The sequence below is a fragment of the Carettochelys insculpta genome, chromosome 6 (assembly GCF_033958435.1).
Source record: "Carettochelys insculpta isolate YL-2023 chromosome 6, ASM3395843v1, whole genome shotgun sequence".
Taxonomy (NCBI): Eukaryota; Metazoa; Chordata; order Testudines; family Carettochelyidae; genus Carettochelys; species Carettochelys insculpta.
This window is the reverse complement of record NC_134142.1, coordinates 127090718-127150280: the sequence shown is the minus strand read 5'-3', so window position 1 is coordinate 127150280 and position 59563 is coordinate 127090718. Positions and strand designations below refer to the sequence as shown.

The following is a 59563-nucleotide window of genomic DNA, read 5'->3' as shown; positions in this document are numbered from 1 at the left end:
GGGCCACCCGGCCACCACTGCCACCCGCTCGAAGGTGACCAGGAAGGCCTCCGGGTCATCCGCGGGGCCCATCTTCGCCAGGCGTACCGGCGGGGCCGACGCTGGGCCCTCCCCAGGAGCTTCTTGCCGTGGCTCGGCGGGTAACGGCACCAGGGCTGCCAGCTGCTGCAGGCACCGTTGCTGGTGCTCCTGGCTCTGTGCCATCAGCTCCGTCAGGAGCCGCTGCTGCTGGGCTCCCAGCTGCTGGAGTAATTGCTGCTGCTGCTGCAGTTGGGCAGCTTGCTGCTTTTGCTGGCTCTCCGCCAAATACTGCAGTAACCTGTCCATCTCCATTGGGGAAGCAGAGTTAGCAGCGATACAAGAACCCACAAAACAAGCACCAGAGGGAAAGAGGAGAGAGAGAGAGAGAGAGAGAAAAAAAAGATAGCGGACAGTTGCCCTCACTGTCCAGGGACCTTCCCCTCCGTGGGTCTGCGCCCACCTCCTCACCCCTTACGTCAGGGGTGGGGACCAAGTGCCCACATTCTCCACCACGTGTAGCACGTCCCGTCACGCCCAGCCCCTTGGTCTAGGGCGGGTGGCAACAAAAGAGGGGGTTAGGGCACCAGCCCGCACTCAGTTCGGGCAGTCAGCGGCTCACCGCTACCCCCGTACAGGCCCCAGCCCTCCGTCCAGGGCGGGGCAGCAGTTCACAAGAGTTATATAGCTCTGGGCCCAGCCCTCAGTTTGGGGCGGGGCAGCAACACAAGGGAAAACACCAGCCCAGCCCTCAGTTTGGGGCGGGGCAGCAACACAAGGGTCTACAGACAGGCTCAGCGGGGGCTGGCCCTGTCAGGGAGGGGGTCGCAGGCCCTCCCACTCCACTGCGACCCGGCCCGGGGCCCTGGGGGTCGCTCACATGCAACCCTGGCAGTGGGGATCCAGACCGCAACACACTGCCATTGGTTCCCGAGCGACGTTCCCCGGGCCACTTCCTACCTCTCCCTCTGTTGGCGGCAGGTCCCAGTCCATCTGGTCGGGGGGTCCTCCTAGGTCGGTCTCCCCTGGGTCATCCACCTGTGGGGGCTCCGGCCAATCGTCCATGACCACGTCGTTAGGGTAGTCAGGCGGTGGCAATACAGGAGATGCAGGGCGGTCCTGGGTCTGAGTGTTGTAGGGATCCGCCGGGGCTCTGGGGCAGCCTGCTCCCGGGGTCTCTTCCACGGCAGGGGGTCTCCACCGGCGGGAAGGTCCTGGTAGGTCTGGGAAGTCCGGGTAGTCTCCCTGGGGCATACGGACCCGGGGGTGCGTGGGGCCTCTGGGGGCCTGCTCCTCTGGCCTGGCCGGGCGGCCGCAGGCCCTCTCCCTTTGGCCCCGGGGAGCTCGGGCAGGCACGTCCTCCCTGCCCGGAGGCCCAGCCCTGAATGGCTCCCGAGTCCCGACTTTGGCTCTTCTAGCCCTTGGCCCCGCCCTCTGAGGGGCGGGCCTCTGGCCTCCTGACTCCGGCCCCGCCCACCAGGGCCTCTGCAGAGCTTCCCCGGCCTCCGGGTCCGCAGGAGGCCATACTGACCCGCTACAGTGAGCAAATCAGAGAGTGGAGGGGTGGGGGGAAGATCAAGAATTAGATTGAGTTAAGTATGCAGACGAGCCCCTCTAGTGACTCAGAAAGTTCACATCACGATTTAAACCATGTGTTAATGTGCCGAATTTGAATATAAAAGCCAGCTTGGCCGCTTCTCTTTCCAAAATGGTGCGATAATTCCTCTTCAGTAGCACACATACCTTGAGGTCATTGACAGAATGCCCCATTCCATTAAAATGTTGACTAACTGGTTTGTGGATCTGGAGTGTTTTGATGTCTGTTTTGTGCCCGTTGACCCTTTGTCTAAGGGAGTTAGAAGTCTGTCCAATACACAAAGCATCTGGGCATTGTTGGCACAGGATGGCATATATGATGGTAGTAGAGGAGCATGAGAAAGTGCCCGTGATTCTGTGAGTAACCTGGTTAGGTCCAGTGATGGTATTTCCAGAGAAGACATGTGGACAAAGCTGGCAGCGGGCTTTGTTGCAGGGAAAGGTTCCAGTCTATGCCCCGGGAATACCAGTCCTGGAACCTTTCCCTGCAACAAAGCTCGCTGCCAGCTTTGTCCACATATCTTCTCTGGAAATACCATCACTGGACCTAACCAGGTTACTCACAGAATCACGGGCACTTTCTCATGCTCCTCTACTACCATCATATATGCCATCATGTGCCAACAATGCCCAGATGCTTTGTATATTGGACAGACGTCTAACTCCCTTAGACAAAGGGTCAACGGGCACAAAACAGACATCTAAACACTCCAGATCCACAGACCAGTTAGTCAACATTTTAATGGAATGGGCCATTCTGTCAATGACCTAAAGCTATGTGTGTTACTGAAGAGGAATTATCGCACCGTTTTAGAACGAGAAGTGGACGAGCTGACATTTATATTCAAATTTGGAACATTAACACTTGGTTTAAATCGTGATGTGAACTTTCTGAGTCACTATAGGGGCTCGTCTACATAGTTGGCTCAATCTAATTCTTGACCTTCCCCCCCACCCCTCCACTCTGATTTGCTCACCTTGATTATCTTTTTCTGATTTGTCCTCCTTGCTTAATGTTTTTGGTTCTCTGTGTCTTAAATATTGAGTCTGTTCTGGTCTGGCTGTGGTCTGAAGAAGTGGGTCTGTCCCACGAAAGCTCACATAATAAACTATTTTGCTCATCTTTAAAGTGCTACTTGACTGCTTTTTGTTTTGATAGTGTATAGACTAGCACGGCTTCCTCTCTGTTACTACTGAACAAAGAGAAGGGTGGAGCCAAGCTGGTTTTGAATGTGGGGGGGCGGCAGTTAGAGGCTGGGGGAAGAGGGAGCTGGAAGGCAGCCAGCCTGAGGAGGGGGAAAGCTACACCCCAGAGGGGCCCCCCTCGGGCTCTTCTCCCCAGGACAGGTTGGAAGGACTGTCTCTGGCTGCTGTACTGTTGCTTCTGTGAGAAACTGGGCATCTGTTGCCTAATAAACCTCCTGTTGTACCTGCTGAGTGAGAGTCACTCCTGCCAGCGGACGGGGTGCAGTGTAGGGGGACCCCGAACCCCATCACAGATGCACCCTGACACGTCACGTGTGCAATGATACATCATACAAGTTACACGCACACTGACGTATGATCACCCTGTCGTATGTGCACCATCACACAAGTTACACACACTGACACGTCAGATGCATACTGACACGTCACGTGCGCACTAATATCTCGTGTGCACCATGTCACAAGTTCTGCACATACTGACACATCCTGTGTGCACCAACATGTTCCACAGCCAGACACGTTACACGTGCACCGACAAATCACTTGCACAGCAGTGCACATGTGCACACTGCCATGTCACACGCACACCCACATGGCATAGACACCAAGGGATGCATGCCCCGACTGGTGCACACGCCCGCTCGTGCACCCACGCCCCGACTGGTGCACACGCCCAGCCGTACACGCCCCGACTGGTGCACACGCCCGCCCGTGCACGCCCCGACTGGTGCACACGCCCGCCCGTGCACGCCCCGACTGGTGCACACGCCCGCTCGTGCACCCACGCTCCGACATCTCCCACAGCCGGTGGGCAGCGGCTCAGCCCGGCTGCCGGACTCTTTTCCCGGCGTGCCCCGCTCCGAGCCCGGGACTCCGTTTCCCGGCGTGCCCTGCGGGCGGGGCTGGGCCGCGAGATTTCCCGGCGTGCGCTGCGCGGCCGCTTTCCCTTCTGCGCATGCGCCCTGCGCACTTCCGGCTTCGCAACGCGGAGGGGCCCGACCCAGCGGCAGCGGCAGCGGCAGCGTGTGCGGGGTGCGGCGGGGAGGTTTGGGGTGTGATGAGGCGGTGGGGGGAGGTTTGGGGTGTGATGGGGCGGTGGGGGGGTTGTGGGGTGTGATGGGGAGGTTTGGGGTGTGATGGGGCGGTGGGGGGGTTGTGGGGTGTGATGGGGAAGTTTGGGGTGTGATGGGGCGGTGGGGGGGGTTGTGGGGTGTGATGGGGAGGTTTGGGGTGTGATGGGGCGGTGGGGGGGGTTGTGGGGTGTGATGGGGGTCGGGGTGTGATGGGGCGGTGGGGGGGTTGTGGGGTGTGATGGGGAAGTTTGGGGTGTGATGGGGCGGTGGGGGGGTTGTGGGGTGTGATGGGGAGGTTTGGGCTGTGATGGGGCGGTGGGGGGGTTTGGGGTGTAACGGGGGTCGGGGTGTGATGGGGTGGTGGGGGGGTTTGGGGTGTGATGAGGCGGTGGGGGGGGTTGTGGGGTGTGACGGGGGTCGGGGTGTGATGGGGCGGTGGGGGGGTTGTGGGGTGTGATGGGGAGGTTTGGGCTGTGATGGGGCGGTGGGGGGGTTTTGGGGTGTGACGGGGGTGGGGGGTTGACCCACCCACTCTCTCCCCCACCAGGCCAGCCAGCACCATGTCCCGTTTCTTCACCACGGGCTCGGACAGCGAGTCGGAGTCGTCGCTCTCGGGGGACGAGCTGGTGGCAAAACCCGTCGGGGGCAACTACAGCAAGTGAGGGGTGGGCATGGGCAGGCAGTACCTGGGTGTGGGGGGATGGTGGGGGGTGCCTGAGGGAGGGGGCTGGGACTGTGGGTGGATGCTGGTGAGTGCCAGAGTTAGGGGGGTACTTGAGGGGTGGGGCTGGGGTTACGGGGAGGCGGGGAGTACCTGAGGTGTGAGGCCAGGATTAAGGGGGGGTGGCAGGTACCTGAGGGGTGGGGGCAGTGGGGGGTACCTGAAGGAGGGGACTGGGGTTATGGGAGGATGGCAGGGGGTACCTAAGTGGTGGGGCCTGGGTTATGGGGAGGTGGGGGTACCTGAGGTGTGAGGCTGGGGGCAAGGGGGGGCAGGGAGTACCTGAGGTGTGAGGCTAGGTATGGGGGGATGGCGGGGGGTACCTGAGGGGTGGGACCAGGGTCACGGGGAGGTGGGCGGTACCTGAGGTGGGAACAGGATTAAGGGGGGGCGAGGAGTAACTGAGGGGTGGGGACGGGGGTAAGGGAGGGGGTATCTGAGGGGTGCGAGATGGGCGCAGGGCAGGCAGGTACCATGAGTGCAGTGTGGGGCCTGGCGGGTGCAGAGTCCGGCCCCCCCTTGGTTGGAGGATTTCTGGGGCAAGGGGGAGCCTGGGGTCAGCAGGTCCCCTGAGCCCTGGTGGTCTGTGCACCCACCTGCCCGTCCTGCCCACAGGCCCATTCTGCTGAGCGAGGATGAGGAGGACACCAAGCGGGTGGTGCGCAGCGCCAAGGACAAGCGGTAAGTTGGGGCCTGGTGGGCGGGGCAGCAGCGCGCATCGGGGCAGGGCAGCTGGACGGGGCCCCCGGGGTATAGGCTCAGCAGGGTGGGGGGGGGGGCCGACGTGGGCCCCTCTGTCCCCAGCTCAGCGGGGTGGGGGTGTGTCTGAGGGAGGCAGGGTGACGGGAGGCGGTGGGGGGCAGGAGAGTTGGGGTGTGGGGCGAGGGGAGGCCGTGGAGGGAAGGGGAGTTGGGGTGCGGGGCGCGGCAGGCTGGGGCGAGCGGAGGCCGCGGGGGGCAGGGGAGTTGGGGTGTGGGGCACAGGGAGGCCGTGGGGGGCAGGGAGTTGGGGGTGTGGGGCACAGGGAGGCCGCGGGGGGCAGGGAGTTGGGGTGTGAGGCACAGCAGGCCGGGGCGAGGGGCAGGGGAGTTGGGGTATGGGGTGAGGGGAGGCCGCGGGGGGCAGGGAGTTGGGGTATGGGGCGAGGGGAGGCCGTGGAGGGAAGGGGAGTTGGGGTGCGGGGCGCGGCAGGCTGGGGTGAGGGGAGGCCGCGGGGGGCAGGGGAGTTGGGGTGTGGGGCACAGGGAGGCCGCGGGGGGCAGGGAGTTGGGGTGTGGGGCACAGGGAGGCCGCGGGGGGCAGGGGAGTTGGGGTACGGGGCGAGGGGAGGCCGCGGGGGGCAGGGGAGTTGGGGTACGGGGCGAGGGGAGGCCGTGGAGGGAAGGGGAGTTGGGGTGCGGGGCGCGGCAGGCTGGGGTGAGGGGAGGCCGCGGGGGGCAGGGGAGTTGGGGTGTGGGGCACAGGGAGGCTGCGGGGGGCAGGGAGTTGGGGTGTGGGGCACAGGGAGGCCGCGGGGGGCAGGGAGTTGGGGTGTGGGGCACAGGGAGGCCGCGGGGGGCAGGGAGTTGGGGTGTGGGGCACAGGGAGGCCGCGGGGGGCAGGGAGTTGGGGTGTGAGGCACAGCAGGCCGGGGCGAGGGGCAGGGGAGTTGGGGTATGGGGTGAGGGGAGGCCGCGGGGGGCAGGGAGTTGGGGTATGGGGCGAGGGGAGGCCGCGGGGGGCAGGGGAGTTGGGGTATGGGGCGAGGGGAGGCCGCGGGGGGCAGGGGAGTTGGGGTATGGGGCGAGGGGAGGCCGCGGGGGGCAGGGGAGTTGGGGTATGGGGCGAGGGGAGGCCGCGGGGGGCAGGGGAGTTGGGGTACGGGGCGAGGGGAGGCCGCGGGGGGCAGGGGAGTTGGGGTACGGGGCGAGGGGAGGCCGCGGGGGGCAGGGGAGTTGGGGTACGGGGCGAGGGGAGGCCGCGGGGGGCAGGGAGTTGGGGTACGGGGCGAGGGGAGGCCACGGGGGGCAGGGGAGTTGGGTTGCGGGGCGAGGGGAGGCCACGGGGGCAGGGGAGTTGGGGTGTGGGGCGAGGGGAGGCCACGGGGGGCAGGGAGTTGGGGTACGGGGCGAGGGGAGGCCGCGGGGGGCAGGGGAGTTGGGGTACGGGGCGAGGGGAGGCCGCGGGGGGCAGGGGAGTTGGGGTATGGGGTGAGGGGAGGCTGCGGGGGGCAGGGAGTTGGGGTACGGGGCGAGGGGAGGCTGCGGGGGGCAGGGGAGTTGGGGTGCGGGGCGAGGGGAGGCTGCGGGGGGCAGGGGAGTTGGGGTATGGGGTGAGGGGAGGCCGCGGGGGGCAGGGAGTTGGGGTACGGGGCGAGGGGAGGCCGCGGGGGCAGGGGAGTTGGGGTATGGGGTGAGGGGAGGCTGCGGGGGGCAGGGAGTTGGGGTACGGGGCGAGGGGAGGCTGCGGGGGGCAGGGGAGTTGGGGTGCGGGGCGAGGGGAGGCCGCGGGGGGCAGGGGAGTTGGGGTATGGGGTGAGGGGAGGCCGCGGGGGCAGGGAGTTGGGGTACGGGGCGAGGGGAGGCCGCGGGGGGCAGGGGAGTTGGGGTATGGGGCGAGGGGAGGCCGCGGGGGGCAGGGGAGTTGGGGTATGGGGCGAGGGGAGGCCGCGGGGGGCAGGGGAGTTGGGGTGCGGGGCGAGGGGAGGCCGCGGGGGGCAGGGAGTTGGGGTGCGGGGCGAGGGGAGGCCGCGGGGGGCAGGGGAGTTGGGGTGTGGGGCGAGGGGAGGCCGCGGGGGGCAGGGGAGTTGGGGTGTGGGGCACAGCAGGCCGGGGCGAGGGGAGGCTGCGAGGGGCAGGGGAGTTGGGGCGAGGGGAGGCCGCGGGGGGCAGGGGAGTTGGGGTACGGGGCGAGGGGAGGCCGCGGGGGGCAGGGGAGTTGGGTTGCGGGGCGAGGGGAGGCCACGGGGGCAGGGAGTCGGGGCGAGGGGAGGCCGCGGGGGGCAGGGGAGTTGGGGTACGGGGCAAGGGGAGGCCGCGGGGGGCAGGGGAGTTGGGTTGCGGGGCGAGGGGAGGCCACGGGGGCAGGGGAGTCGGGGCGAGGGGAGGCCGCGGGGGGCAGGGGAGTTGGGGCGAGGGGAGGCCGCGGGGGGCAGGGAGTCGGGGTACGGGGCGAGGGGAGCCGCGGGGGGCAGGGAGTCGGGGCGAGGGGAGGCCGCGGGGGGCAGGGGAGTCGGGGCGAGGGGAGGCCGCGGGGGGCAGGGAGTCGGGGTACGGGGCGAGGGGAGGCCGCGGGGGGCAGGGAGTCGGGGCGAGGGGAGGCCGCGGGGGGCAGGGGAGTTGGGGTACGGGGCGAGGGGAGGCCGCGGGGGGCAGGGAGCCGGGGCGAGGGGAGGCCGCGGGGGGCAGGGGAGTTGGGGTACGGGGCGAGGGGAGGCCGCGGGGGGCAGGGAGCCGGGGCGAGGGGAGGCCGCGGGGGGCAGGGGAGTTGGGGTACGGGGCGAGGGGAGGCCGCGGGGGGCAGGGAGCCGGGGCGAGGGGGAGGCCGCGGGGGGCAGGGGAGTTGGGGTACGGGGCGAGGGGAGGCCGCGGGGGGCAGGGAGCCGGGGCGAGGGGAGGCCGCGGGGGGCAGGGGAGTTGGGGTACGGGGCGAGGGGAGGCCGCGGGGGGCAGGGAGCCGGGGCGAGGGGAGGCCGCGGGGGGCAGGGAGTCGGGGCGTGGGGCGGCCAGCCTAGGCCCAGGCCCCTCTGACGCCGGCTGGCGCAGGTTCGAGGAGCTCACCAACCTGATCAAGACGATCCGCAACGCGATGAAGATCCGGGACGTGACCCGGTGCCTGGAGGAGTTCGAGCTGCTGGGCCGGGCCTACGGCAAGGCGCGCGGCGTGGTGGACAAGGAGGGGGTGCCCCGCTTCTACGTGCGCATCCTGGCCGACCTGGAGACCTACCTCAACGAGGTGCGCGCTGCACCGGGCTGCCTGCGTGGCCCTGGCCGGCGGGCGCCCGCCAGCTCTTCAGGCGGTGGCCTGGCCCTGCGGGAGGCCGCTCTGTGGGGCTGTGCTCCCGGCCGGGGAGGGGGCAGCTGTGTGGGGAGGGCCAGCCGGCCGCGCTCGGGGTCAGAGGGCGGCTGAGCGGGGCCGCGGGGAGCTCAGCCCGCAGCGCCCGATGGGCGGGCTCGGCTCGGCTGCCACGGCTGCTGTCTGCCTCCAGCTGTGGGAGGACAAGGAGGGCAAGAAGAAGATGAACAAGAACAACGCCAAGGCGCTGAGCACCCTGCGCCAGAAGATCCGCAAGTACAACCGGGACTACGAGAGCCAGATTGCCAGCTACAAACAGGTGGGAGCCGGGGCAGGGCTGGGGGGAGTGGGGGCTGGGGGGGCCTGTCTCACCCGCCTGTCTCCCCAGAACCCCGAGCAGTCGGCGGCCGAGGACGAGGAACGGAAGAGTGACGAGTCGGAAGGTGAGGCTGGGCCAGGGCCGGGGCTGGAAGGGGGGGCACTGCCTGGGGCGGGGCTGGGCCCTTGCACTCACCCTGTGCACCTCTCCCTTCCCAGGGTCGTCCTCCTCCTCCTCCTCGGAGGACGAGGACGGCGAGGGCCTGAGTGCGGCCGCCTTCCTCAAGAAGAAGGAGCCGTTGGGCGAGGCGCGTGGCAAGCTGCTCAAGAAGGCGGAGGTGAGGATGCAGCTGGGGGTGGCTCTGGGTTCCAGCTCGCTGAGGGCCCTGCACCTACCGGCAGCGCCGCTGGCGTAATGCATGTCGCCTCGCGTTTGCCAGCGTGCTCGCTGGCCGGGGGGAGGAGGGGGTCCCAGTGTGCTCGCTGGCCGGCCGCAGGGGCGGGGGGGAGGAGGGGGGTCCCAGCGTGCTCGCTGGCCGGCCGCAGGGGAGGAGGGGGGTCCCAGCGTGCTCGCTGGCCGGCCGCGGGGGAGGAGGGGGTCCCAGCGTGCTCGCTGGCCGGCCGCGGGGGGAGGAGGGGGTCCCAGCGTGCTCGCTGGCCGGCCGCAGGGGAGGAGGGGGTCCCAGCGTGCTCGCTGGCCGGCCGCGGGGGAGGAGGGGGTGTCCCAGCGTGCTCGCTGGCCGGCCGCGGGGGAGGAGGGGGGTCCCAGCGTGCTCGCTGGCCGGCCGCGGGGGAGGAGGGGGTCCCAGCGTGCTCGCTGGCCGGCCGCGGGGGAGGAGGGGGGTCCCAGCGTGCTCGCTGGCTGGCCGCGGGGGGGGGGGTCCCAGTGTGCTCGCTGGCCGGCTGCGGGGGGGTTTGCCAGCTGCAGACCCCCGGCTGGGCTGGTTCCTAGCAGCCCACCTGGCATTGTGCCCCATCTCGCTCAGGAGGACGAGGAGGATTCTGACTCTGAGTCTGAGGACGAGGACTGGGGGTCGTCAGACTCCGACACCGACTCTGAGTCCGACGAGGATGATGGCAAATACACCTCCTTGGCCTCCAAGTTTCTCAAGAAGTGAGGCTGGGGCCAAGTCTGGGGGGTGGGGCCTTGTGTCTCGCTGGGCTCCTCCCCATGGCTGGGGTGGCAGCGGGGCCGGGGAGGCAGCCACTGGACTGATATGACCCGGCTCTGGGCACAGCTGGGAAATCAGTTTAGCCCGGCTGGGATTTCCCTCTCGCTGAAGCAAATCCAACCAGCACCTCTGCCAGCCCCATGGGCCAGCCAGGAGCCACGCGAGCAACCCACATGCTCCTCAGCTGCTCCTAGTGCCCACCAGCTGTCGCCCTGCTTGGGGGCGGGGGGTGGGGGGGGGGAGCGTTATTAAACTAGCTCCACACGGATTCCCGCCCGGGCCGGGCCCGGCCCAGCCCAGCCCTGCTCCAGGTCCCGGTCAGTGTGCGCTCGGTTCTTACCCATACAGCAGGCGTTGGCCGCCTGCGAGGCCGCCCGCGGAAGGCTTGCTAGCACAGGCAGGAAGAGCAGGGCGAGGGAGATTCACTGCGGAAGTGGTACCCCACGCGTCTCGCTGCTGGCCAGCCGGGGCTGCTCTGTGCTGAGTCCTTCAGAGGCTCTGCCAGTGCACCTGTGGAGTGGGATCCCAGCTCCTATCGGCTCGTCCACCGAGAGAGAAAACTGGAACCAAGGTGGTCGGTGCCGGGGCCGTGTTACAGCCTTCCACGCCGAGGGAAGGGTCTTGGTTTTCTGTCCGCGGGCTGTGGACGTCTGGGTCTTTGTTTAGTTCATCATCCTGGCTGTGAATGTCGCCACTAAAATGTTCCAGTGCAGCGGCAGAGCCGGTGTCCCCAGCGTCCTGTACGAGCACGGCACGGAGGCGCAAGTAGCGTAGACAGACTCAGGCTGTCACCAGCTTCCACCACACACTTCACCTGCTTGGGCCACCTGGCACACGGGGGCAGAACTGCCAGTCCCCACAGACCCACTCACGGCCCGGCTGGGGGCAGAGCTGCAGAGCCGCCGGCCTGGGCTGCCCCACTCACGGCCCGGCTGGGGGCAGAGCTGCAGAGCTGCTGGCCTGGGCTGCCCCACTCGCGGCCCGGCTGGGGGCAGAGCTGCAGAGCCACCGGCCTGGGCTGCCCCACTCATGGCCCGGCTGGGGGCAGAGCTGCAGAGCCGCTGGCCTGGGCTGCCCCACTCACGGCCCGGCTGGGGGCAGAGCTGCAGAGCTGCTGGCCTGGGCTGCCCCACTCGCGGCCCGGCTGGGGGCAGAGCTGCAGAGCCGCTGGCCTGGGCTGCCCCACTCATGGCCCGGCTGGGGGCAGAGCTGCAGAGCTGCTGGCCTGGGCTGCCCCACTCACGGCCCGGCTGGGGGCAGAGCTGCAGAGCCGCTGGCCCGGGCTGCCCCACTCACGGCCCAGCTGGGGGCAGAGCTGCAGAGCTGCTGGCCTGGGCTGCCCCACTCATGGCCCGGCTGGGGGCAGAGCTGCTGGCCTGGGCTGCCCCACTCACGGCCCGGCTGGGGGCAGAGCTGCTGGCCTGGGCTGCCCCACTCACGGCCTGACTGTGCGCACAGGGACGAGGACAAGAAGATGACGGAGAAGAAGCGGGAGGAGAAAAGCAAGAAGAAACATGACCGCAAAGCCAAGAAGTACGAGGATGAGGAAGATGAGGGCGGCGAGTGGGAGAAGGTCAAGGGAGGGGCACCCCTGGTCAAGGTGAGAGCCCAGGTGGGGGAGGGGCTTGGGGGGCTGGCAGTGGGGCTCAAGGCCTAGGGTGCACTCTGAGGGGTGGGCTGGGGGGGCTACCAGGGGGGCCCAAGGCCTGGGCTGTGCTCTGGGGGAGGGGCTGGCAGTGGGGCCCGAGGCCTGGGCCGTGCTCTGGGGGAGGGGCTTGGGGGGCTGGCAGTGGGGCCCAAGGCCTGGGCCGTGCTCTGGGGGAGGGGCTTGGGGGGCTGGCAGTGGGGCCCAAGGCCTGGGCCGCGCTCTGGGGGAGGGGCTTGGGGGGCTGGCAGTGGGGCCCAAGGCCTGGGCCGCGCTCTGGGGGAGGGGCTTGGGGGGGCTGGCAGTGGGGCCCAAGGCCTGGGCCGCGCTCTGGGGGAGGGGCTTGGGGGGCTGGCAGTGGGGCCCAAGGCCTGGGCCGCGCTCTGGGGGAGAGGCTTGGGGGGCTGGCAGTGGGGCCCAAGGCCTGGGCCGCGCTCTGGGGGAGAGGCTTGGGGGGCTGGCAGTGGGGCCCAAGGCCTGGGCCGTGCTCTGGGGGAGGGGCTTGGGGGGCTGGCAGTGGGGCCCAAGGCCTGGGCCGCGCTCTGGGGGAGAGGCTTGGGGGGCTGGCAGTGGGGCTCGAGGCCTGGGCCTGACCTGTTCCCTGCCCTGCTCAGGAGAAGCCCAAGATGTTTGCCAAGGGCACCGAGATCAACCACGCCGTGGTGGTGAAGAAGCTCAATGAAATTTTGCAGGCCCGTGGGAAGAAGGGCACAGACCGGTGAGTGCAGCTTTCTCCCGGCATGTCCTGGGGCGTTGGGTCCCCTGCCTTGGGCACTGGAAGGGTGAGCCCTGCTCCCAGCATGCACCCCTGCCCTGGGTGTGGGGGGGCTGACCCCTGCTCCCAGCATGCACTGGGATATCAGCTCCCCTGCCCTTGGTGTGGGGGGGCTGACCCCTGCTCCCAGCATGCACTGGGATATCAGCTCCCCTGCCCTTGGTGTGGGGGGGGTGACCCCTGCTCCCAGCATGCACTGGGATATCAGCTCCCCTGCCCTTGGTGTGGGGGGGGTGACCCCTGCTCCCAGCATGCACTGGGATATCAGCTCCCCTGCCCTGGGTGTGTGGGGGGGTGACCCCTGCTCCCAGCATGCACTGGGCTGTCAAGTGGCCAGGGGGACGAGTGGGGAGGGTATTGGCCATTTCCCAGCCTCATCAGTGCAGGGGCGGAGCTCCCCAGTGTGCTCGTGGGGGGTGGGCCGTATCCCAGCATGCCTCGGGACCCTGATGGGTCTCCCCACCCTGCAGGGCCGCCCAGATCGAGCTGCTGCAGCTGCTGGTGAGCATTGCCTCTGAGAACAGCTTGGGCATTGCCATGGATCTCAAGATCAAGTTCAACATCGTGGCCTCTCTCTACGACTACAACCCCAACCTGGCCAGCTACATGAAGGTGAGGGGCAGGGCCTTCTTGGACTGCCCCCTTCATAGGGGTGAGGGGCGGGGCTGGGGGCAGGGCCTCCTTTGATTGCCACCTGCATGGAGGTGAGGGGTGGGATGTGGGCATGGGGTCTCCTTTGTTTGTCACCTATATGAAGGTGAGGGGTGGGGTTTCCTTTGACTGTTCCCTACATGGAAGTGAGGAGTGGGGCCTTCTTTGATTGCCGCCTATCCGAAGGTGGGGGCGGGGCCTCTTTTGACGGCCCCTGCTGGGCGAGGGTGTGGCTGCTCGGGGCTGGGCTGCAGGGCTGACACCCCTGCGTTGAGCGCAGCCGGAGATGTGGAAGAAATGCCTGGACAGCATTGACGAGCTCCTGGACGTCCTCTTTGCCAACCCCAACATCTTCGTGGGCGAGAACATTGTGGAGGAGTCGGAGAACCTCTCCAACCCGGAGCAGGTATCGGGCGCAGCCGCAGGCGGGAGAACGCCCTGGCCAGGCTGTGCCGCTCTCCGCTGGGCCTTACGCTTGGCTGCAGGGAGCCGGTACCCGGCTGTGTGCCCCGCTTCCCTCGGCCACCGCCCCGTGCCGAGGCCTGTCCCTCACCTGGCTGGCAGCGCCTGCTGCCTCAGCTCCCTCCCTGTGGGGTGGCAGGGCAAGGGCAGTGGAGGGGCTCCCCGGGGGGGCATGTGGGTGGGGAGGGCTCCCTGTGGGGGACGGGCAGTGGAGCGGCTCCCGGGGGGGGCAGGTGCAGGGAAGGGGCTCCCCCTGGGGGACGGATGGGGGGGGTTAGGACTCCCTGTGGGGGATAGGCAGTGGAGTGGCTCCCGGGGAGGGGGGCAGGTGCAGGGAAGGGGTTCCCCCTGGGGGACAGATGGGGGGGTTAGGACTCCCTGTGGGGGACGGGCAGTGGAGCGGCTCCCGGGGGGGGGGGGGCAGGTGCAGGGAAGGGGTTCCCCCTGGGGGACAGGTAGTGGGGTTAGGACTCCCTGTGGGGGATGGACAGTGGAGTGGCTCCCGGGGGTGGGGCAGGTGCAGGGAAGGGGTTCCCCCTGGGGGACAGATGTGGGGGTTAGGACTCCCTGTGGGGGATGGACAGTGGAGTGGCTCCCGGGGGGGGGGCAGGTGCAGGGAAGGGGTTCCCCCTGGGGGACAGATGGGGGGGTTAGGACTCCCTGTGGAGGACGGGCAGTGGAGCGGCTCCCCCGGTGGGACAGGTGCAGGGAAGGGGCTCCCCTGGGGGACAGATGGGGGGGTTAGGACTCCCTGTGGGGGACGGGCAGTGGAGCGGCTCCCCCGGTGGGACAGGTGGGGGTTCGGGCTCCCATGGGGTCCAGGCTGGGCGACCGAGGGAGGCTTCCTGTGGGTAGCAGGGCTGGGGCTGGGGCTGGGGCTGGGTTGTGTGGGTGACTGTGCCCCTCTGGCAGCCCCTGCGGGTGCGCGGCTGCATCCTCACGCTGGTGGAGCGCATGGACGAGGAGTTCACCAAGATCATGCAGAACACGGACCCGCACTCCCAGGGTGAGCGCCCGGGGCCGGGGGGCGGGGGCGGAGGCGGGCTCCCAAGGGAGCGAGCGCAGTGGCTGGTGCGTTCCTGCTGCGCAGGCAGGCGGAGTTGGGGCGTGGCTGCCGGCTGGGCCCATCTCACCCCCCCGTGCGCCCCCAGAGTACGTGGAGCACCTGAAGGACGAGGCGCGGGTGTGCGGGATCCTGAGCCGGGTGCAGCAGTACCTGCAAGAGAGGGGCGCCCCCGAGGAGCTGTGCCGAGCCGACCTGCGCCGTGTGCTCCACACCTACTACAAGTTCGACTACAAGGCCCTGCAGCGCCAGCAGGGCCCCGCCGGCGACTCCAAGGTACCCCCCCTAGCAGGACCCCCGCCGGCGACTCCCAGGTACCTCCCCTAGCAGGGCCCCCGCCGGCGACTCCCAGGTACCCCCTTAGCAGGACCCCCGCCGGCGACTCCCAGGTACCCCCCCTAGCAGGACCCCGCCGGCGACTCCCAGGTACCCCCTTAGCAGGACCCCCGCCGGCGACTCCCAGGTACCCCCCCTAGCAGGGCCCCCGCCGGCGACTCCCAGGTACCCCCACCCCCAAGCAGGGCCCCACCGGCGACTCCAACATACCCAAAGGCTTGTGCCACTGCCTGCAATGCACCCTGGCCCTCAGTGCCCCCCCTGCCCCCCCCGTATGGCCCATGGCCCCGCCCCCCCCATTTCCCAGACCCCTCCCACAGCCCAGGGCCCCCCCGCCCCCATCCCATGCCCAGGGCCCCGCCCCCCGCCCCCCCCCCCCCCCGAGCCCCGCTGGCTCACCCCGTCGCTGCAGTCGGAGCAGGACCAGGCAGAGAACGAGGGGGAGGACAGCGCGGTGCTCATGGACCGGCTCTGCAAGTACATCTACGCCAAGGACCGGACGGATCGCATCCGCACCTGCGCCATCCTCTGCCACATCTACCACCACGCGCTGCACAGCCGCTGGTTCCAGGCCCGCGACCTCATGCTCATGTCCCACCTGCAGGACAACATCCAGCACGCCGACCCGCCCGTGCAGGTGAGGGCCCCGCAGCCAGCGCGGCTGCCAGCCCCCGCCCGGGGGGACCCCGGGGCTCATGCGCGGCTGGTGGTTCTCCCCGCAGGCCCTACACGGCTCCCGCCCAGGGGTGTTGGGCGAGGGGGACCCCGGGGCTCATGCGCGGCTGGTGGCTCTCCCCACAGATCCTGTACAACCGCACCATGGTGCAGCTGGGGATCTGCGCCTTCCGGCAGGGCATGATCAAGGACGCGCACAATGCGCTGCTGGACATCCAGTCCTCGGGCCGGGCCAAGGAGCTGCTGGGCCAGGGGCTGCTGATGCGCAGCCTGCAGGAGCGCAACCAGGAGCAGGAGAAGATCGAGAAGCGGCGCCAGGTGCCCTTCCACATGCACATCAACCTGGAGCTGCTGGAGTGCGTCTACCTGGTGTCAGCCATGCTGCTGGAGATCCCCTACATGGCCGCCCACGAGTTCGACGCCCGCCGCCGCATGATCAGCAAGCAGTTCCACCACCAGCTGCGCGTGGGCGAGCGCCAGCCTCTGCTGGGTGAGCCCCCGCCCCACGGCCCCGCCCCCTGTTCTGCGGCCGAGCCCCCAGCACGGTCCCCCGCCCCCCTTCCCTCCATCCCGCGGCTCAGTCCCACCCCCATCCCATAGCTGTGGTGACAGCCCTTCGGGGCGGGGCGGGGCCCTGTGCCCCACAGGCGCACCCTGGCGCTCAGCCTGTGCGCTGTGCCGCTGCCAGGGCCCCCCGAGTCGATGCGGGAGCACGTGGTGGCGGCGTCCAAGGCCATGAAGATGGGGGACTGGCGAACCTGCCACCGCTTCATTATCAACGAGAAGATGAATGGGAAGGTCTGGGACCTCTTCCCTGAGGCCGACAAAGTGCGCACCATGCTGGTCAGGTGCGTGGAGCGTGGGGGACGGGGCGCGGGGGCGGGGGCGGGGCCTGCCATGACCACGCCCTCTCTGCTGCACCTGCAGGAAGATCCAGGAGGAGTCACTGCGCACCTACCTCTTCACCTACAGCAGTGTCTACGACTCCATCAGGTAGGGGCGGGGCCGGGGGCAGGGCTGGGAGGCACTGGGGGCGGGGCCTGTCCCTAACTGCACCCCTGCCCCCGCCAGCATGGAGACCCTGTCGGACATGTTCCAGCTGGACCTGCCCACCGTGCACAGTATCATCAGCAAGATGATCATCAACGAGGAGCTCATGGTGAGCGGGGGCAGGGCTGGGGAGGTGGGGCCTGCAGTGGGGGGGGGTGAGCTGGGCCCCCGCAGTGAGCTGAGGGGGGCGTGGCCATGATGGGGCTGGAGGCGGGGCCTGTAGCAAGCATGGGGTGGGGCCTGTACCGAGTGGGGGCTGGGAGTCTGTCGTGAGTGTGGGGTGGCAGGGTTTGTTGTGAGCCGGTGGGGGGGGCAGGGGCCCCATGGCGAGGGGGGCCGGGTGTGGGGCCAGCCCGGCAGTGACCGGGGGCCCGCAGGCCTCGCTGGACCAGCCCACGCAGACGGTGGTGATGCACCGGACGGAGCCCACGGCCCTGCAGAACCTGGCGCTGCAGCTGGCGGAGAAGCTGGGCAACCTGGTGGAGAACAACGAGCGAGTCTTCGACCACAAGCAGGGCAGCTACGGCGGCTACTTCCGGGGTGAGGCCCCTGCCCCGCCCCACAGCCTGCCCATCTCCCCGCCCGGCCCAGCCCCTGCCCACCTACCCACCCACCCACCCACCATGACAGCTACGGCGGCTACTTCCGGGGTGAGGCCCCTGCCCCACGGCCCCACCCCACCCCGCCCCACAGCCTGCCCATCTGCCTGCCTGGCCCAGCCCCGTCCCACCCTGCCCCACAGCCCACCCATCCACCCGCCCAGCCCAGCCCAGCCTACCCACCATGACAGCTACGGCGGCTACGTCTGGGGTGAGGCCCCCACAGGCTGGCTTGGCCCATGTCCCCACCCCCACCCCATCCCACCCACTCACCACAGCAGCTGCAGCGGCTACTTCTGGGGTGAGGCCCCCACGGCCCACGCCCTGCCCTGCCGCACCCACGCACCCACCCACCAGGGCATTTCTGGTAGCTACTTCCAGGGTGAGGCCCCCAACCATCCACCCACCAGGGCACCTCTGGTAGCTACTTCCAAGGTTGAGGCCCCCACCCCATGGCCTGGCCCCTGCCCCGGCCACCCACCCACCCACCAGGGCACCTCTGGTAGCTACTTCCAGGGTGAGGCCCCCACCCACCAGGCCCCACCCCATGGCCCAGCCCCAGCTCTGCCCATCCACCCACCAGGGCAGCTACGGTGCCGACTTCTGGGGTGAGACCTGTCCCCATGGCCCGTCCCCCGTCCATCCACCTGCTACGGCAGCTTTTTCCGGGCTGAGGGCCTGCCCCCCAGCACCATAGCAACGTGCCCCCCACGCTGCTGGGCAGTAGGGCGGCACGACTCCAACTGACTGACACCTTCTCCCCCAGACCAGAAAGACAGCTACCGCAAGAGCGAAGGCGGCTACCTGCGCCGGGGGGGCTACCGCCAGCAGGAGCGACAGGCCAACTACTGAGTGCTGGGGTCCCGCCAGCCCCTCCGAATAAAGCCCTCTCCACGAGCTGCAGCCTGACTCGTCCCTGGGGGTGGGGGGGGGCGGCTGGCACAGGAGCCTGGAAAGCCCGGGGCATTGGCCTGGCAACCAGGGGTTAATGAGTAACTGCCCCCCGCCTGGCTGTGCCGCGCGACCTTCGCTCACCGCACACTCAGCAGGCACCATGCTGTGGCACGGGGGGCGCTGGCTGCAGCGGGCAGGGGGGGCGCCCTCGGGGACCCCCACTCCTGCCCCCCACTGGCCCCAGCTCAGCTTCGACGGCGCCGCTTTCCGGCTCAAGGGCCGCTGGGAGTTGGTGCGGGCACTGCTGGTGTTCAGGCTCTGCGCCCTGCCGGGGCTGGTGCGCTGGGCCCCCACGGTGAGAGCCTGGGCTGGGCCCCTGCGGCGTGATCCCCATCCCTCTGGGGCTCCCTGGGGTGTGACCCCTGGCCACCCGTTTCTCTGGGACCCTCCCCAGGACCCCCCCTGCACAATCCCTGCCCCCCCCATCTTTATGGAGCCCCTGGGGCGTTACCCCCAGCCCCCCACCCCACGGCATGACCCCTAGCCCTCTGGGACCACCCCAGCACGACCCTGGGCCCCGTCTGTCTGGAACCCCTGGAGTGTGACCCCTGGCCACCCCTGTGTCTCTGGGACCCCTGCAGGCTGACACTCAGACCCTTGTCTCTTTGGGACCCCTGTGGTGCAACCCCCCTGGCCCCTCAGTCTACCCTTGGGCCCCCCTGCCTTGGCCCAGGTCCCATCACAACAGCCAGTGCCCTTGACTGCCCCCCCCACCCACCGTGACTTCTCCCACAGCAGGCCCCTGGTGCTTACCCTGGGGACAGGCTCCCAGCCCCACTGCCACATGCCCCCCGTGTGGGGACTGACCCCCTCTCCTCCCCAGCTCCTCTCTGGGTCCCAGCACCTGCTGGGCCAGCGGCTGTGGGGGTCCCTGCTGCGCGCCTCCTTCTACGGGCAGTTCGTAGGGGGGCAGACGCCCCACGAGGTGGGGGTCACAGTGCAGCGGCTCCGTGCCCTGGGCCTGCACCCCCTGCTGGCCGTGCCGATCGAGGAGGACGTGGGGCAGGACAAGGAGGGGTAGGACGCGGTCTGGGGGCAGTGCGGCTGGGCCGGTATGAAGGTTGGGCGGCTGTAGGGGGAATGCAGGATACGGGGGCGCTGAGGGAGCCCAGGGCGTCCTGCCCTCTCCCCCCGCAGGGAGGCGGGGAGGGGGGGCTGGGGGGGGAAATGGGGGGGCCATGCGGGGGGCTGGTAGGGCTGCCGTGGGGCACCCCAGGGCGTCCCCGCTCGCTCCACGCAGGGAGGCCTGGTACGAGGGGAATCGGGGGACTGTGCTGGGCTGTGTGGGGCTCTCTCTGTGGGGGGGAAATGGGGGTGCGGGGGGATGGGGGGGCCATGCGGAAGGCTGGTAGGGCTGCCGTGGGGGAGCCCAGGGCGTCCTCGCTCTCTCCCCGCAGGGAGGCCTGGTACGAGGGGAATGCAGGGTACGGGGGGCCGTGGGGGGAAGTGGGGGTGCAGGGGATGGGGGAGGCCATGCGGGGGGCTGGTAGGGCTGCCGTGGGGGGAGCCCAGGGCGTCCTCGCTCTCTCCCCGCAGGGAGGCCTGGTACGAGGGGAATGCGGGGTACGGGGGGCCGTGGGGGGAAGTGGGGGTGCGGGGGATGGGGGGGCCATGCGGGGGGCTGGTAGGGCTGCCGTGGGGGGAGCCCAGGGCGTCCCCGCTCTCTCCCCGCAGGGAGGCCTGGTACGAGGGGAATCGGGGGACCGTGCTGGGCTGTGTGGGGCTGTCGGCCCAGGGGGGCCCCCAGTCCATGATGCAGCTCAAGGTGACGGCGCTGATGAGCGCCCAGCTCTGTGTGAGTATCGGCCCCGTGCGCCCCGCTCGGGGGGCGGGGGCTGCAGCCCTGGGTTATGGGAGCGTTGGAGCCTGGACGCCTGGGTCCCCTCAGGGCTGCCGATGCCGATCTGTGTGCAGGTGGGGGACAGTGGAGACATGCCGGGGCCCCCCGAACCACGGGGGCGCAATGGGGGGGAGGGAGCCCGGGGGCCCCCGAGCCATGGGGGGAGGGAGCCCCTGAACCACGGGGGGAGGAACTGGGGGGGAGGGAGCCCGGGGCCCCCCGAACCACGGGGGAGGAAGTGGGGGAAGGGAGCCCGGCCCCCCCAACCACGGGGGGGTAGTGGGGGGTGGGGGCCCAACGTTGTCTGTGGCCCAGAGGACGGTGTCGCTGCGGCTGAGGGAGCCGGAGGGGACGGCGGAGCTGAGGCTGGACAGAGTCATGGCAGTAATGGGGGGAGAGGTCAGTGCTGGCCCCGCTCCCCTGGTCGGTGCGCTCCTGGGTGTGCCCCCTGCGCTGCCCCCCCCGGCCGCCCCCACCCCCTGCGCTGCCCCCCGGCGGCCGCCCCCACGCTCTGCGCTGCCCCCACCCCCTGCGCTGCCCCCCCCGGCCGCCCCCACCCCCTGCGCTGCCCCCCGGCGGCCCCCGCCCCCTGCGCTGCCCCCCGGCGGCCCCCGCCCCGACTCCCCCAACAGCGGGGCTGAAGGTCTCTGGAGCTCATCGACCCCGAAGGGACCTGACCCCCGGGCTGGGGTCCCGGGCAGCGTCTCCGCCGGGGCGCTCATGCCAGGCTGGGCGGGCTGCACAGGGCCCTGCCCCGCTTGCACTCCAGAGGAGCAGTGCAGGTTTCAGGGGGGGCCCCTCTGCCCCCCACAGGCGCCGGCCTTCCCCTGCCTGAGCCTGGCCGAGAACCGGCACCTGCAGGCCTCGCTGCTGCGGCTGGATGGGGTCGCCCAGGTCAGCAGGGGGGGAGGCGAGACACGACAGGGGGCAAAGGTGGCTGGGGGGTCTCCCCGCAGCGGGCGGGGGAGGCGGGACGGGGTCTCGGGGGGTCTCCCCGCAGAGGGCGGGGGAGGCGGGACGGGGTCTCGGGGGGTCTCCCCGCAGCGGGCGGGGGAGGCGGGACGGGGTCTCACGGGGTCTCCCCGCAGAGGGCGGGGGAGGCGGGACGGGGTCTCACGGGGTCTCCCCGCAGCGGGCGGAGGAGGCGGGACGGGGTCTCACGGGGTCTCCCCGCAGAGGGCGGAGGAGGCGGGACGGGGTCTCACGGGGTCTCCCCGCAGAGGGCGGAGGAGGCGGGACGGGGTCTCACGGGGTCTCCCCGCAGCGGGCGGTGGCGGCGGGCGTGCGGGTGCTGGTGGACGCTGAGCAGACCTACCTGAACCCCGCGCTGACGCTGGTGACCCTGGCCCTGATGGGGCGCTGGAACCGCACCCAGGCCTGGGTGTGGAACACCTACCAGTGCTACTTGAAGGTACCCGGCCCCTGCCCTGCCCCCCCGGCCCCTGAGCCTGGCCCCCCCAGCCCCTGAGCCTGGCCCCGCTCTGCCCCAGGACTGCCTGGCACGGCTGGCTGCGGACGCGGCCCTGGCAGAGCGCCTGGGCTTCTGCTTTGGGGTGAAGCTGGTGCGTGGGGCCTACTTGGAGCAGGAGCGGAGGCTGGCGCGAGAGGGGGGGTATCCTGACCCCCTGCAGCCCACCTTGGAGGCCACCAACAGCAGGTGAGGGAGGGAGGGAGGGGCACCTGGGGGGTGTTGAGGGTTCCAGATGCCCAGCCCCACGCCGGGGCGGGGGGAAGCGCGGGGGGGCGGGGCCCAGCCCCACTCCTGCGTTCTCCTCGCAGCTACCAGCGGTGCCTGGACCTGCTGCTGGAGCGGGCGGCCCGCGGCGGGCGGCGGTGCGAGCTGATGGTGGCCAGTCACAACGAGGCGTCCGTGAGCCACGCCGTAGGCAGGTGAGGGGGCGCGGGGGTGGGGGTGGGCCTGGGCCTGGGCCTGGCTGCGTCCCCGCCCCTCACTGACCGCCCCCCTTGCAGGATGCGGGAGCTGCGCATCGCCAGGGACGGCGGGGCCGTCTGCTTCGGGCAGCTGCTGGGCATGTGCGACCACGTCTCCTTGGCCCTGGGTAGGTGCCGAGCCCCCTCTCTCCGGCCGGCCCCCGCCGAGCCCCCCTCTCTCCCCGGCCGGCCCCCGCCGAGCCCCCCTCTCTCCGGCCGGCCCCCGCCGAGCCCCCCTCTCTCCGGCCGGCCGGCCCCCGCCGAGCCCCCCTCTCTCCCCGGCCGGCCCCCGCCGAGCCCCCCTCTCTCCGGCCGGCCCCCGCCGAGCCCCCCTCTCTTCCCGGCCGGCCCCCGCCGAGCCCCGCTCTCTCCCCGGCCGGCCCCCGCCGAGCCCCCCTCTCTCCCCGGCCGGCCCCCGCCGAGCCCCCCTCTCTCCCCGGCCGGCCCCCGCCGAGCCCCCCTCTCTCCCCGGCCGGCCCCCGCCGAGCCCCGCTCTCTCTCCGGCCGGCCCCCGCCGAGCCCCGCTCTCTCCGGCCGGCCCCCGCCGAGCCCCCCTCTCTCCGGCCGGCCCCCGCCGAGCCCCCCCCCTCTCTCCGGCCGGCCGGCCCCCGCCGAGCCCCCCTCTCTCCCCGGCCGGCCCCCGCCGAGCCCCCCTCTCTCCCCGGCCGGCCCCCGCCGAGCCCCTCTCTCTCCGGCCGGCCCCCGCCGAGCCCCCCCCTCTCTCCGGCCGGCCGGCCCCCGCCGAGCCCCCCCCTCTCTCCGGCCGGCCGGCCCCCGCCGAGCCCCCCTCTCTCCGGCCGGCCCCCGCCGAGCCCCCCTCTCTCCCCGGCCGGCCCCCGCCGAGCCCCGCGCTCTCCCCGGCTGGCCCCCGCCGAGCCCCGCTCTCTCCCCGGCCGGCCGGCCCCCGCCGAGCCCCCCTCTCTCCGGCCGGCCGGCCCCCGCCGAGCCCCCTCTCTCTCCGGCCGGCCCCCGCCGAGCCCCGCTCTCTCTCCGGCCGGCCCCCGCCGAGCCCCCCTCTCTCCGGCCGGCCCCCGCCGAGCCCCCTCTCTCCGGCCGGCCCCCGCCGAGCCCCCCTCTCTCCCCGGCCGGCCCCCGCCGAGCCCCGCTCTCTCCCCGGCCGGCCCCCGCCGAGCCCCCCTCTCTCCCCGGCCGGCCCCCGCCGAGCCCCCCCCTCTCCCCGGCCGGCCCCCGCCGAGCCCCCCTCTCTCTCCGGCCGGCCCCCGCCGAGCCCCGCTCTCTCTCCGGCCGGCCCCCGCCGAGCCCCGCTCTCTCCCCGGCCGGCCCCCGCCGAGCCCCCCCCTCTCCCCGGCCGGCCCCCGCCGAGCCCCCCTCTCTCCCCGGCCGGCCCCCGCCGAGCCCCCCCCTCTCCCCGGCCGGCCCCCGCCGAGCCCCCCTCTCTCTCCGGCCGGCCCCCGCCGAGCCCCCCTCTCTCCGGCCGGCCCCCGCCGAGCCCCCCTCTCTCTCCGGCCGGCCCCCGCCGAGCCCCCCTCTCTCCCCGGCCGGCCCCCGCCGAGCCCCCCTCTCCCCGGCCGGCCCCCGCCTAGCCCCCCCCTCTCTCCGGTCCGCCCCGGCCGGCCCCGGTGATCCCCCCCTCCCCGCAGGCCAGGCCGGCTACGCCGCGTACAAGTCCATCCCCTGCGGGGCGCCCGAGGAGGTGCTGCCCTACCTGGTGCGCCGGGCGCAGGAGAACCGGAACGTGCTGCGGGGCGTCCGCGCGGAGCGGCAGCTGCTGCGCCAGGAGCTCTGGAGGCGCCTGCGGGGCCGGCCCTGAGCAGCCTGGGCCGCCGGGGGCCTCCCTCGCTGCCGGCAGGACTCGGGGGGGGGCGGGGCCTGCTCGTCCCCCCCCCCACTCCGTCCCCCAATAAAGCCGGTACCTCGCCCTGCCCGCGCCGTTCATTGCTGGCCCAGGGCGGGCGCTGAGCCCCGGGGTCCGGTCCGGTCCGGCCCCGCCTGCCCGAGGCCGCCTTGCGCCAGGGGGTCGCAAGTGGGTCCCCCCTCCTCTGGCAGCGGGGCGGGTGTCCTCCGACACAACCTCTTCCCGGGCTGGGTCTGCCGCCTGGGGCGCCTGGGCAGCGCTGGGGCGTGGGGAGAGCTGCTCCCATCGGGCTGGGGGGGCCGGTCCTGGGGGGTGCGGCTGGCGGGGGGGGGTCCCCGGCCCAGGCCCTGGGGGGGGTGCGGCTGGCGGGGGGGGGGGGGGTCCTCGGCCCAGGCCCTGGGGGGGGTGCGGCTGGCGGGGGGGGGGGGGTCCGCGGCCCAGGCCCTGGGGGGGGTGCGGCTGGCGGGGGGGGGGGGGGTCCGCGGCCCAGGCCCTGGGGGGGGGTGCGGCTGGCGGGGGGGGGGGGTCCGCGGCCCAGGCCCTGGGGGGGGGTGCGGCTGGCGGGGGGGGGTCCCCGGCCCAGGCCCTGGGGGGGGCGGCTGGCGGGGGGGGGGGGGTCCCCGGCCCAGGCCCTGGGGGGTGCAGCGCGCAGGGTGTGGCGGGGCCGTGGGAGCTGGGCGGGGGGAACGGGGCGGGGCGGGGCAGGGCAGGTGGCCGCTGTGCGCCGGACGGGGGATGGCGGAGTCCGACTCCCCGGCCTTTGGCCCGGTGCTCACGTTCGTCCGCCGCTGCGCCCGGGCGGGCTCGGGCGGGAGTTCGGGCGCAGGAAGCTGAAGCCGAGGCGAGCCCGCGGCAGGGAGCTGAGAAGCGCCGCGGCTCTGGGGCTCTGGGCTCTGCAGCCGGCGGGCAGGAGCCCCAGCGGGCAGAGGCCTCCCCGGCCCTGGGAGCGAAATCGGGACGGTCCTGCCGGTGGCAGCCGAGGGGTGTGAGGGGGGGAACCGCGTCCTGCCGGCCGCTCGGGCGGGGGTTGGCCGGAGCCTCTGCTGGGCGTTTCTTTTGTGCTGCTCCCCCTGCGCCGTTCAGGCTAAAGCCCAGCGGCGCATCTGCGTCGGGGGCAGCCCCGGGTTCCCTTCCCGGCTTTGTCGCCGGATTCCGCTTTTCTCTTGCCAACGGTTGATTTCTGCGTCCCGAGGGGGCCTGCGTGTCCGCCTGCTGACAGGTCGCTACTGCCTGTGCTGGGGGGTGCGTGTGACACTCAGGCTGCGGGAGACAAGCAGAGCAGCTCCCGGCCGCTCAGGATGACCCTGGGGCTATAACCCAGGCTGGCAGGTAACACCTCAGCCCTGAGCACAGAGCAGGGAGGAGCCGAGCTGGGTTTGAATCGGAGGCGGCAGTTAGAGGCTGGGGGAGAGGGAGCTGGGAGGAGCCAGCCTGGCGAGGGGGGAGCTACACCCCAGAGGGGCCCCCCTCGGGCGCCTCTCCCCAGGACGGGTTGGAATGACTGTCTCTGCCGGCTGCACTGACACCTCTGTGCTGAGCTGGGCTCTGTCACCTCATAAACCCCCTGTTCTACGTGCTGAGTGAGAGTCACTCCTGCCTGCGGCCGGGGGGCAGTGCAGGGGGACCCCGAACCCATCACCCTGCCTCTCGGGGCTTTCTGCCTAAGCTCTCCCTGAGGGGGGTTTAAGAGCTTGGGTACCCGCGGAAAACGTCTGAATGTCTTTTCTCACTCGCTTCTGCCAGCGAACTACCCCCAGGGCCAGGGAATCAGTGACCCTGGGAAGTTTTAAGGTAAATCCTGTTACAGGCTGTGATGGGGTTCAGGGTCCCCAGGCTCTGCACCCATCCACAGGCAGGAGTGTGAGGAGGTTCAGGGTCCCCCAGCTCTGCCCCCGTTCGCAGGCAGGAGTGACTCTCACTGGCAGGAGAACAGCGGGTTTATTAGCCGACAGGACACAGCGTCCTACAGAGGAGTCAGTGCAGCCGGCAGAGACAGCCAGTCCCATCCAGGCTGGGGAGAGGAGACCCCGAGAGGCCCCCGGAGCCGGGGCCTGGCCCCCTCCTTTGTCTCTCTCTCTCCCAGCCCAGACTCACTGCTCCCAACTCCCAGTTCCAATTCACACCCCTCAGGCTCCACCTCCCCCTTTGTCTGCAGCCCAGAGGTGTCACCTGGGCGCCAGGTTACCCCAGCAGGAGCCCCCCACCCTCTGTGAGACACACACACCCCCACACCCACGTATCCCCCACTGACCTCCCCCAGACCAAACTGAGCGGGGTCACTCAGCTGGTGACCTGGGGAAGTTCGGGGTCTTCCCCAAGGGATCGGGCATCGGCTGTACCCTCGGTGCTCCCCTCAATGTGCACCATCTCCAGGTCATAATCCTGCTGGGGGAGGCTCCAATTCAGGAGCTTGGTCTTGGCCCCTTTCATGTGATGCAGCCGGGCAAGTCCCATTGGTTCCCTCGGGTTGGTTGGTCTCCCTGCTTCGGTCTCCGGTCCATCAGCCACGTTCTCAAGTCGGGCAGGCAGAGCCCATACAGCTGCTGCAGCACCAGCAGATCAAACAGTTCTGCTCTGGGCTGGGGCCTGCCCCGTCTTCCCACCAGCCCATACAGCTGCTCTGGCCAATGTGTGGAATTCAGTTACAGTCCAGTAAAGGAAGGTACAAATGCTTCCACCCTCGGCATTTAACCAGACCACCACAATGGCTGTGTGCCTCAGTTTCCCCTTCCACGCCACACAATTGGTCTGGAATGTTCCTTCTCTTGCAAGAGGTTGCCGGGTAGCTCCAGAGAAGGACGATGTTCTGTTGGGGGGAGCAGAGTTGAGGCTGGAGCCAGGAGAGACGGTAGTGGCCTGTGGGAAGGACGTCTCCCTCAGCTACCCACGCACGCTGGCGGGGTCACCGTGCGGCCGAGAACTGCACATCCCTGCGGTCACTCGGAACAGCACAGCGGTGGTGGGGAATCCTTGGCAGGCTGGGCGGGAAGCGACAAATGCCGGCCTGGTGCTGCACAAGGGGTGCTGGTGCACTGGTCTCCCCAGCTGCGAGCAGGGCGAGGGGGCTGGAAGGGCAGGGAATGGCGCCTGGCTGGAGGGAAACTGCCCGCCCCGGCGCTGCCCCGCTTGGAAAAGCAGCCGCTGCGGGTACAGCAGAGACCTGTAAATCCCTGCCTGGGGGAGCCCGCGAATAAGGACGTGCCCTTCACTGCCTGGCGCAGCATCAGCCGAGGTCACCGGTGTAAAACAAGCCCAGGAGGCGTTGCTGTGCCCGGCGCAGGGCAGCCTGTGGAGCACCTCGCCAGGTACAGGGGGTGCGGCTGAGAACAGAGCTCCGGGTGCCCCAGGAGGCGTTGCTGTGCCCGGCGCAGGGCAGCCTGTGGGGCACCTCGCCAGGTACAGGGGTGCGGCTGAGAACAGAGCTCCGGGTGCCCCAGGAGGCGTTGCTGTGCCCGGCGCAGGGCAGCCTGTGGGGCACCTCGCCAGGTACAGGGGTGCGGCTGAGAACAGAGCTCCGGGTGCCCCAGGAGGCGTTGCTGTGCCGGGCGCAGGGCAGCCTGTGGAGCACCTCGCCAGGTACAGGGGGTGCGGCTGAGAACAGAGCTGTGGGTGCCCCAGGAGGCGTTGCTGTGCCGGGCGCAGGGCAGCCTGTGGGGCACCTCGCCAGGTACAGGGGGTGCGGCTGAGAACAGAGCTCCGGGTGCCCCAGGAGGTGTTGCTGTGCCCGGCGCAGGGCAGCCTGTGGAGCACCTCGCCAGGTACAGGGGTGCGGCTGAGAACAGAGCTCTGGGTGCCCCAGGAGGCGTTGCTGTGCCCGGTGCAGGGCAGCCTGTGGAGCACCTCGCCAGGTACGGGGGGTGCGGCTGAGAACAGAGCTCCGGGTGCCCCAGGAGGCGTTGCTGTGCCCGGTGCAGGGCAGCCTGTGGAGCACCTCGCCAGGTACAGGGGGTGCGGCTGAGAACAGAGCTCCGGGTGCCCCAGGAGGCGTTGCTCTGCCCGGCGCAGGGCAGCCTGTGGAGCACCTCGCCAGGTACAGGGGTGCGGCTGAGAACAGAGCTGTGGGTGCCCCAGGAGGCGTTGCTGTGCCCGGCGCAGGGCAGCCTGTGGGGCACCTCGCCAGGTACAGGGGTGCGGCTGAGAACAGAGCTGTGGGTGCCCCAGGAGGCGTTGCTGTGCCCGGCGCAGGGCAGCCTGTGGGGCACCTCGCCAGGTACAGGGGGTGCGGCTGAGAACAGAGCTCCGGGTGCCCCAGGAGGCGTTGCTCTGCCCGGCGCAGGGCAGCCTGTGGAGCACCTCGCCAGGTACAGGGGTGCGGCTGAGAACAGAGCTGTGGGTGCCCCAGGAGGCGTTGCTGTGCCCGGCGCAGGGCAGCCTGTGGGGCACCTCGCCAGGTACAGGGGTGCGGCTGAGAACAGAGCTGTGGGTGCCCCAGGAGGCGTTGCTGTGCCCGGCGCAGGGCAGCCTGTGGGGCACCTCGCCAGGTACAGGGGGTGCGGCTGAGAACAGAGCTCCGGGTGCCCCAGGAGGCGTTGCTCTGCCCGGCGCAGGGCAGCCTGTGGAGCACCTCGCCAGGTACAGGGGTGCGGCTGAGAACAGAGCTGTGGGTGCCCCAGGAGGCGTTGCTGTGCCGGGCGCAGGGCAGCCTGTGGGGCACCTCGCCAGGTACAGGGGTGCGGCTGAGAACAGAGCTCCGGGTGCCCCAGGAGGCGTTGCTGTGCCCGGCGCAGGGCAGCCTGTGGAGCACCTCGCCAGGTACAGGGGTGCGGCTGAGAACAGAGCTCTGGGTGCCCCAGGAGGCGTTGCTGTGCCCGATGCAGGGCAGCCTGTGGAGCACCTCGCCAGGTACGGGGGGTGCGGCTGAGAACAGAGCTCCGGGTGCCCCAGGAGGCGTTGCTGTGCCCGGTGCAGGGCAGCCTGTGGAGCACCTCGCCAGGTACAGGGGTGCGGCTGAGAACAGAGCTGTGGGTGCCCCAGGAGGCATTGCTCTGCCCGGCGCAGGGCAGCCTGTGGAGCACCTCGCCAGGTACAGGGGTGCGGCTGAGAACAGAGCTGTGGGTGCCCCAGGAGGCGTTGCTCTGCCCAGCGCAGGGCAGCCTGTGGAGCACCTCGCCAGGTACAGGGGGTGCGGCTGAGAACAGAGCTCCGGGTTCCCCAGGAGGACGGGGCCGTCGCGGGCTCTTGAGGCTGGCAGGAACGTTCCTCCGACTGCCAGACGCTAGCACCAGAGCGGGCGATGGGCCGAGCAGGTGCCAACTGCCTGATCTGTTCGTTTCTCTGAAACACGTGGGCTGGGGCCCTGGCCCTTGACAGCAGCAGGGCACTGGCCAGCCTGGGCCATCGCTCTGGCCTGTGCTGGCTGGGCTCGGCTCGTGCACGTTGTACGGGGGAGAGCTGAGGCCCTGCCCCGGGGCGAGAGAAAACTGGTGCCCCTGGACAGAAGGGCCCTGTGCTACCTCTCCCGGTCCCAGTCCCGACGCCCGCCAGCCCCCTGCCCTGGGGCCAGGCTAGAGCTGACTCCCCCGGCGGGGACAGGCCGTGTCCCAGCTCCCTGGGACTTGGGCTCTGACGCCCGTGCCTTGGTTGCTCTTCAGCCGGCAGCGTCACGTTGCCCAGGCAGCCCCGCCGGCGTGGGCGTGCAGCTCTGCCCCTCTGCGGTAGGCGCAGCCCCTCCGCTCCCCGCCCGCCCCCAGCTGGGCCCAGTCCAGTAGGTGCAGTTTGGCAGCGCGGTGCCCCCCAGCACAGCCTCCGAGCTTGTGGGCAGCGGCTCGTCAGCAAGGTGAGAGGGGCTGTCCCGAGGGGGCCCACGGCTGGGGGTGCTGGACCTACCAGCCCCCAGCTCCTGTGGGGCGCCCAGCTGGGTGCGGAACAGCACAACAGCTGGGAGTCATGTGGGGTGAGAGGAGAGGGGAGCACAGCTCAGTGCCCGCCTCCCAGGCCCTGCCCTGCGGCTGCAGCCCTGCAGGCGCCCTGGTGTGGAAAGGCCAGAGCGCCCGCGGGCTGGCCACACTCGCTCACGGCAGGGCGGCTGGGGCGCTCATCGCCTTGGGGCTGTGCCCGGCCCTCTCCTGGCTGTGCTGCTCCTGTTCCCAGCTGGGCTGAGGTGCAGAAGGGGAAGTGAAAGTGGCCTGGGGCCCCCTGGCCCAGCTCCGCGCCCTGGGGCTGAGCAACCGCTTTCATTTCTGCTCTGCACCCAGCCCCACTCTGTGCCCAGGCAGGAGCCGGGGAGAGCTGCACCGGGGTCGGGGAGCCGGCTGTTCTGCGCCTGCAGCCCTGGCCTCTGCGCTCGAGCGGGCTCAAGGCCTGTGCCGGCGCTCTCAGTGGCTCCCACGGGCCAGGGCCTGCACTTACCGCCATCCTGTACACGGCTCTCCACGTGCCCGGCCCATCCCGGCTCCTTCCCCAGCCAGCCTGACTCCTGGCCCCCCGGCGTCAAGCCCCAGAAGCCAGCGGGCTGAGTGGGTGGCATGGGCAGAGGGCACACTAGATGGTCCCCTCCTGCTCCTCTAGGCCTTGTGAGGCGAGAAGGGGGTCCCCAGGCAGCAGAGGGGCCTGGCTGGGCGCTGGCAGGGAGAACAGGAGGGTTAGCAGGTGAGGGGGATGCAGCGCAGAACAAGCCTGTCAGCACAGGAGCCCTCAGTACCGTCCGTCTTGGGTAGAGGGGCCCATCCTGCTCTCGCCAGACCAGACTGCCCATGGCCCCTTCAAAGCAGCCAGGCCGCTCCCCCCCGCCTCTGTCCTGTTTCCCTGCGGGGACAAAGGTGTGGTCTGCGGGGCCAGGTGAGAAATACCATGGAGAGCCATTGCCGGGGGACAGCCTCCCAGCCGAACTCCCTCCGCACTGGGCACGCCTGCTGCGCCTAGGGAAACTGAGTGTGATGGGGTTCGGGGGTCCCCCTGCACTGCACCCCGTCCGCTGGCAGGAGTGACTCTCACTCAGCAGGTACAACAGCAGGTTTATTAGGCAACAGATGTCCAGTTTCTCACAGAAGCGACAGTACAGCAGCCAGAGACAGTCCTTCCAACCTGTCCTGGGGGGAAGACCCCGAGGGGTGCCCCTCTGGGGTGTAGCTTTCCCCCTCCTCAGGCTGGCTGCCTTCCAGCTCTCCCTTTTCCTCCCTCTAACTGCCGCCCCCGATTCAAAACCCAGCTCAGCTCCTCCCTGCTCTTTGTTCAGGCAGAGGTGTTACCTGCCAGTTGTAGCCCCAGGGTCATCCTTAGCCACTGGGAGCTGCTCTGCTTGCCTCAGACATCCAGCCTGACTCACACATGCACCCCCCCACTCCATCACATCTCTCCCCCCTTCCAGAACGAACTGAGCGCGGTCACTCAGCCAGTGACCTGGGGAAGTTCAGGGCCCTCCCTGCGTGACAGGGCATCGGCTGTGGTGTTGTTGTTCCCCTTCACATGGACCACCTCCATGTCGTAGTCCTGCAGGAGCAGACTCCACCGCAGGAGCTTGACGTTGGCCCCTTTCATGTGCTGCAGCCAGGTCAGGGGTGAGTGATCGGTGTACATGGTGAAACGCCGTCCAAACAGGTACGGCTGCAGCTTCCCCAGTGCCCACACCATGGCCAGACATTCCTTCTCTATGGCCGCGTAGCTCTGCTCCCGAGGCAGCAGCTTCTTACTCAGGTACACAATGGGGTGTTTCTCCCCTTTGTCATTCACCTGCATTAGCACCGCCCCCAGCCCCACGTCTGAGGCATCGCTGAACACCAGGAAGGTTTTGTTGAAGTCTGGATTTGCCAGCACTGGGGCCCTGACCAGAGCCTCCTTCAGCGCGCAGAGGGCCTCTTGGCACTGCTCGGTCCAGACCACCTTGTCAGGGTTTCCCTTTTTACGCAGCTCCGAGAGGGGGGCTGCGATGGAGCTAAAGTGGGGCACAAACCTCCGGTAGTACCCCGCCATCCCAATGAAGGCCTGGACCTGCTTCTTAGTCTGGGGTGTGGGCCAATCTCTGACAGCCTCCACTTTAGCTGGCTCTGGCTTTAAGCAGCCGCTGCCCACCTTGTGGCCCAGGTAGGTCACCTCAGCCATTCCCACCTTGCACTTCCCTGCCTTGATAGTCAGCCCGGCCTTCTGGAGTCGGTCCAGCACCTGCTTGACCTGGGACACATGGTCCTCCCACGTCTGGCTGAAGATGCAAATGTCGTCCATGTAAGCCAGGGCAAAGCTCTCCATCCCTTTCAGTAGCTGGTCCACCAGACGCTGGAAGGTAGCGGGTGCCCCCTTGAGGCCGAAGGGCAGGACCAAGAACTCGTAGAGCCCCACAGGAGTGATGAAAGCTGACTTCAGCCGGGCATCTTGGTCTAATGGCACTTGCCAGTACCCCTTGGTGAGGTCTATGGTGGTGAGGTAACGGGATCCCCCCAGCTTGTCTAAAAGGTCATCAGGCCTGGGCATGGGGTAGGCGTCCGAGACAGTGATGGCGTTAAGCTTGCGATAGTCCACACAAAACCGAACAGACCCATCTTTTTTAGGGACTAACACCACGGGAGAGGCCCAGGGGCTGGATGAGGGTTGGATCACCCCCAGAGCCAGCATGTCTTCAACCTCCCCCTCTATGTCCTGAGCCGTCCTCCCTGTGGCTCTGAATGGCACACACTTGATAGGGGCGTGGGTGCCTGTCTCTATTCGGTGGACAGCCAGGTCAGTGCGTCCGGGTCTGTCCGAGAACAGCTGTTGATGCGAATGCAGCACCTCCTTGATCTCCGTCTGCTGGGCAGGGGTCAGCTGGTCTGAGAGGGGAATAGACTCCAGCAAGGAGCTGGCTCCAGTCCTTGTGAGTAAATCCACCAAGGGATCTTCCCCCTGCCCCTCCCAGTGTCTGCACACGGCCAGCACCAAGTTCTGCCTGTCCCAGTAAGGTTTCATCATGTTCACATGATAGACCCGGTGCCTGTGGGCCCGGTTCGACAGTTCCACCACATAATTCACGTCATTTAGCTGTTTGACGACTTTGAAGGGCCCATCCCAGGCCGCTTGCAGCTTGTTCCGCCGCACAGGTATAAGGACCATCACTTGGTCCCCGGTGGCATAGGCTCGGGCCCTGGCGTTACGGTCATACCAGACCTTTTGCTTCCTTTGGGCCATGGAGAGGTTCTCCCTGGCCAGGCCCACGAGCTCGGTGAGTTTTTCCCGGAAGGTCAGTACATACTGTACCACTGACTCCCCTTCAGGAGAGGCCGTCCCCTCCCACTCTTCTCTGAGCAAGTCCAAGGGTCCCCGTACCCTCCTTCCATACAGCAGCTCAAATGGGGAGAACCCCGTGGATTCCTGGGGCACCTCCCTGTATGCAAACAGCAGGTGGGGTAAGTACTTGTCCCAGTCATGGGGGTATTGATTCATGAAGGTTCTCAGCATCTGCTTCAGAGTCCCATTGAACCTCTCCACCAGCCCATTGGTCTGCGGGTGGTAGGCTGTGGCCCAGGTGTGCCGGACCCCACACTTGTCCCACAAGCTTTGCAGTAGGGCCGACATGAAGTTGGACCCCTGATCTGTGAGGACCTCCTTGGGGAACCCCACTCTGCTGAAAATGGACAGCAGTGCATCTGCCATGGTGTCAGCGTCGATAGAGGTCAAGGCCACTGCTTCTGGGTATCGCGTGGCAAAATCTACCACTACCAAAATATATTTCTTCCCCGAACGCGTTGCCTTGCTGAAGGGGCCCACTATGTCTATAGCCACTTTCTGGAAAGGCTCCTCTATGATGGGCAGTGGCCTCAAGGCAGCTTTCCCCTTGTCCCGGCTCTTCCCCACCCTCTGGCAGGGATCGCAGGACAGGCAATACAGACGGACAGCTGCAAAGATCCCTGGCCAGAAAAAGTTCTGTAACAACCTTCTCCTGGTGCGGTGGATCCCCTGGTGTCCTGCGAGCGGGACATCATGGGCTAGGTACAGCAGCCTGCGCCGGTACTTTTGGGGAACCACCAGTTGCCTCTGGACCTTCCATGGCTCCGCTTTGCGTCTGGGAGCCCATTCCCGGTACAGGAATCCCTTTTCCCACAGGAATCTCTCCCTGCAGCCCTCCCCCAGGTGGGGAGCTGGGCTGAGACTGGCCAGTTCCCTCAACTTCTGCAAGGAGGGGTCTCTCTGCTGCTCTGCCTGGAATTCTTCCGCTCGGGCAGGAGCGGATGCTACTTCCCCATCCCTGCCTGGCTCCAGCACCCCTGGCCTGTGAGATCTGGTTTTTGGGGGCCCCCTTTCTCTCAGGGTTGGCCCCTGTGGCTTTGGCTGGGCCTGTACCCCTGAATCTGGGGAGCGCACCCCTCGTTTTCTTTGGCTACGGGTCAGGACCAGGGCACGAGGGCGTTCACCTTGCCAGTTCTCCAGGTCAGCCCCCATCAGTACATCCGCCGGCAAATGGCTGTGCACGCCCACTTCCTTGGGGCCTTCCTTCTTCCCCCATTTCAGGTGCACCCTCGCCATGGGCACCTTGAAAGGGGTCCCATCAATTCCTGTTATCGTCAGGTGGGAATCGGGTATCATGCAGCCCGGTGCCACCACCCCGGGTCGGGCCAGCGTCACGTCAGCGCCTGTGTCCCAGAACCCCGTGACCTTTTTCCCATCTACCTCGAGGTGTTTGAGACGTTTGCACCACAGAGGCAGTGCCGCCCCCACTCTGTAAACTGGCCTCTGAGCATTTGGTCCCCCTGAGGAGCTGGTCTGTGGGGCGGACTCGGCCCAATCCGAGTGCCCACTGTCAGCACCACCCGCCTTGGCCGCCAGCCCCTCTGACTTCTGGGACCCCACCCAGTTGACTCCATGACCCCCCGGCCTGCTCAACCTGTCTGGGAGCCTGGGGCACTGGGCTGCTCTATGCCCCTTTCACCCACAGCGGTAACAGCCTGGGTCTTGTTGTGTCCCTCGGGCCAGCTGCTCTGTCCGGGCTCTGTTTGGCTCTCTGGGGGGTGGGTGGCCGGCCCCTCTTTCCTGGGCTTGCCCAAGAGGTGGTCCCCTCTGTCGTACAGTTAGGGACCGGTCTCTCTGAGATTCTCGGTTTCTCCAGGACTCCCTCTCCCTCCGGGACTCCCTCTCTTTGTGGGGCTCACTTTCAAACCTGGCCCGGCTGTTTGTGAAGTCATCTGCCAGTTTCCCTGCATCGTGTGAGTCCCCTGGCTTCAGGAGTCGGGTATAATCCATCTCCCCGCTATTTCCCGGGGTATCCACTCACCAGCAGCAGCTGCAGGAATGGCTCTGTTCTCCCTCTGACTCTTGTGAGACTCCTTCCTTCTCTGGTGCTCAGTCAGCCACTGCTGGGAGCTCATCCGTGGGTGCAGTGCATCCCACTTCTGACACCAGTGTGATGGGGTTCAGGGGTCCCCCTGCACTGCACCCCGCCCGCTGGCAGGAGACTCTCACTCAGCAGGTACAACAGCAGGTTTATTAGGCAACAGATGCCCAGTTTCTCACAGAAGCAACAGCATAGCAGCCAGAGACAGTCCTTCCAACCTGTCCTGGGGGGAAGACCCCGAGGGGTGCCCCTCTGGGGTGTAGCTTCCCCCTCCTCAGGCTGGCTGCCTTCCAGCTCTCCCTTCTCCTCGCCTCTAACTGCCGCCCCCGATTCAAAACCCAGCTCAGCTCCTCCCTGCTCTTTGTTCAGGGCAGAGGTGTCACCTGCCAGTTGTAGCCCCAGGGTCATCCTTAGCCACTGGGAGCTGCTGCTTGCCTCGGACATCCAGCCTGACTCACACCTGCACTCCCCCCACTCCATCACACTGAGGCACACACTTTGGGTTATGGCTGGACAGTAGGGCCCACATGTAGCTGACCGGGGCTACGTCCCTCTTGCACCCCTTGGCTTTCCCACGCTCATGCGGAGCTCCTGTGCCGGACCGGGGGGGCACCACTGGCAGGTTTACACAAAACAGTGCTGCAGGGGTATCCTCGGGGCCTACTGCGGGGCCGTGCCCTATATCTCCCCGGCTGGCAGGAGCAGCTGCCCTGGGCCAGGATGGGAGGGGCCAGGGCTGAGGCATGTCGGGGGGGGCGGGGACGATGGGCCCTGCGGGGCGGTATGGGAGGGGTGTGACCACCTGGGGTGGGGCGCCCGGGCCGAGCGATGGGCCCTGCGGGGCGGTGTGGGAGGGGTGTGACTCCCCCCCGGGGCGGTGTGGGAGGGATGTACCCCCCCCAGGGCGGGGCACCTGGGCCGAGCAATGGGATCTGCGGGGTAGTGTGGGAGGGGTGTACCCCCCCCCGGGCAGGGCGCCTGGGCCGAGCGATGGGATCTGTGGGGTGGGGTGGGAGGCATGTACCCCCCCAGGCAGTGTGGGAGGGGTGTACCCCCCCGCGGCGGGGCGCCTGAGCTGAGCGATGGGATCTGCGGGGTAGTGTGGGAGGGGTGTACCCCCCCCTGCGGCGGGGCGCCTGGGCCGAACAATGGGATCTGCGGGGCGGTGTGGGAGGGGTGTGACCCCTCCAGGGCAGTGTGGGAGGCATGTACCCCCCCGGGGCAGGGCGCATGGGCCCTGCGGGGCGTTGCGTGATGGGGCTGTCAGCTGTTTGAGCGTGTCAAGCTGATGCATCGCGCTCTGGGGAAGTGGGGTCACTCAGAGGAGGGGGCGGGGTTTTCTGGGATGTGGGGTCACTCAGAGCAGGGGGAGTGGTTTTCTGGGATGTGGGGTCACTCAGAGCAGGGGGCGAGGTTTTCTGGGAAGTGGGGTCACTCAGCGCGGGGGGCGGGGTTTTCTGGAAAGTGGGGTCACTCAGAGGAGGGGGGCGGGGTTTTCAGGTAAGTGGGGTCACTCAGAGCAGGGGGCGGGGTTTTCTGGGATGTGGGGTCACTCACAGGAGGGGGCGGGGTTTTCTGGGATGTGGGGTCACTCAGAGCAGGGGGCGGGGTTTTCTGGGATGTGGGGTCACTCACAGGAGGGGGCGGGGTTTTCTGGGATGTGGGGTCACTCAGAGCAGGGGGAGGGGTTTTCTGGGATGTGGGGTCACTCAGAGGAGGGGTCGGGGTTTTCTGGGAAGTGGAGTCACTCAGAGGAGGGGGGCGGGGTTTTCTGGGAAGTGGGGTCACTCAGAGCGGGGGGCGGGGTTTTCTGGAAAGTGGGGTCACTCAGAGGAGGGGGGTGGGGTTTTCAGGTAAGTGGGGTCACTCAGAGGAGGGGGGTGGGGTTTTCTGGGAAGTGGGGTCAGTCAGAGGAGGGGGGCGGGGTTTTCTGGGAAGTGGGGTCACTCAGAGCAGGGGGAGAGGTTTTCTGGGATGTGGGGTCACTCAGAGCAGGGGGAGGGGTTTTCTGGGATGTGGGGTCACTCAGAAGAGGGGGCGGGGTTTTCTGGGAAGTGGGGTCACTCAGCGCGGGGGGCGGGGTTTTCTGGAAAGTGGGGTCACTCAGAGGAGGGGGGCGGGGTTTTCTGGGAAGTGGGGTCACTCAGAGCAGGGGGCGGGGTTTTCTGGGATGTGGGGTCACTCAGAGCAGGGGGTGGGGTTTTCTGGGAAGTGGGGTCACTCAGCGCGGGGGGCGGGGTTTTCTGGAAAGTGGGGTCACTCAGAGCGGGGGGCGGGGTTTTCTGGAAAGTGGGGTCACTCAGAGGAGGGGGGCGGGGTTTTCTGGGAAGTGGGGTCACTCAGAGCGGGGGGCGGGGTTTTCTGGGAAGTGGGATCACTCAGAGCAGGGGGGCGGGGTTTTCTGGGAAGTGGGGTCACTCAGAGGAGGGGGCGGGGTTTTCTGGGAAGTGGGGTCACTCAGAGCGGGGGGAGGGGTTTTCTGGGAAGTGGGGTCACTCAGAGCAGGGGGAGGGGTTTTCAGGTAAGTGGGGTCACTCAGAGGACGGGGGCGGGGTTTTCTGGAAAGTGGGGTCACTCATAGCGGGGGGAGGGGTTTTCTGGGAAGTGGGGTCACTCAGAGGACAGGGGCGGCGTTCGCAGGAATCCGAGGGCCCCCCGTACCCTGGCGTGGCAGCAGTTTGAGTTCCCAGCTCAGCGCGTGGTTGGTGTGACCTGCTGGAGAGCAATTCATTCTCCGTTGGGGCAGTGCCAGCTGAGCACTCGTGTGCTTCCCACACAGCTGTGTGACAGTGGCCCCCTGCACCCCAGTTTCACCCCCATCGCAGACCCAGATGAGCTGCTGCAGGCCCAGGGCGAGCCAGACTGGAGCTCTGAGAACGGGCCCGGCACACACGTGAGCAAGCAGCAGTGGGAGAATGGGGGGCGGGGTGCTGCTGCCCCTCTCTGCCCCTGCAGCTGTCTGTGCAAGGGACAGCTTGTCAGTGTGCGAGGGCTGAAATCAGGGCCCTCTGGCAGCAGGCCCCATGGCACCATAGACCTGCTGGTGGCACAGCAACAGCAACTCTGGGGTCCCCATCCTGCCCTGAATCCCTCTGCCTTCTTGAGCACCCCAGCCCTGGAGTCTCCCTCCTGCCGTCCAGCCCCCGGGCATCCTCCCGTGCCCCAAATCCCTCTCTCTGGGCACCCCAGCCCCAGGGTCCCTCTGCTACCTCAAATCCCTTTGCCCTGGGCATCCCACCCCCGGGTTCTCTGTCTGCCCCCAGCCCCTCTGCCCTGGGGGCCCTTCTCCCCAGAATCCCAGCCCTGATATGCATCGCTGCCCTGCCTGCTAGCGTGTACTGGCCTCCCTGCCCCATGGGGCCCTGCAGTGTTTGAGAGGGCGGAGACGGGCTCCCTCTCCTGGGCCCCACACTAGAACCGGAACCAGCCTGGGGCCAGAGTGAGGAGCTGTGTCTATGGGGCCCTGACCCTGGGGCAGGGCGAGGGCCTTCCTGCTCTGGGACTGAGCAGGGCTGGTGCAAGGTGAGGTGCCGCCTGCCCTCCGGCGCTGGGCCGTTTGTGCCAGGAATGCGGTGGGAGTCCGGGGGGCCAAGGGGCTCCCCACTCATGCGGTCTCCCCGCTGCAGCAGCCCTGTGTCCCAGCGCATCCCCCTGCCTGGCTGCCGTGAGGCGCTGCTCTTTCTGCGCCGGCCTGCGCTCACGTCCCACGCCTGCCGCGGCTGCAGCCAGGCCTGGCCAAGCTCAGCAGCCACGCCGAGTGCTGGCAGAATGAGGCCTGGGCCAGCCCCGGAGGTTATCCAAGGCCACCCAGCCTCTAACCTGCACAGCTCCTCTGCCGCCGCTCAGCAGATCTGCACAGCTCTGCGCCTGGCGCGGGGAGTGGAGCTGCACCCGCCCGTCATTCGAACCCAGCCACTGCGTACCAGGCACAAGCCCCAGGGAGGTGATGGGAGGGGAGTGGGCCTGGACCCCCGCAGAGCTAACCCAGCTGCTCTGTGCGCTGGGAGGTGATGGGAGGGGAGTGGGGCCTGGACCCCCGCAGAGCTAACCCGGCTGCTCTGTGCTCTAGGAGGTGATGGGAGGGGAGTGGGGCCTGGACCCCCGCAGAGCTAACCCGGCTGCTCTGTGCTCTGGGAGGTGATGGGAGGGGAGTGGGGCTCAGCACCCCCACAGAGCTAACCCGGCTGCTCTGGGCCCGGGGAGGTGATGGGAGGGGAGTGGGGCCTGGACCCCCGCAGAGCTAACCCGGCTGCTCTGTGCTCTGGGAGGTGATGGGAGGGGAGTGGGGCCTGGACCCCCGCAGAGCTAACCCGGCTGCTCTGTGCTCTGGGAGGTGATGGGAGGGGAATGGGGCTCAGCCCCCGCAGAGCTAACCCGGCTGCTCTGTGCTCTGGGAGGTGATGGGAGGGGAGTGGGGCCTGGACCCCCGCAGAGCTAACCCGGCTGCTCTGTGCTCTGGGAGGTGATGGGAGGGGAGTGGGGCTCAGCACCCCCACAGAGCTAACCCGGCTGCTCTGGGCCCGGGGAGGTGATGGGAGGGGAGTGGGGCCTGGACCCCCGCAGAGCTAACCCGGCTGCTCTGTGCTCTGGGAGGTGATGGGAGGGGAGTGGGGCCTGGACCCCCACAGAGCTAACCCGGCTGCTCTGTGCTCTGGGAGGTGATGGGAGGGGAGTGGGGCTCAGCCCCCGCAGAGCTAACCTGGCTGCTCTGTGCTCTGGGAGGTGATGGGAGGGGAGTGGGGCTCAGCGCCCCCACAGAGCTAACCCGGCTGCTCTGGGCCCGGGGAGGTGATGGGAGGGGAGTGGGGCCTGGACCCCCGCAGAGCTAACCCGGCTGCTCTGTGCTCTGGGAGGTGATGGGAGGGGAGTGGGGCCTGGACCCCCGCAGAGCTAACCTGGCTGCTCTGTGCCCTGGGAGGTGATGGGAGGGGAGTGGGGCCTGGACCCCCGCAGAGCTAACCCGGCTGCTCTGTGCTCTGGGAGGTGATGGGAGGGGAGTGGGGCCTGGACCCCCGCAGAGCTAACCCGGCTGCTCTGTGCTCTGGGAGGTGATGGGAGGGGAGTGGGGCTCAGCACCCCCACAGAGCTAACCCGGCTGCTCTGGGCCCGGGGAGGTGATGGGAGGGGAGTGGGGCCTGGACCCCCGCAGAGCTAACCTGGCTGCTCTGTGCCCTGGGAGGTGATGGGAGGGGAGTGGGGCCTGGACCCCCGCAGAGCTATCCCGGCTGCTCTGTGCTCTGGGAGGTGATGGGAGGGGAGTGGGGCCTGGACCCCCGCAGAGCTAACCCGGCTGCTCTGTGCTCTGGGAGGTGATGGGAGGGGAGTGGGGCTCAGCCCCCGCAGAGCTAACCCGGCTGCTCTGTGCTCTGGGAGGTGATGGGAGGGGAGTGGGGCCCAGCCCCCCACAGAGCTAACCCGGCTGCTCTGTGATCTGGGAGATGATGGGAGGGGAGTGGGGCCCAGCCCCCCGCAGAGCTAACCCGGCTGCTCTGTGCTCTGAGAGGTGATGGGAGGGGAGTGGGGCCTGGACCCCCGCAGAGCTAACCCGGCTGCTCTGGGCCCGGGGAGGTGATGGGAGGGGAGTGGGGCTCAGCCCACGCAGAGCTAACCCGGCTGCTCTGTGCTCTGGGAGGTGATGGGAGGGGAGTGGGGCCCAGCCCCCCACAGAGCTAACCCGGCTGCTCTGGGCCCGGGGAGGTGACGGGAGGGGAGTGGGGCCTGGATCCCCGCAGAGCTAACCCGGCTGCTCTGTGCTCTGGGAGGTGATGGGAGGGGAGTGGGGCCTGGACCCCCGCAGAGCTAACCTGGCTGCTCTGTGCCCTGGGAGGTGATGGGAGGGGAGTGGGGCCTGGACCCCCGCAGAGCTAACCCGGCTGCTCTGTGCTCTGGGAGGTGATGGGAGGGGAGTGGGGCCTGGACCCCCGCAGAGCTAACCCGGCTGCTCTGTGCTCTGGGAGGTGATGGGAGGGGAGTGGGGCTCAGCCCCCGCAGAGCTAACCCGGCTGCTCTTGGCCCGGGGAGGTGATGGGAGGGGAGTGGGGCTCAGCCCCCGCAGAGCTAACCCGGCTGCTCTGTGCTCTGGGAGGTGATGGGAGGGGAGTGGGGCCCAGCCCCCCACAGAGCTAACCCGGCTGCTCTGTGCTCTGGGAGATGATGGGAGGGGAGTGGGGCCCAGCCCCCCGCAGAGCTAACCCGGCTGCTCTGGGCCCGGGGAGGTGATGGGAGGGGAGTGGGGCTCAGCCCACGCAGAGCTAACCCGGCTGCTCTGTGCTCTGGGAGGTGATGGGAGGGGAGTGGGGCCCAGCCCCCCACAGAGCTAACCCGGCTGCTCTGGGCCCGGGGAGGTGACGGGAGGGGAGTGGGGCTCAGCCCCCGCAGAGCTAACCCGGCTGCTCTGTGCTCTGGGAGGTGATGGGAGGGGAGTGGGGCCTGGACCCCCGCAGAGCTAACCCGGCTGCTCTGTGCTCTGGGAGGTGATGGGAGGGGAGTGGGGCCTGGACCCCCGCAGAGCTAACCCGGCTGCTCTGTGCTCTGGGAGGTGATGGGAGGGGAGTGGGGCTCAGCCCCCGCAGAGCTAACCCGGCTGCTCTGTGCTCTGGGAGGTGATGGGAGGGGAGTGGGGCCCAGCCCCCCACAGAGCTAACCCGGCTGCTCTGTGCTCTGGGAGATGATGGGAGGGGAGTGGGGCCCAGCCCCCCGCAGAGCTAACCTGGCTGCTCTGGGCCCGGGGAGGTGATGGGAGGGGAGTGGGGCTCAGCCCACGCAGAGCTAACCCGGCTGCTCTGTGCTCTGGGAGGTGATGGGAGGGGAGTGGGGCCCAGCCCCCCGCAGAGCTAACCCGGCTGCTCTTGGCCCGGGGAGGTGACGGGAGGGGAGTGGGGCCTGGACCCCCGCAGAGCTAACCCGGCTGCTCTGTGCTCTGGGAGGTGATGGGAGGGGAGTGGGGCCTGGACCCCCGCAGAGCTAACCCGGCTGCTCTGTGCTCTCGGAGGTGATGGGTGGGGAGTGGGGCTCAGCCCCCCGCAGAGCTAACCTGGCTGCTCTGGGCCCGGGGAGGTGATGGGCGGCCATGGGGCCAACCGCTCTGTCTTCCAGGCACTGGGCCCAGGGAGGGTGGACTAGGAGCCAGCTGCCCACAGAAATAACCTGGCTGCTCTTTGTTCCAGGTGCTGTGCCCTGGTATGGGCCAAGGGTGCAGCCGTGGATACAGGCAGGCTGGGGTCTGCCCCAATGCCCGTGTGCCCCCTCCGTTATGAGGTGGTGAGGGCGGGGCTGGCCCTTCTTGAGCGGCAGCGCTGGGGCTCCCCGCCTGATGTGCACTACATCCTGTGCAAGGCCCTGAAGGTCCTAGGGCCTGGGGGTTTCCCCAGCCCTGCTGTGCCCTTGCAAGATGTAACAGGCCTCCCATCCTTCCAGGAGGCTGTGGGGCGGCCCAGCGAGCCACCACCCTTGTATCCCAGGAGGCTCTCTGCGTGGGCAGGAGAGGCTTGGACCCCCTAGACTGCAGCCCTGCAGCCCCTCCCGGTGAGAGCTGTGGGGTGTTGCTGCTGGGCCCTGACCCCACACCTCTGCTCCCCAGAACTGCTTTACTACAAGGTAGGGGGTGGCAGCCTGGACTGGGCAGCAGCCTATGGCAGCTCTGGCCAGTGGGTGGCGGTATGGGGTGGGACCCTGGGCAGCCTGGGATGCCAGTGGGGCTCAAAGGGGTGGTATGGGGAGACCAGGATGAATGAGGTGTGGGGGTCTGGGGTGGGGAGAAGAATGGCTGGGCAGAAAGCACAGGGTGGGCTCCAGCCCAGGGGTGGAGTGGCACAGGCTTTGTGGCACAGGAGATTCCAGGCACCCAGTGCACAGTGGGGCAATGAGTGGGTCGGGCCAGAGCAAAGGGCAGCATTCACTTCACCACCCCCGACCCTCAGCTGGGCAGTGGCAGCCCAGTGCCAGGGCTGCAAGGCAAGGGACAGCCCAGCCCTCTGGCACACCTGGCAAGAGCAGCCTCAGACAGCCGCTTGGAACTGAACAGCCGTGGCCAGGAGAAGACAGGAGACTGGGAGAGTGGTAGCCTTGGCTCCGGTCCCACGGTATGTAGCTCTCTGTCCCCTGGCCTGCTTGTCTCGGTTCCCTGGCATCTAACCCTGTCAGTGTCTCCATCTTCTCTGCCTTCTAGCCCCATCTGTGTCTGCATCTCCCTGGCCTCCTGCACCCCCGCCTCTAACTCCATCTCTCTCTCTCTCCCTGGCCTAAACCCCTGGCTCCTAACCCCATCTGTGTCTGCATCTCCCCAGCCCGCTCCCCCCAGAATCTAACCTCTTCTCTGTGGGTCTCTCCTCGACCTGGAGCCCCGGCCTCTAGCTTCAGCTCGTAGAGGGTAGATTGATTTAAATCAGCAAAAAATTACCATGGATTTCAATCAAATTATCCTAAAAGTGCCAACTGACTGTGCTTAGAGTGCACTCAATTTTGGAGCAACACTTCTGGTTTTTTGACAAGAGAAGTACAGAAAAGGTTCTCTCGGAAAAGCTGAGTGCCGCTGAAGCAAACCAGGGAACGGCCCAGCAGCCCTCCTTACTCAGGTGAGGGGCTGTGAAAGCCTATTTCTATTTCACCAGGTCCACACAGATTCTTCCAGCCCACAAAGGGACCAGCCTCATCCCCAGCTCAATCTATACTTAGATCTTACCCAAAACAGCGCAGTGTGCCAGTCCTTTAGAATCTAAAGGTTTGTAGATAACGAAAGAAAGAGCAGGGTGAGAGAAAAATTGTTTTAAAGCGACACATCACGTACCTCATTTACAGCTGTTGATGCAGCCAGTGAGTGGTGTTACATGCTGGATTAGTGAAAGTCTCTGAACACACCCCATGAGGGACGGGACCCAGTTCTCACAGGCTTAGTTCATGGGGTCTGGAGGCAACAGGGTCCCTGCCATGAGCAGCTTTATCGATTTCCCTGTGTGTGGGGGCTGGGGGGTACCCTTTCGCCTTTACAGAGGCAACGGACTATCACCTGACCAGGGGGCCTGTTGTCGCCTGCTGCCATTGGCCGCATCCCAGATGACAAGTCCCATCTTCCTGAGAAGTGTATTTGAAGCCTGAGTGTTTGTCCACAAGCCTGTGTGGGAGGAGACCCGCCCCCCCATTAAAACAAGAAAGCAGGCGTGTGGCACTCTACAGCCTAACATACTCCTATTGCGCTCTCAGCACTGCCCCATGTCTGGTGCAGGTGGAAAGCCAATAGCTACAGCTTTGCGTGCAAAGCTGATATAGCTCTCCAAGCGGCATAAATGAATTCACGGCATTACCAGCTTTCATTGGGCACCGCACAGGCCCATTTGGCACAAGATTTGGTGCCAACTTAATACGGTGGTCACAGAAATGGTTTCAGAATTATTTAAAAAATCTAACAACATCCCAGCTTGGCCAATGCCCACCAAGTGAGCCCGACACAAACACAGCACTGTCCAGCTTTTCTCTTCTTCTGCACATGTTACTTTTCAGTCTGCTGAGAAACAGAAAGTGAGAGCCCAGAACTTTCAAGAAGCAAGATCCTAGTAGTTAGGATGGACAGCCTTGAAATCATGGCTATGAGCCTGTAAGTGGATGTGTGACATATGACATCTATTGTAACTCTTATTTTTAAATGCGAAATGTCCTATTTTATTGACTTGAAAAACCAGAGCTAGTGCTGGGAGGTCACCGCTCTGGTGGAGGGGCAGGATCGGCCCCGTACTCTCTGGTGGGAAGTGGAGTGACATGGGGTCTGAGGGAGCTAAGCAGTGGGGTGAGCATGTCAGAGGGTGAGGGGACCCTGGTACCAGCACCCTCACTGCTAGTTTCCTGGGCCCCCTGGCAACAATGCACAAAACAGGTCTCAAAGAAAAGCGAAGCTGTGAGCAAGAGGCAGGTCTCTGCTAACAGAACTTGGCACAGACACTCACTGGTAATTGGCCCAGGTGCAGAGCAATAATTGTGTAAGTTGACATCACAAGGCCTCACCAGCTCATTAAAGATGACCTGGATACCTGCTCCGTACAGCTACCGGCCCAGGGTCAGGAAAGGGTCTCAATGACAGCATGATGGACAGAGATCTCACCGAACCCCAAGGTACAGGGTGGTGGGTGGTATCCAGCTACCTGGGAAGCTGGTCACTTGGCACCAGAGGGTGGTAACTGATACGTCAGCAGTGAGGGGTGCTTTGTTTGTACCTGTGTATAACGTGATTTCTTGGGGACCGTCTTTGTCTGACCTGGAGGGGCCGGTGGAATTCCGACTGTCAGTCCGTTGCAGCAGGTGTGTATGTACAGGGTGTCAGTACCGTATACTAGACCTAACGACTGTTATTTGTACCTTGCTCGGCAATAAACCCCGGCTGGGCGCCTTCGAGCCTTACTTAGTCTGTGGTCTTTGGGGAGCCTCGCGGGGCCTGCTGAGATTATTGGTCCCATATCATTCAACACGCACGCAAGCAGCCTTCTGGTTATCATCAACCGAGCCAAAGACCCATGAGGCACAAGAGCAGTAAATCCACCAAACTACAAGAACACCCTTTGCCTGGTAGGCTCTGCCCCAACTGCCAGCAGCTAAAACCACGCCGGACTATGGGTGTTGACAGACAAGAAAGTTCCCGATCAGAGAGATTCACCCTTATCTCCCACTTCACACCTTGGCCATCCTTTGTTCCCCGGCCGGGAACATGTGGCACAGGCCCATGCTAAGAGGCATCGACTCTGTATCTCTGTGGGTCACTGGTTAGTAGGTAGACGTCTCTAGGTAACTAGATTTGCTATTCTTAAGAATAAGGTTCTGCATGGAGGTAACAGATTCCATGACTTTCCAGGAGAGGCAACTGGTGAGGGGGGAACCCGGGGAGACCACCAATCACATGCAATCCCACAGCCCAGGGAAGGACAACCTGCCTCCACCCAGGCCCCACCTCTCCCCACCCCGGCTTTGCCCTCAGTCTGCCCCACCTCTACACCCAGCTGTCTGTAACCTAAGCTGGCAGGTAACACCTCTCGCCTGAACAAAGAGGGGGTGAAGCCCAGCTGGGTTTGAATGAGAGGTGGGCAGCTAGTTTAGGAGAGTTCTATGAGACGTGTATGTCCGTATAATAGCTAACTAGTATGTCAAAAGGACCTAAACAATTCCTGAGCCATATCCTACCCTTGTGTAGCTGGTTCCCCAGAAGAGTTAGAATACAACATAAGGGTCTTCTAACAAAGTTTCTTCTACATAATTCTATCTGAGGGGGCATTGGTGCTCCAGCCTGGACTGCAGAAGAGAAACAAAGGGAGGGAACCAAGGCCCTAGGCTGGGGGGCTCCCCAAGGCCTCCCCTCCTCCACAAGAGGGATTGGAATGACTGTCTCTGCCAGCTGTACTGACAGCTCTGCACTACGCTGTGCCTGTCACCTCATAAACTCCCTGTTCTGCCCACTGCGTTAGATCCACTCCTGGCTGTGGACGGGGTGCAGAGCTTGGGGACCCCTGAACCACATTACAGCTGGTGTCAGCCGTGGGATCCACTGCACCCGCAGATGGGCTTCCAGCAGTGACGGACTGGGCGCAGTAGAAGGAAGGAGGCTTGCAAGAGCCAGGCACCTGGGAAGCAGCACGCTATGATTCTTGGGAGTTGGATGCTGCAGCTGCACCCCAGGGGATGGCAGGCAGAGGGATTACCCCTGACTGATTGCCTGGCTGGAAGGGAATGACTGGTCCAGGGGTCCAGATCCCCTCACAGCAGGGAGCAGTCAGGCTCCCCCGGGAGTGTCTCAGACCCTCAGGCAAGAGGGGCTGGACGCAGCACCCACCCGGCTGTGCGCCACCAGCAGTGGTTTGTGCTGGGTGGAGTCTGTCGTGGAAGAGTTGCGACCACTGGAGATCAAGCTACAGGTAAAGAAACCAGAGGGCCGAGCGAGAAAGCGGCAGCACGAGTGGGAAGATTGAGAGAAACAGCGGCGGCATGAGTGCACCATGGCGGAGCTGAGAAACCAAGAAGCCCCAGCTGCAGAGAGTGGGGAGGGCTTAGGGGGCCTGGAACTGCCGAACACTTTGGGAGGTTCGTGTTGTTCCAGTGTGAGGACATGGGGGGACCTGGATGGGTTTTTTATTTCCTTCAACAAGCCTGTGAGCTGCACCAGGTCCCCACAACCGAATGGCTCCAACAGCTCACCCCCGGCTGGACCAGAAGGCCACCAGGAGCTCAACCAGCTGGAGGGGCTGCAGGCTGGGGACGACAAACGGGTCAGACAGGCCCTGCTGAAGAAGTTTGGGCCGACCCGTGGGGCACACAGGAAGAAGTTCCAGGAGGCACAGAAGGGACGGAGGAGACCTATGTAGACTCCCGCTCCCGCCTGTGCAATACTAACACAAGGGGGTGTGCGGGATGGGAGCCCAGACCGCAGAGGACCTGGTTAAGCTGGTGGTCCTGGAACGGTTCTGTGGAGCGTGCTCACCTGACCTGAGGCTCTGGCTCAAGCACCAGAAGCCAGAGGACCCACATGGCGCTGGGAAGCTGGCTGATGAGTCCATGGACAGCCGGGCCAGGTGTGAAAGGGAATCCCGGAGAGACCGGTCCCTGGCTGTGCAATGGAGGGAGCCAACTACAGGACAAATCCAGGGACCAGACCAGCCATCCTCCACGCAGAAGGCCAGCAAGGACCTGGACAGAGCAGCCGGCCCAAGGGACACAACAAGACCTGGCTTGTTATCACCATGGACACAAGGGGCATAGACAGGCCCAGTGCCCCAAGTCCCCAGACAGGCCCAGCTGGCAGAGGCCTCAAGGGGTCAACTGGGTGGAGTCCCAGCGGCCACAGGAGGGGGCTGCCCAGGCAGGAGGTGCTGGCAACACGCCCTCAGGTTCGGGGGGAAGGATCCACAGGCCAGCAGCTCTAAAGTTGTTCAGAGAGGTCTGCAGGAGATGGAGGTGGAAGGAATCTTATGAGTCTTTATGCCCCGTCTGCCCAGCAGACCCTGCAGCTGCTCCAGCAGATGTTTGCAATTCCATTGCAGTCCAGGAAAGAAAGGAGCAAATGCTTCCGCCCCTGGCGTTTAGCCAGGCCACCAAAGTTCACCTGGCTCGCAGGTTCCTCCCCCTTCTCCCGCCTGCGAGGCGCTGAACCTCACGGGGTGCGAGGCACTGGACCGAAGCCCACCTGGCTCGTGGGGGCGTTCCTGGCACCCGCTCCAGCCTGGCAGGGCACCTATGTCCTGGAGATGGCCTGGCGGGAGTGAAGTCTGCCTGGGCTTGGGGAGATCTTTAAAGGTTAGTCTTACTTCCGAACAGAAACAGAGGAAGACAACAAAGCTTCCCACAGTTCCGTGTGCCGAGAGAGAGCAGTGGCACCACACCAGCCTTTAGTGTCCGAACACAGAGGGCCCAGCGCATGGCTGCCTCACTAGAGACACCGCTGTGCCCTTGGGAATGTGAGATACAAGACAGGCCTGGCAGACACAGACAGACAGGCAGGCACAGAATGGTCGCTGCTCCACAAAGGTGAAACCCGTAGCTCCCCCTACCCTGATGGCCGCTGTCCCAAGCCCCTCCAGGAGATTTCTTTAACCCGGATCCCCCTTACCTGCTATTGTGAGCGCTTGAGAGGCTTGGAAGTGGGGCGTCGGTGCCTCCGTCCGGGCAAGTGGTGCGCTGGGATCTCGGTGCAACCTCCGGATTGTTGAAGCACAGACTTCTCTGGGTTCAGGCAGGTAACTTTCAGCTCTAGTGAATTCAACAAGGCAACAGATGAGCCAAACTGGACACCGGGACAACCAGGTCCAGCAAGGCTGCTTGGTGCAGCTCAGTCCGGTATTTTATACCCTGGCACAAACAAGCCCCATGCCAGAGGCAATGACTTAGAGAAACATCAATCGTTTTCCGAGAGAGCTGTTCTCAGCCAGGAGGAACGGGTGTCAGGGAGCAGCAGCCCCAACTCCAAACAGTTCATTACCGCGTCCGTAGAGCTTGTCCTCCCGGCCAGTCCCAAACAGGTGAGGAAAAGTTCAGGCTCTGGTGTGCGTGCAGAACTAGGGAATGTGAAATGGATTCTGTACAAGATGGCTTCTGCGCCTGCATCCCACAGAGACTGACTGTGCAGCCATTTCACTTGGTCCTCACAGGGCTGCTCACATCCCCTGAGAGTTTTCACTCTACTGGGACCAACTCCCAGTTCCTGAGAAACCTTTACCCTGCCTGCTCTGGACCCCTGCAGAGCACAGCCAGTGGTTTCACACTCAAGCAGCTGAAACAAACTTCTCCCCAGGCAAAGGGCTGCTCTGGCTCTTACAGACAAGCACCTTTCCTGTTCACTCTCCTTCACCTCACTCCCATTTTCTGCAGTCCCCGCAGACGGGTCAGGAAAAGTTTCAGGGAGATTCTTGTCCTCAAGAGCTCCCCCAAACAACAACTCACCCGTCTGGCTCCACAGGGGCACTGCTCCCTTGAGCCACAACCAGCTCCTGGGGTTCACCTACACCCAGGATCGTTTCTGGCCCATCAGGCAGATTCCCACGTAATCCCCCTCCAGGCAGACAGCCAGTACCACCGGACAGAAGGTCAGGATCCCTTTCCTCCCTTCTGCTACCAGCTCCTTTATCTTCATCAGTCAGCGTAACTCCATTGCCCGTCTGTTCTTGTGTCCTGGCGAGAGGATGACTCTGGTAGGACAGAGTCCTCTCACCCCTCCCAGTAACACCTCAGCATCAGGCAAAGAACAAGTGCCAGAATCGCCTGGTCTCTGGGATTCCCTGATGATACTAACTGGATCAGACTGAGTTAAAGCATCATCCGCCCTGAGAGACGCAGAGGAGGCCCACTTCCCATCTGGGCTTCAGCTGCCCTCAGATCCAGCTCTGGGATCTTGGCTCCATCTCGAGCCCCCACAGGCTCAGGCAAAGGAGTCACTTCCCCGGAAGCAGAAGCTCCTTTCTTGCACCAAGGACCAGTGTTCTTATCAGGGACACCACTGCCCATCCCAGAGCCATTCCCTCTGCTCCAGCCCCCATGGCTGGATTCAGAGTCACACCTGGGATGCTCTTTCCTGGTGGTTCCCTCTCCAGCCACCCCAGGCTGGGGGAATCCTCCTCTGGCAATGGACTAGTTTCCTCCTTTGCACCTTTTCCAAACGCAGGCTCTGCTCTCTCCCCAGGCTGCTGCTGCTGTTCAACACAGACAGACAATCGGAGACACTCTCTCCTTTGTCCCAGCCCCCTGGCTGGTCTCCACACACACACAGAAGGTGAGGCAGCTTTTCTCACAGACAACTTGCCATTCTGTTAGCCAATGGTCAGGTGAGATACCACCTATGCCCTTATTTTCATCCAAGTCTTTAACTGCTGGGACAGACAACCCCTTCGCAGCAGGCAGCCTGGGTAGGCTGATGAATGCCCCAGGGTCCTAACACCTGAGTCTTCAACTGATAGGATGAAGTCCCTTCGCAGCGGGCGGCCGAGAAGGCTGATGGTGCCCCACAGGTTGTACCGAGAGCCCCTACACCCGTGTCTGTAACTGCTAGGACGAGGTCCCTTTGCAGCCGGCGGCCAGAGAGGCTGACAGGTGCCCCAAGGTCTGCTCCGTGGAGGCAGCACGACTCAGCGCTCAGCTCTCAATATGCCCCACCAGCGACCAGGCTGTAACAGCTGAAAAGCAGCTGGGTTCTTTGTTTTGTGTTCAGTTTGCACAGCAACAGGAAGAGTCAGGTTACTACTTAACCAATTACTTGTTTATTTAACTAAAAGAGTTAAGCTCTATGGTTACAAGATTACAAGATATATATTTTGTTGCAAACTTACAGATTTATACTTTGTTACAAAGATATAAGGCTTACACTCTGTCCTTTAGCTGTCAATAGCTAGCATGGAACAATTCAGAGATCTGTTATGGAATGTGCACAAAGAAAACAAAAGAAAAGCAATACACTTCACAGGTCTTATTCTCACCTCGGCATCACTCAATCCCTCCGGAAGAAGCCATAAATAACGGGGACCTTGGCGGGCAATGACCCTCCTCACCAGGAGGGGTAACTGGAGCTCAATTAGGGGATCTGCCAGGCCCTTCTTTATACCCATTGGGTCACTTACGCTTCTTCCTTATCTAAAAGGTGCCAATTGAGTTAACTCGTCTGAGACACTGGTTCTCACAGGGCTGGTTCACACCTGTGGGGTGGAGATAATTTTAGGGCCTTCTCTCTTTATGGGCCAGAGATTTTTCCTCTGTCTGGGATGGTTGTGTAGGCCAAGCAACTGATGGTAATAAGCCAAGGGCAGTCCGAGGCCTGGCTGTTTATTAGCCCATCCTCTCTTGCTCCAGAGCATTGAAAAGACTGTGGCTGAGATAAGCGCATCTGTGCTCTCGGGCATTCCAGGGCTGAGCTGTTAACCCCTTTGGTGCTCTGAAGCACCCAGGACAGGCAAGATGGAGATGAGAAAAGGGGGGTTCTGTCTGGCTACACATTCCCAGTGGACGAGCTGCTTTCCTGCACAGACACACAGGCACCTTCCTCGGCCCAGGCCTGGAAAACTCTTCGCAGGTCTGTCTCGGCCACTGGTAGACGATGGGTTGGAATTGCCCCTTCCCTCCTTGCGCTGCGGCAGGCCACTCGGTTCACAGCTCCAGGCAGTCCCGGGTTCCCTGCCCTGATCTGGGCTCACCTCTGCATGAGTTTCCTTAACCCTCAGCTCTGCCACTGCACATCCACACTGCCTTGTCCAGCTCCTTTAATCTTGATCCAGTTTCTGGGTGCTGCCACTTCACAGAGGAGTTACTCAGCGCGGTTGCAGGCTCTCAGGCTGATGCCCTCTGCACCCCACAATCCCTGGAAGACTCCCTTCAGTGTGCCAGACTCCTTGCGGGTCACAAGCTCCCTGGGGTTGGGCCGTAGGACCCTTCGCCCTCTGGGATTGACTCCAACAGACTCTCAGAGGAACCCGTTCTTCGCTGTGACACCCGCTGTGAAAGCCCAGGACCACATTCCCTTGGGAAGAACTCATTCAAGCGTGTCGGCCGCCTTGCGGGTCACTTGTTCCTGGGTGTTGGGCCCTCGGCCCCTCCACCTTCTGGGGCCGACTCCAACGGACTCCCAGGAGTAACCCCTCCTCGGGTGTGACATCCCCTCTCGAGGACCACGACCGCAGTTCCTCGGGTTCACCCACAGGCCCCTCTGCCTTGGGGAACTGCGCCTCCCTGCCCATCAGCACACATGGGCCTCGCTGGCCCCCTTCTTCCTCCTGGGCCCCCGTCACTTACTGCTGGGTGCGCCATCCTCGGGGTGCAGCACATCCCACTCCTGACACCAGCGTGATGGGGTTCGGGGTCCCCAAGCTCTGCCCCCATCCGCAGGCAGGAGTGACTCTCACTCAGCAGGAGAACAGCGGGTTTATTGGCCGACAGGACACAGCGTCGTACAGAGGAGTCAGTGCAGCTGGCAGAGCCAGCCAGTCCCATCCATGCTGGGGAGAGGAGGCCCTGAGGGGCCCCCAGAGCCAGGGCCTTGCCCCTCCTTTGTCTCTCTCTCTCCCAGCCCAGACCCACTGCTTCCAACTCCCAGTTCCAATTCAAACTCCTCAGGCTCCACCTCCCCCTTTGTCTCCAGTACAAAGGTGTTACCTGGTCATCAAGGTCACCCTCAGCAGGAGACCCACACCCTGTGTGAGTCACTCACACATACACACAGGTACCCCCCACTCCACCACACCAGCCCAGACTGGGGCCCTTCGCTGTAAGGCACCAAGCCCCTCACACGGGCAGCTCCGCGGGCACCTGGCCAGCCAGGAGTCACAGCAGCCGTTTCCTCACCACTCCAGCTCCCTGGTGCTTCCAGCAGCTGCCTAGGATGGCTGAGAGGGGCTGAGGAGCCAGGGGAAGCCGGGGGTGTGGGGGCAGGTGGGCAAAGGATGCAGGGGGACGGAGGAGGGAGCTGGTGTGTGTGTGTGGGGTGTGTGAGTGACAGTCTGAGCAGCTCCCAGGGCTAAGGATGACCCCTGGGCTGTACCCTAGGCTGGCAGGTAACACCTGTGCCCTGAACACAGAGCAGGGAGGCGCCGAGCTGGGTTTGAATGGGAGGTGGCAGTTAGAGGCTGGGGGAGAGGGAGCTGGGAGGCAGCCAGCCTGGCAAGGAGGAAGCTACACCCCAGAGGCGCACCCCTCGGGCTCCTCTCCCCAGGACGGGTTGGAATGACTGTCTCTGCCGGCTGCACTGACACCGCTGTGATGAGCTGGGCTCTGTCACCTCATAAACTTCCTGTTCTACATGCTGATTAGGAGTCACTCCTGCCAGTGAATGGGGTGCAGTGCATGGGGACCCCTGAACCCCATCACAATGGTGTCAGCAGTGGGATGCACTGCACCCACGGATGAGCTCCCAGCAGTGCCTGACTGAGCGCAGGAGAAGGACGGAGCCTCACAAAAGCCGGAGGGGCTGGAGGTGGAACAGAGAGATTCCTGCAGCTGCTGCTGGTGAGTGGATACCCCGGCAGACAGTGAGGAGATGGATTATACCCAACCCCTGAAGGCAGAGCTAGCGGGGCTGTGCAGAGAGAGGGGACTGACCATGGGGAAGGCGACCAAGGCCCAGCTGATTGCCCAGCTGGAAGAGAATGACCAATCCGGGGGGGCAGAGCCTGTCCTGGCAGGAAGTGGCCGGTCACCCTCGGGAAGCATTTCGGATTCTCCGACAGGAGCGGGGGCTCCACGCCGTCACACAGACATGGTGCCCACCAGGTCGTGCTCAGCTAGCGGTGGTCCATCGCGGGCAGAGTTCCCCACCGCAGAGCTGCGACGGCTGGAGCTCGAGGTGCAATTAAATGAACTGGAAGCCCAGGAACGGCAGAGGGAACACGAGCGCCAGGAACAGGAGAGAGAGCGTGAGCACGAGTGCCAGCTACAAGAGAGACAGCGGGAGGAGAGAGAGCGAGAGCGGGAGCACGAGCGGGCCGTGGCGGAGGCGAGATGCCAAGAGGCCCCAGCTGCGGTAAGCGGGGAGAGGGCCAGATGGCTCGGGGTGGCCAGTCACTTGGAGACGCGTGTGCTGGCGCAGTGTCAGGACCCAGGGGACATGGACGAGTTCCTTACTGCCTTTGAGTGAGCCTGTGAGTTGCATGAGGTTCCCCCAGCTGAGTGGCTCCGGCACCTCACCCCCTTGCTGGGCCAGAAGGCCGCAGTGGTGCTCAGCCAGCTGGAGGGGCTGCAGCCTGGGGACTATGAACGGGTCAAACAGGCCCTGCTGCATAAGTTCGGGCTGACTCCGGAGATGTACAAGAAGAAGTTCCAGGAGGCGCAGAAGAGGCCAGAGGAAACCCATGTAGATACAACCGCCCGCCTGAGGCAATACTACCGGAAGTGGGCGTTCGGAATGGGAGTCCAGTCCGTAGAGGACCTGATCGAGCTGGCGGTCGTGGAGCGATTCTACGAGATGTGCGCACCTGACCTGAGGGTGTGGCTCGTGGACCAGACGCCCGAGGATCCACACGATGCAGGGAAACTGTCGGATGACTTCACAAACAGCCGGGCCATGTTTGAAAGTGAGCCCCACAAAGAGAGGGAGTCCCGGGGAGACCAGTTCCCGGCTGTACGACAGAGGGGACCACCTCTTGGGCGAGCTCAGGAAAGAGGGGCCGGCCACCCACGCCCCAGAGGGCCAAGCAGAGCCTGGACAGAGCAGCCGGCCTGAGGGACACAACAAGACCCAGGCTGTTATCGCTGTGGGCGAAAGGGTCATAGAGCAGCCCAGTGCCCCAGGCTCCCAGACAGGTTGAGCAGGCTGGGGGGTCAGGGAGTCAACTGGGTGGAGTCCCAGAAGCCAGAGAGGCTGGCGGCCAAGGCGCGTGGTGCTGACAATAGCTGCGTCTACACGTGCACGCCACTTCGAAGTAGCGGCACCAACTTCGAAATAGCGCCCGTCGCGTCTACATGCGTCGGGCGCTATTTCGAAGTTAACTTCGACGTTAGGCGGCGAGACGTCGAAGTCGCTAACCTCATGAGGAGATAGGAATAGCGCCCTACTTCGACGTTGAACGTCGAAGTAGGGACCGTGTACACGATCCGCGTCCTGCAACGTCGAAATTGCTGGGTCCTCCATGGCGGCCATCAGCTGGGGGGGTTGAGAGATGCTCTCTCTCCAGCCCCTGCGGGGCTCTACGGTCACCGTGGGCAGCAGCCCTTAGCCCAGGGCTTCTGGCTGCTTCTGCGGCAGCTGGGGATCTATGCTGCAGGCACAGGGTCTGCAACCAGTTGTCAGCTCTGTGGATCTTGTGTTGTTTAGTGCAACTGTGTCTGGGAGGGGCCCTTTAAGGGAGCGGCTTGCTGTTGAGTCCGCCCTGTGACCCTGTCTGCAGCTGTGCCTGGCATCCCTATTTCGATGTGTGCTACTTTGACGTGTAGACGTTCCCTCGCTGCGCCTATTTCGATGTTGGGCTGAGCAACGTCGAAGTTGAACATCGACGTTGCCGGCCCTGGAGGACGTGTAGACGTTATTCATCGAAATAGACTATTTCGATGACACAACATCGAAATAAGCTATTTCGATGTTGGCTGCACGTGTAGACGTAGCCAATGTGTCCTCAGCTTGGGCCGAGCCCACCCCACAAAGCAGCTCCTCGGGGGGACCAAATGCTCAGAGGTCAGTTTACACAGAGGGGGGCGGCACTGCCTCTGCGGAGCGAGTGTCTCACACCCCTCGAGGTAGATGGGAGAAAGGTCACGTGGTTCTGGGACACAGGCGCTGACGTGACGCTGGCCCGACCCAGGGTGGTGGCACCGGGCTGCATGATACCCGATTCCCACCTGACTGTAATGGGAATAGACGGGACCCCTTTCAAGGTGCTCATGGCGAGGGTGCACCTGAAATGGGGGGACAAGGAAGGCCCCAAGGAGGTGGGCGTGCACAGCCATTTGCCGGCGGATGTACGGATGGAGGGTGACCTGGAGAACTGGCCAGGTGAACGCCCTCGTGCCCTGGTCTTCACCCGTAGCCAAAAAAAACAAGGGGCGCATTCCCCAGGTTCGGGGGGTACATACCCAGCCAAAACCACGAAAGCCCAAAGGACCAACCTTGGGGTCCCTTCTCCCCAAAAACCAGGTCTGACAGACCAGTGGTGCTGGAGCCAGGCAGGGATGGGGAAGTAGCATCCGCCCCTGCCCCAGCCGAAGAGTTCCAGGCAGAGCAGCAGAGAGACCCCTCCTTGCAGAAGCTGAGGGAACTGGCCAGTCTCAGCCCAGCTCCACAGCTGGGGGAGGGTTGCAGGGAGAGATTCCTGTGGGAAAAGGGATTCCTGTACCGGGAATGGGCTCCCAGACGCAAAGCGGAGCCATGGAAGGTCCAGAGGCAACTGGTGGTTCCCCAAAAGTACCGGCGCAGGTTGCTGTACCTAGCCCATGATGTCCTGCTCGCAGGACACCAGGGGATCCACCGCACCAGGGAAAGGTTGTTACAGAACTTTTTTTGGCCAGGGATCTTTGCAGCTGTCCGTCTGTATTGCCTGTCCTGCGATCCCTGCCAGAGGGTGGGGAAGAGCCGGGACAAGGGGAAATCCGCCCTGAGGCCACTGCCCATCATAGAGGAGCCTTTCCAGAAAGTGGCTGTGGACATAGTGGGACCCTTGAGCAAGGCAACGCGTTCGGGGAAGAAATATGTCTTGGTGGTGGTAGATTTTTTTGCCACGCGATACCCAGAAGCAGTGGCCCTGACCTCTATCGACGCTGACACCGTGGCGGATGCACTGCTGTCCATTTTCAGCAGAGTGGGGTTCCCCAAGGAGGTCCTCACAGATCAGGGGTCCAACTTCATGTCGGCCCTACGGCAAAGCGTGTGGGACAAGTGTGGGGTCCGGCACACCTGGGCCACAGCCTACCACCCACAAACCAGTGGGCTGGTGGAGAGGTTCAATGGGACTCTGAAGCAGATGCTGAGAACCTTCATGAATCAATACCCCCATGACTGGGACAAGTACTTACCCCACCTGCTGTTTGCATACAGGGAGGTGCCCCAGGACTCCACGGGGTTCTCCCCGTTTGAGCTGCTGTACGGAAGGAGGGTACGGGGACCCTTGGACTTGCTCAGAGAAGAGTGGGAGGGGACGGCCTCTCCTGAAGGGGAGTCAGTGGTACAGTATGTACTGTCCTTCCGGGAAAAACTCACCGAGCTCATGGGCCTGGCCAGGGAGAACCTCTCCATGGCCCAAAGGAAGCAAAAGGTCTGGTATGACCGTAACGCCCGGGCCCGAGCCTATGCCACCGGGGACCAAGTGATGGTCCTTGTACCTGTGCGGCGGAACAAGCTGCAAGAGGCCTGGGATGGGCCCTTCAAGGTTGTGAAACAGCTAAATGACGTGAATTATGTGGTGGAACTGTCGAACCGGGCCCACAGCCACCGGGTCTATCATGTGAACATGATGAAACCTTACTGGGACAGAGAGAACTTGGTGCTGGCCGTGTGCAGGCACTGGGAGGGTCAGGGGTATGATCCCTTGGTGGATTTGCTCACAGGGACTGGAGCCGGCTCCTTGCTGGAGTCTATTCCCCTCTCAGACCAGCTGACCCCTGCCCAGCAGACGGAGATCAAGGAGGTGCTGCATTCGCATCAACAGCTATTCTCGGACAGACCCGTACGCACTGACCTGGCTGTCCACCGAATAGAGACAGGCACCCACGCCCCTATCAAGTGTGTGCCATTCAGAGCCACAGGGAGGACGGCTCAGGACATAGAGGGGGAGGTTGAAGACATGCTGGCTCTGGGGGTGATTAAACCCTCCTCCAGCCCCTGGGCCTCTCCCATGGTGTTAGTCCCTAAAAAAGATGGGTCTGTCCGGTTTTGTGTGGACTATCGCAAGCTTAACGCCATCACTGTATTGGACGCCTACCCCATGCCCAGGCCTGATGATCTCTTAGAAAAGCTGGGGGGAGCCTGTTACCTCATGTAATGGAGTGGGGGGAGTGCATGTGAGTCAGGCTGGATGTCTGAGGCAAGCAGCAGCTCCCAGTGGCTAAGGATGACCCTGGGGCTACAACTGGCAGGTAACACCTCTGCCCTGAACAAAGAGGAGGGAGGAGCCGAGCTGGGTTTTGAATCAGGGGCGGTAGTCAGAGGCCAGGGAAAGGGAGAGCTGGAAGGCAGCCAGCCTGAGGAGGGGGAAAGCTACACCCCAGAGGGGCACCCCTCAGGGTCTTCTCCCCAGGACGGGTTGGAAGGACTGTCTCTGGCTGCTGTACTGTTGCTTCTGTGAGAAACTGGGCTTCTGTTGCCTAATAAACCTTGTGTTGTACCTGCTGAGTGAGAGTCACTCCTGCCAGCGGACGGGGTGCAGTGCAGAGGGACCCCTGAACCCCATCACACTGGTGTCAGAAGTGGGATGCACTGCACCCATGGATGAGCTCCCAGCAGTGGCTGACTGAGCACAAGAGAAGGAAGGAGCCTCACAAGAGCCAGAGGGGGAACAGAGCCATTCCTGCAGCTGCTGCTGGTGAGTGGATACCCCGGGAGATAGCGGGGAGATGGATTATATCCGACTCCTGAAGGCAGAGCTAGCGGGGCTGTGCACAGAGACGGGCCTGACCGTGGGGAAGGCGACCAAGGCTCAGCTGATTGCCCAGCTCGAAGAGAATGACCGATCCGGGGGGGCAGAGCCTGTCCCGGCAGAAAGTGCCTGGTCAGCCTCGGGAAGCGTTTCGGATTCTCCGACAGGAGCTCGACACCGTCAGACAGACGCGGTGCCCGCCAGGTCGCGCTCAGCTAGCGGTGGTCCATCGCGGGCAGAGTCCCCCGCCGCAGAGCTGCGACGGCTGGAGCTCGAGGTGAAATTAAAGGAACTGGATGCCCAGGAACGGCAGAGGGAGCACGAGCGCCAGCTAGAAGAGAGACAGCGGGAGGAAAGAGAGCGAGAGCGGGAGGAGAAAGAACGAGAACGGAAGGAGAGAGAGCGAGAGCGTGAGGAGAGAGAGCAAGAGCGGGAGCATGAGCAGGCCATGGCAGAGGCGAGACGCCAAGAGGCCCCAGCTGCGGTAAGCGGGGAGAGGGCCAGATGGCTCGGGGTGGCCAGTCACTTGGAGACGCGTGTGCTGGCCCAGTGTCAGCACCCAGGGGACATGGACGAGTTCCTTACCGCCTTCGAGCGAGCCTGTGAGATGCATGAGGTTCCCCCAGCTGAGTGGCTCCGGCACCTCACCCCCTTGCTGGGCCAGAAGGCCGCAGCGGTGCTCAGCCGGCTGCAGGGGCTGCAGCCTGGGGACTATGAACGGGTCAAACAGGCCCTGCTGCATAAGTTCGGGCTGACTCTGGAGACGTACAAGAAGTAGTTCCAGGAGGCGCAGAAGAGGCCAGAGGAAACCCGTGTAGATACAACTGCCCGCCTGAAGCAATACTACCAGAAGTGGGTGTTCGGGATGGGAGTCCAGTCCGTAGAGGACCTGATCGAGCTGGCGGTCGTGGAGCGATTCTACGAGATGTGCGCA

At 65.7% G+C, this 59563-nt stretch overlaps 2 protein-coding genes across 2 annotated transcripts; both read left to right on the top strand.

Annotated features, from left to right (window-relative positions):
• The first annotated feature begins 3778 nt into the window (after positions 1-3778).
• On the top strand, positions 3779-18250 carry LOC142015076 (eukaryotic translation initiation factor 3 subunit C-like). The gene is made up of 21 exons (XM_074998482.1): positions 3779-3852; positions 4441-4551; positions 5230-5295; positions 8358-8547; positions 8801-8926; positions 8996-9050; positions 9145-9263; positions 9912-10039; positions 11556-11697; positions 12357-12460; positions 12988-13129; positions 13449-13574; positions 14543-14636; positions 14782-14969; positions 15442-15666; positions 15831-16194; positions 16393-16552; positions 16632-16697; positions 16776-16863; positions 17132-17294; positions 18120-18250. Exons 2-21 carry the CDS (start codon positions 4454-4456, stop codon positions 18203-18205), a joined length of 2730 nt encoding a protein of 909 aa, XP_074854583.1. The 5' UTR covers positions 3779-3852; positions 4441-4453; the 3' UTR covers positions 18206-18250.
• A 139-nt stretch (positions 18251-18389) lies between these two features.
• PRODH2 (proline dehydrogenase 2) lies at positions 18390-23958 on the top strand. Its single transcript, XM_074998483.1, has 10 exons — positions 18390-18602; positions 19131-19324; positions 19982-20102; positions 20463-20546; positions 20961-21041; positions 21412-21558; positions 21638-21804; positions 21927-22037; positions 22119-22207; positions 23681-23958. The coding sequence occupies exons 1-10, from the start codon at positions 18408-18410 to the stop codon at positions 23848-23850; spliced, it is 1359 nt and encodes a 452-aa protein (XP_074854584.1). The 5' UTR covers positions 18390-18407; the 3' UTR covers positions 23851-23958.
• The last annotated feature ends 35605 nt before the right edge of the window (positions 23959-59563 follow it).

Bases quoted from the DNA above. Each gene is read 5' to 3' on its own strand.
- LOC142015076 (XM_074998482.1), top strand. From the start codon at position 4,454: ATGTCCCGTTTCTTCACCACGGGCTCGGACAGCGAGTCGGAGTCGTCG. The intron at 8,548-8,800 runs GTGCGCGCTGCA...GTCTGCCTCCAG, and splicing joins TGGAGACCTACCTCAACGAG to CTGTGGGAGGACAAGGAGGG. The intron at 17,295-18,119 runs GTGAGGCCCCTG...CTTCTCCCCCAG, and splicing joins CTACGGCGGCTACTTCCGGG to ACCAGAAAGACAGCTACCGC.
- PRODH2 (XM_074998483.1), top strand. From the start codon at position 18,408: ATGCTGTGGCACGGGGGGCGCTGGCTGCAGCGGGCAGGGGGGGCGCCC. The intron at 20,547-20,960 runs GTCAGTGCTGGC...TGCCCCCCACAG, and splicing joins TGGCAGTAATGGGGGGAGAG to GCGCCGGCCTTCCCCTGCCT. The intron at 21,559-21,637 runs GTACCCGGCCCC...GCTCTGCCCCAG, and splicing joins CCTACCAGTGCTACTTGAAG to GACTGCCTGGCACGGCTGGC.